A 72,089-nucleotide genomic window follows, 5' to 3' on the forward strand; every position below is an offset into this window, starting at 1 on the left:
AACAAAGGACAAAGAACCCCAGCTGCACAAGGCCACACTGGTTCAGCGCAGGTCTAACACTGTCAGTTTGACATTCAGCGCAGGTAGCCCCTTCGGGACCTGCGTTGAAATGCAGACTGCCTTCACAGTGTCTGCGCTGAAAGGGAAAACTCTCGTTTCCCTTGGTTTCTGGGTCACAAAATGCTCAAAAATCAACTGTTTCAGGCCAAATCAGAAACACAAGCAAGGTATAAACAGAGGGATACTTTGATAGGGTACTAAAGACTATCACAAGGATCATCAAATCATTTGTGGATCTAGTTTAGATCATAGACAAGTCCAACAACTGGATCAAAGCAGCAACTTTCTACTTTGCATCCGGGAAAGATGCAGTTCAAAGTTGCTGTCAAGTCTATGAAGTAAACAAATGACGGAAACACAAACGAAATGAATAAACAAGTTCTTCCCCAGCGGAGTCGCCAATTTGTTGTGGGGAAAAATGCCTATTTAGGACGATCCTATCCACCTAAGGTGTGACAGTGCCTTAGCAACAAACGAATACAGCTATTATGATTCCTTCCTTTATGAAATGTGAAAGAGGGGAGATTGGCAGACTTACCGTTGTCTTCCGGTTGTCCCTCGATCTAGATCCTCTTCCCCTTTGTGTGTCTACAGCTACTCGCCTCCTCGCTTGCTCAAGAGAACAACTACTTGAATCCCACGAGGTCACAAGAGAACAACTACCTGTGACAAGAGAACAGCTACTTGCGACAAGAGAAGAACACAATATAAAGGCAAATGTACATATTCATAAATGATTCAGGATTAGAAGTAAATCAAATACACTAATGCAATCATACAAAGTACACCAGCATATAGGAAAGAATCAAGATAGCTTTATTGAAAGTAACAGGGTTCAGGAAGAGATACAACCCATGGGGCTCCAATCCAGCATCTCCTTCCCAGCAGAATGGAATTCCCTCTTCAGCTCCCTTCAAAGCATAAACACCCAATGTATCCAGCCACAAACCAACAACAATTCTTTACATTCACAAAATTCCAGCCTCTAGATCTCATGGAGGAGAGATCTATATATAGTTATTTGGAGAGAGGATGAGTCAGCTTGAGATCTGACTAGTGTCCTCTCCCTCTATCAGTTCTTGAGTCCACTTGGAGGTTCTTGCTTCCACTTGGAGATTTGGAACCTCTTACTCATCACCAGTCGAATTCCCTGATACAAGTGTCATTTTGGAAGCTTCCTGGGCAGTGACACCTTGAGAAATGAGCCTGCCACTTGTCCAGTTACGCTCAGCGCAGGTAGCCTTTGTTGCAGTTGACATTCAACGCAGGTAGATAGTGGAGCAGTTGACATTCAGCGCAGATGCTCAGTGGAGCAGTTGACATGATCCAGAATTGGCTTGTTTTTGAGTGTTTTCGGGTGGAGAACTTCTGTGAATTGCTGTGGTTACTTGGCCTTGTTCCTCTAGGGGTAGGAACAACATGTTTAGGGACTTTGGATCCTTTGATTATCGACATTTCATGCTCAGTGATGCAAGGCACAAAAATTTCTATAACAATAACCTCTCATATTAACCACCCAAGGTAATCCACGTTAACGAAATGCTTGTTATTTGATTCAGGGAAAAGCTACATTTTGTTGGAATTTAGAAGCACCTCAAGCGGCTCAAAAATGCTTATAGTCTTACAGTACCGGCAAAACATCAATGAAATAGGAAAATTTCTCAGCCAATCCTAATACTGATCCTACACATTAAGAGATGTTGTTCAATCAAGGCATTTGCCATGTATTTCACTCACTTAATTTACCCTTTCCAGACCCTTCTAAAAGGCTGACTGGACTCCATATGGCTTTGTAATAATTTATGATATATTAAGTATGATGTGAACAATGCACAATTTTTTTTTCTTTAATATGCTATATTCGGGTGTACTCACTGGGCTTGTGCATTTCTGCACATTTTAGGGATGTTGAAAAGCAGGCATTGCATATAGTGAACACGCTCGTCAAACACCATCTATAGCTATTGAATCTGAAAGTTCACACATTCCTTCAGTCCAGGCATATAGAAGAACTATCAGAAACAGGACCCTGAAAACAGCGGGCAGACCATACCAACAATCAGATTCCATCAGTCACATAACAGTGGCCAGATTGCGGACTATCATGGGCAGTTTCTATTTATTTGCAGCCTGACCAATCCACCTAAATGCAGCGATCTGGAAAAGAGGAGTAATTCAATTCCCATTTTCTTTTTGTACAAAGTTAAAAAGGGGGAAATGGAGTATGATGTGAAAGGAGAAAGAATGTGGGCAGTTTGAATATAATTTTAGCCTTACCAACCCATGTAATTTCATGACCTGAAAGGAAGGGCTTTGAATGACCTCACCTCATACTTATGCTTAGGTGTCGAATTGTTAGTATGACCTCACCTCCTACCTATCCTTAGGTGTGGAATTGTTAGTATGTCAGTTTCTTACGCACCACACATGCAGAATTCAGAGTAGAATGACATATGTTGAAGAGAATTAGGGAGGAGCCTCAGCCCAATAAATAGATAGATCATGAGAACTTGCCCCTACTACGGACTGTGTTCTCCTTGGAAACCAGCAGATGTTCATGTGGGAGACGTGTTCACCATAGATCATCCAAAAGCATATTTCATTTCAAATACATGACAAAAATATGTTGTTCAATGTAAAGCAATTTATCTTCCTAGCAATGAAGCAAGTTTTGAACACATACATAACCAATAATCTCCCTAATCTATCAGAAATATTGTGTTCCTCATAATATCAACTCAGCTTTAGATTTTAAGAGGGAATGATGTGTATGCCCAACCAAGCTCACAGGATATTATCATGCATCAATATATCCACCATCCCAGCTTATTATAAAGCCTGAGTGTTCCATTTTGACACTGAAGTAAATGTTGATGCTCAAGTGTTACATTGCCTTTCCAGGACTTTTAATGCTACTACTGCAATCGACTTAACTATCTCCTATTATAGAACTTTTATAAAAAAGCAAACTTAGCCATCTGCATCAGCTCTAGCCTTTCATAATGCATTTCCACAAGATTATTCACTTTATGCATGTGCAGCCACACAATCGGATGCTGACAATTGATCATCAATAGTTTTCCCCCAGGAAAATGTCAAATATTAGATAGCTCCATTGCATCTTAGAAAGCATTCACAGAGCCTTCAACACTGCTCCTTGAGTCCCCAAAAGTCACACAGGATATCATTGCAGCTGCAATGACATCTTCTAACTTGTAAGAGAGTAATAGGCAGATCCAAACTTCTAGGTATGTCCAGAAAAATTCAGAGCAACTGAGTCAAACAGGGTATGATTTCCAACATAAATAAACAAAATCCCAGATACTGTTGAGACATAGATAGGAGCCTACTCAGCATTAGTATCCTGATCACTGTGCATCTGCACATTAATAATTGCATGGGCAACATATATGCCAGGCAAGCTACATAACCTGTCAAAACCCACAGAATGGTTTGAAGCGTCCTCATATGCGTATAATAATCTCTCTATGGATGATGTACACAGAAGATCTCCAAGTCACTTGAATGGCTTCATTAACCTAAGTTAGTAGTTAGCACCCCACTCAAAGCACTGAACCCCTAGATACACTTGGCATCATGTGAACTGGTACCTGCTATTTTATTAGACAGATCAGAGTTTACCCTCAGTAACTGTGACTGGAAGTTAACCATTTAGGGGGCTACATTGATTATATCCTGAGTTTATCCCTTGGGATTTGAATATGGGATTCAACAAAGAATATAACTTGTATTAAGCATTCAACCTTTGGGGATAAAGCTACGCATTCATGCCTCAGGACATGGCTTTCCAACTGCACCCTTTCGTAGAAGAGGGAACATATGCAATTGTGTATGTTTCATGGAGGCTATAAAAAAGGCTTGTATTAATCTAGTATTGCGGAGAGTTTGTATTAATCTAGACATCACTGAAGCTTTCCATGTTCTAAAGATGCAACAATATAGTTTCATGATCAACTGCCATAAAAACGCATCATTGAATCTTTCCAGTCAAGAAGAATGGCATGAAAGAAATATGTTGATGGTGCAAGTGAAACCATACAACCCAAAGTTCTAGTTTGACAAGTTAACAGAGAAAAAGCATTGGTTATCCTCCGAACCCCCATCAAAATGCAGAAGACGTCGTGTCAGAGCTCAATCTAGACAAACGTACGAAAAGAGGATCCATTTCAACAGGAATTTTTAGGATTTGTAAATAGAAATTGTTCATATTCATGAAACAATGCAGGCAAATGAACTAAAGAGTTTAACCCAAGCTTTAGAGGAAGTCTAATGATTTGTAAAGAGATTGTTCATATTCATAAAACACCGCAAACAAATGAGAGTTTAACTCCAGTTTTATCATTATGAGAAAACAGAAATGAATTCATGAAGATCAACTGATTGTTATTCCAACCCCATGAGAAGGCCATGAAAATAACACAAATCATGCACAGTGAACATATACTATAGTGGAAGTTGGATGTTTGATATAAAATAACAAATTCACACAACTGCAAGTATCAGTATAGGAGAAGCAGACCACCTGTCAATGGAAGCCTCTTGGGGCATAAATATTAAAACAGAAATATGTTCATGAGAAGTATCACATGAAGCCTTTGTGATACTGAAAAAATGTTGGTTAGGAGGCGGCAGCTCCATGTCCTGGGGATTTTGTGCTATGTTTTTAGTCCATTTGTGTGCCTCTTTCTATAATCCAATCCAGAGTATGGAATTAGGATTGTAATCTAATACCAGTCTCGATAGATTAAGATTGCTACGTGATACTTGAAAATTTTATCTGGCTTTGAAAACTGCTATTTTTCAATCAATAGCTTTGAAATTGTTATTTTTTTTCCAATCAAGGGCTTTCAAAATTAATCTCTCGTGGTGTGAACCATTGTTTTCTTTTGTTTTAGAATTTTGTTGACATTATCTTTTCTTGCCCAGGTATATCACACACTCCTCAACTACCTTGCAATCAAACACAATTACACTCCTCAACTACCTTGCAATCAAACACAATTACACTCCTCAACTACCTTGCAATCAAACACAATTGAGTTAGGGTAGAAACTTCCCCAAAATGTCACCGTGCAATGGGAAAAATGAAAATGAGGAAAAATCACTCAAAGAAAGGAACCTAACTGTCACTATGCCAAGGGAAAAATAAATAGAGAAAAATAGGTGTCAGTAAGGTTGACTATCACTATATCTGCACCATGTAGAGGGAAAAACAAGACAAACGAGGCCGAGAATGTTTCCTCCAGCAATAGGTAATATTATTAGTCTTTGTTTTGACGCTCGACTTCCCTAACGCTCACCCACCCATTCGTTTCGACTACAGTACCTTTGAGAATCGAGATAAGGCATAAAAACAATAAAAGGTACACTCGAGATAAGGCATAAAACCAAATGACAATAAAAGGTACGTCTACAACAATATCACCTGTAGTTTCGCAAGAGCTCTGGTCAAAGAATATCTTTTTGCCGGAGCTATGATCCAAGGTTATTTCTTTACCTATTCCTTGATTCTTATAATGTGAACTGGCATTGCTAAATTAAAAGAGATTTGTGGAAGAAATTACATTCTACACTCGCAGAATTACCCGACCCTTTTCTTCATATCAAGAATCCATTCAAATTCTAGTCGGCCGGCATAAAAGACATGTTCGTCTGAATATGAAATGCTATGAGGTGAAGAGGTTTGAAAACTTGCCTGGAGCGATCACCTCTGTCACGGCTAAACTTGCAGCTAAAAATAGGCTGATGAACTTTTCCTTGCGCTTGCAAAATCTGAGGACTGTCTTCAGGGCTTCAGGCTGTCCAACAAACTGCAAAACAAACCGTGGATCAGGTTCTGCTCTAACATCCAAATGCAACTCCCCTGCCTTAGATAGATAGATAGCTAAACTTCTTAACTTTTCCTTACATGGACAATCTGATAGGTTTACACTTTGAATGTACCGACAGTTTTTCGGAAAACAAAAGACAGGTTCGTCTGAATATGAAATGCTATGAGGTGAAGAGGTTTGAAAACTTGCCTGGAGCGATCACCTCTGTCACGGCTAAACTTGCAGCTAAAAATAGGCTGATGAACTTTTCCTTGCGCTTGCAAAATCTGAGGACTGTCTTCAGGGCGTCAGGCTGTCGAACAAACTGGAAAACAAACCGTGGATCAGGTTCTGCTCTAACATCCAAAGGAACCGCAGAACAGTTAATGCATAAGGTGGAAGATAACTGCAGGAAGTTAACACGACCCGCCATTCCCTCGCAGAACCACTCCCTCGCAGAACTGTCCCGCTCTATTCTGACGCTACCTGCACGAGACTGAAAAACTCCTGGTTATGCCATTCAGAATCCGATGCCACGTGTCAGTATGAGGAACAAAGGGGCCATTCAGAATCCGATGCCACGTGTCAATATGAGGAACAAAGGGACGACGAAAGTCCCTTTCAAAGGAAGGCCTATCGGCCTAACTATGTGTTTTCATGTCAATTTACTTGGAAAACATAGAATATATGAGTAAGTTGTTTCTAGAACCTTGGATTTATAGTGGAATGAATTACGAATATATGTAGATATAATTATAAATATAACTACTATTTCTATCAAAAAGTCACTGAATAAGCAGAAGTCCTTCCAACGATGTTACTATCTTCATGTGAGAAAATGAATAAACCCGTTTGACTAGAATTTAACATAGCATCAATAGTCTAGAATTTGAAAGACAATATACTCATGCAACTGAAAATATATGTTTTATTTTTATTATTGTATACCAAAACAATTCATATTACTGTATAACTTTTTTTAGAAGTTAAGAAATTATAACATGTCAAAACGGAGGGTTGTCATTGAAAACTGACTTCCTTGAAGAAGCCTCCTACGAAATTCCATAGAGTAAATGTAACTAGTTACCATATAGGTTCATATTGTCTATCATGCAATATTCATTTAAAAAAAAAAAGAAATGCATTGTGACAACAAAAGTTTTCCTTAATAAAAATGCGACCACATTGCTCAATGAAACCTAGGAGAAAACTAAGGAGCATTCAGCCAACTTGGAAGGAAAGGAATGACGTGATTAATTAATTTTTGAGCTAGCCACATGCATTGCTTGTGTTCAAGGTGAAAGAGGGAGTAGATACTTAAAACATTTCACAGAGTAGTTTAATGAATACCTTGGGATACAATTGCCGACAATGATACCAAAATCTATGAAAATTAAAATATTTGGTTAACATAGAAGTGGTGGCTTACCTTATATACATATGATAGCTCCAGGTCTTTCATTTGTCACAAACAAAGAATTGTATATAAGTAAAACTATGAGAATAATATTTGAGCGAACTAAAACTGGGTGAAAAGAAAACATCATAGGGGTTTTATCTACAAAATGACTCAATTCGATGAATACATGTAAGGATGAAATAATACCTCACAAGACCCAAATGAAATTCTACAGACCCAAGTGTATTGATGGAACGGTACTCTATAAACCAAAGTGTCAACAAAAGTAGCTTACTCTACCATCCATTTTGGTAAACTTGTAACACAAATCTTAGCCTGTGTGGGACTATGCAAAAGGAGAATGATTAACTAATCTTAACTGTCCCTCACAAAGAAGTAATGCATCCATAAACACACTATGGTATGATTAAAAACTTACAAGAGGAAAATATTTAATAAATTGGTGTATTATCTCTCAAGTTGAGTGTTGGCTTGTGGGGGCCTGATCCAGATTCAACGTTAGTTAGTCAAACAAATCCCTATACTACTGGCCCTTTCAGCATCAGCCCGCGGAGCGCGGACTGAAGTCTCACCTGAAGTAGTATGGGGGGATGCTGGAACCAAGTTTCTGCACCCTTGAGATGGTTTTGATGTCGGTTTATTCCAACTATACCTGCCTTCGTGCAGGTTGATTAACCCTCTGTTCCACCCTTCAATACCTTCACGAAAGGGTATAATCGGCCTCCTCGCAGCCCTAACCAGGGGCTGAAGTCCCTTCGTGCTGCTGACATGGCATAATCTAACATGGGGCTGAAGACATGGCATAACCTACCATGTCTTCATACGGTCCTTCTGCGTCATGATAGAGACATGGTGGGAATCCGCTTTGAATTCTACAAAGCTCTGCAGACTCGTGTATACTGTGGGTGACAACCATGGCTTGCGATTGATCCCCATCCAAATATTCATCTCCATCAAGATCCAAAAGATCTTGCTTTCTTTTATTCACTGCACATCCTTGGTCGTCCACAGTGAAGCGTACTTCGTTGCCTCTAGAAGGTCCAACACGACGGAAGGGAATTGGCTATCTTTGGGCAGCTCCCATGCCACTAGTACGATTGACAACAGGAGCCATGTGTAGTGAAACATTTTTCCCTGCTCTTGTGCCTCGTGACAGTTCGCAAGGAATTCGCTGCATAGATAGTTCACCCAGTTGAATTGGACTCCTTCCGCGCATTGGGCCGCTAGTGCAATCACAGGCGCAGGCACCTCATCTGCATGACACTTCCGCATCACTTTCCCTGCTAGTATTTGTGTCGCGACCTTGACTGCAGGGTTGTTAATGCTGGAGATGGCATATCCTCGCTTCTTCTTCTCCAACTTGAACTTCTTCTTCATCACTTCTGCAAGGGCCAACTCGCCACCTTTTCCCTCTGATATATTGGCTGGATCCTCCCCTGAGTAAGGCAGCCATGTGATTCAATGAATCAAGTGGTCTATGATGGGAATGGGCTCCTCCAGCCACAAACACCCATCATGCACCAAGCAGAGCAGCTGCCTGATGACGAAGACGGTCACTGGGGCACAGTGGTAATGCAACACCCAGAGCAGGTTTAGCAACCCGGCTTTCTCTACACCCTTGAGCCATGTGTGTGACTCCAATTCAATCGTTCTAGTTGTTGCGTCCATCCGTCGGCGCATTAGCTGTTGAGTCACTAAATGCGGGAATTTCTCATGATCTGCGAGGTTCAAATCTTCAAACTTCAGTATAGGAACTCACCCTAAGTGTGGACCCTCAAAAACAATATCATACGGGAGCAATGGAGTTTGGAGAGAGCTCTTGCTCTCATCTATGTCCTTCGGCACTTTGGCTTTGCCTTTGTGTGGAGGAACATATTCTAGCAACCTCGTAATAGGTTCTGCACCCTGGGTTTCAACTTCCATCTCTATGTCCTCCTCATCCACCAGGATTTCTTCATATTCTTCCTCTTTTGCCTCCAAATTAATGGCCTTCCCCTTTTCCTGCAAGGTGAGCTTGGTTTTCTATGGGTTTCTTGGTGAGATGCGCACCGGGATCATAATCTGCTTATCTTTCTTAAGTCTCGATGTTTTGGGGGATTTAGGGACTTCAACTATTGCTCTGGCGCTCTCTGGGGCTTATACTACCGCAATTTCCTATTCAACTTCCTCGAGTGTCGACATCATTGGAGTTAGGAGGTCTTGTGTCCCCTTCGACAATGTTTCAAACACCGAACTTGCTCTCAAAACCTCAAAATTTGAAAGGTCCATACACACTTGATAGCGCAACAACTGAATTTTCAAAACGCCAAGTGTTGTTCGCCGTACATCCACCTGTGCTTTATAGGCCTTTTTGAATTCAAATTCGATCGTTCCCCCCACATTCAGCCCATTAATGCTAGATTAGCGGAAGATTTTCAAGAATCTAAGCCATAAAGTTTGCCTTAAATGCCTGCCGCCCACTCCATTTGGCCTCAAACCGACCATCAAATCGTCAATAGTGACTTTAACGATCACTTGCCAGCAGACCTGCGCGCTAGCACAACTGTCTTCACGCTGTCACAAACCCTGTGACACTTTGCTGCTTCACGCAGTCCTGAAATCGCACAGCTCTCCAACCCCGACAGTGTAGTTTATAGTCCCGCGCCTCCTTTCAGCTGCCTGGAGCGCTAAGATTGTGCTTCTGTCGGCTAGTCAGATGGGCGGGCCACCAGTGTATGGCTTCAATCGACTACCATTCACCTTTCTTGAGAAGGGATCTCCATTTAACTTAACCAAATGGACCGCACCACCATCGGTAATCTCCTTAATAACATACGACCCCAACCAATGCATTCTGAGTTCCCTGGAAATTTATCAAACTTACTATCATACAACAAAACCAAGTCATTCACCTTAAAGGTGCGCAACTTAATATGTCGGTCATGCCACGCTTTTTCACGTTGTTCTTGGACCTGCTGGTGAAAACCAGCCAAAAATCTCTCTTCTTCAAGCTCATCCAACTGTGTGAGCCTTTCTTCCAGGGCTTCCGATCCATCATACTAGTGACCGCTGCTATGCGCAGACTAGGCACAATGTGTTCCATAGGCATCACAGCTTCAACCCCATAGACCAGCCTAAAGGGTGTTTGTCCCGTTAACTTCTTACATGTCGTCCGATAAGCCCACAATACTGCAGGTATGCATAGGTCCCAATCACTTCGTTGAGCATTGCATACCTTGGTCAGCGCAGTTTCAAGCACTTTGTTGAACGCCTCCACTGTCCCATTAGCCTGTGGGTGATAAAGTGTGCTCTTTTGGTGATACACCTAAAATTCCTCCGTTAGTGCGTTGATCATCTCATTCAAGAAGTGTGTACCATGATCACTTATCAAGATCTTTGGACATCTAAATTGCGTCAATACATGTTCAAATAGAAACTTTGCGGCAGTCGCGCCTATGCAATCCTTCACCGACTACGTTTTTTCCCAACGAGTCAAGTACTTTGTCACAGTGATAATGTACCTCGTGCCAGTCTTTCCTTGGGGCTGAATAGGTCCTACAAAATCTATTGCCCACTTTTCGAAAGGTTGCAACATCATTTGTGGATTCAAAGGAATTTCATCCCTCTGCGATGGCATGCCTGTCCGCTGACATACATCACACGCCTTGCAATATGCTTTTGAATCCTGATGAAGGGTTAGCCACCACCACCCTACGTGTAGAATCTTCTACGCGGTTGCTCTCCCTGCATAATATCCTACCATGACGCCCCCATGAGCGTCCGCGAGAATGCTGCTTTGTTCAAACTCAGGTACGTACCTTCACAGTATCTCATCAGTCCCCATCTTGTATAGATGCCCAGCAATGACAGAGAAATTTGTCGTGCGCACCACTAATTCCTTCTTTTGCTAGACAGAGTATCCTTCCGGCATAGTTCCTGTTGTTAGGAAGTGTATTATATCCTCAAAATGTCCACCCGCAATGCGCACAGCAAAGAGCTACGCATCAAGTGGTCAAGTCCTACGTTCAATCATCCAGGCTTCACAACAACTTCAAAATCATACTCTTGGAACAATAAGAGCCATATGCAAATTCGCCCCCCAACATAGACTTATTGACCAGGTACTTCAACACGGAGTACAGGTGCACCTGCTTAGGTTGGGGCGTTTCTTCATAAGCCTACGTCCATTTGGCCAATCATTTTGCCCAACGTACTTGTCTGTCAATCGCATCTTAGGTTTCCCAAATCGCGCTCTATTCTCCTACATTCGCGCCAATCATCAAAACTTCCCTTGTGCATAATCCACCATCTTGTGGGCGTAGTGCGCAGTGCCTAGTCCAAGGCCTGGAAGCGTTTCTTTTCAGGCACCTCCCTTTCAAATGCATCCAAAAAGGTATCTACCTCATTTAGACCATCATAAATAGGCATATTTCTTACCTCTAACGACACATAGCATAGTGACCGGGTCATCATGTTGCAATTCAACGTAGTTACTTCGTGTAACCGATTCTGCCAGCGTTCTATCTCTTCGTCAGAGTCCGAAGTGCAGGAACTCTCGCGCTCCCATGTAATCCGTCCATCCGCAGTGGGATTCACCCAGTCTTGGTCTCGCGCTATTATCTTATAGATGCAATCCAAATCATCATCACTCTCATAGTCACGGATTGGTTCCATGTAGCGTGATCCTTCAACAGGATCCAATGGTATTATTACGCGAAGTTCAAAGATCATCTTTCGCTTCTTCAGATTGATTACCTCGTTCATATCAGTAGCCCAGTCAATTCCCAAGAGCGCAGGGTAGGGATTGTTTTCATCAACAATCTCTATTACTTCAAAATCTGCCAGCGCGCTCGCTCCCTCAATATCCACGTCACTCCCTGCAGCTGCCCCATGGGTATGATTTTCTGTTGATTCGTCATCCTTAGCTGAATTGGAGACCATTGTAGCACAGGTCTTCCCATTCGCTCCCATGTCTGTTTCGGTAGAACATTCACATCTGATCCTAAATCTAGAATGACTTGATCCATTTTGTATTCTCCAATCTATGCGATGAGTCTCATTTCACGCCCCGTCCTTGTCTTATGCTTGCCAATCTTTTTGTACTACGCACGGTTCACTTGGCGCGGTCCCATTGCATCTATTGATGAGTTCTTGTAGCTCTTTCATAGCCTTACTGTCGTGCAGTAACTTCATACAGGTTTTGAGGAAAGTTGTAAACATAGAGGGGTCCATCTCTGGGTCTGGTTTATCCTTGCTTCCTGAGGTGGAGGCCTCAACGAAGCTTTTCTTAGCTTCCATGAATGCTTCACGAGTGCGCTCCAAATCGAACTCAGCCTCTTTTGTCGAGGCTTTGCGAACCCATGTACTATCTTTCGGCTATTTCCCCTTGTCATCTCCCGTCGCGATTCCACTTTGGAGCACTATATTTACATTCGAATCTTCCTCGCATGGCTCAGACCTCATCATCTGCAAGTTCTGAGTCGGGGGAGGCGGTAGCGCCCCTTTGTCATGTATCCTAGCTATTAGCGTAGGACAATTTTCTTTTCATGATCAAACAACGTGCAATACTTGCACGATAAGCGCGTTGGATTAGTGCAATCGTAGGGATAGTGTCCTGGCCCTCCGCAATTGTAGCATATCAATTGTCCTCGACCTATACCAGGTCCTCCTCTGCCTCGGCCTTGTCTGCGCCCCTGAAATCCTGTCCGCGCCATCCCTGCGTTATGGTCAAGGGGACGCGTTTCAGCATGAACCCTGTAGGTAGGAGTTCTATCCATCATCAATTCGTAGCTCCTGCAAGTGTGCTCATCATGTCCTACCGATCTGCAAAAGTTTCAGAACAATTGTTGTGGCGTTTGTACATACTTCTGAAGCAAGTGACAATTATCTGTGGCATGTTTTTCGGCTACTTGACAGATAGCGCACCATAAAGCAGGTGCCGCACTAGGTCCTACTTGAGCTTCCGGCCTTAAAGGCATCAGTCCTCCTCCTGCAAGGTAATTTGTAAAGACCGGGCAGTGGTCTTTGTCATGACCCTGACTTTTGCATTTCAAACACCAAATTTCTTCGTGTACCTCTAGCCGAACCATCCTATCCTGCTTCAAGCTTTGCATCTCAAGGCATAGATTCTTCAACTAAGCATGGATCTGTTGAACTCCTAGATTAGGATCTTGCATCGGAGTCTCATATAGTCTCATGGAAATCTCCAAGGCCTCTGCCTGAGTTGTTATCTTCTGCTGCGACAACGCACTCCTTAAGTGTGGTAGTAGCGAAGCCACAAACCACTCGCGATGCTGTCCATTTGTCAAATTCATGTTGGCTTCGCGGATTGTACATTTCAGCCTCTGATCTAGTTCCCAAGGCGTCTCGCTTGGTAGCATCGTGATCTCTTTGAATCCCACAATCGACTGTGCTTCAGATTTAGGCCTACTAAATTCCCTATTCAGTGCTGCTTGGATGTTCGCTACTCTAGCATTCGGGTTATCACTGGAGTACTTAATATACCAAGTTAGCATGCGATCTTGCAGAGCACTAACCAATGTTGCCTTCTTTATGTGATCATTTGTAACACCTTGAGCTTCCCATACAACCCTCACAACGAACCAGAATTGGTCTGGGTCCTCATTTCCCAAGCCTTTGAACAAAGGCAACTTCACTGTGTTTGCCATACTGAATTGCAGTGGAGGCGGAGGTGGTACGGGTGAAGTTGGAGGTGATGGTGGTGAAGACGGAGGTGGTGTGTGTTGGGTCCCTATAATACTAGTGATTACCCCATTACTATTGTAGTTGTATCCCTTATTAATATTGTTGTGCCCCTGTTGCCCCCATATTGTTATTATTGTGCTGCATAGAATCCCTCTATTGTTATTTTTGTGGTTTTATATTATTATTGTTAGGTCGGCTGGGTTATATTGTGACTCTTTAGACTCCTATATATAGAAAGGAGGTTTTGTCATTTGAATCATCCAAGAATTTTTCATTTATGTAATGTAAAGGAGGTTGCCCCCTCGAAGAGGTTGAATTCTAAGGTGTTGATCTATCTTTTCTATCTTTTTCTTGAGTTGGTTTCATAACACTGTGGGCGGAGGTGGTATTTGCGGAGAACCTTGTCTTATCAACTAAATAGCACTTCGCGGAGAGACCTTCGCTATCCCTTCTTCGTCCCTTCGCAGAGGTGAAATCAATGGGCTATACTCCAGACCCTTATTTCCTTTATTTATGTAACTTTATTCGCTTTGCGTAGTCCCAAACATTAAGGTTGTTGCATAACCCGTTTTTTCGCATAACAACATTTTAATCCAAGTATTCAGATATTTTACGTACTTACCTCACGGTCCTTTGAAGAATCGTCGCTCTGCCTCGCTATAGCTGACTGAGGTGCCGACCGCGAACTCAGTAACAAATCATCCTATGATGTGATCGAGCCAATGATCGATAGAGCGCGTGATCTTATCCTTTGATGCTTCCAACCTTCGCACTAGCTCTGGGGTCCACACAACGGGACCGTTAAGTTTCCACTTTCCTTGGTTATCTACTAGCTTCGCGATCCACTCGTATAGCTCAGTAGGAAAAGAGGTAAAAAATAATTCGTAGATCTCTGTATACAGGTATTGGTCCAACCACTGTTCTTTTGATAGTCGCGGGTTTTTGTTTTCTTGTTCTACAAACTCGTGGATCCTTCTGTCCAACTAGCCTTCGATTTCTTTCTTAGTTAGATTCTAGTGATACGGCATCACACATCTCTTATGTAGATTTCGGTCCCGGCAACGGAACCATTTGTTGGCTTGTGGGGGCTTGACCCAGGTTCAACGTTAGTTAGTCAAACAAATCCCTACACTACTGGCCCTTTCGGCATCAGCCCGCGGAGCACAGACTGAAGTCTCACCCGAAGCAGTATGGGGGGATGTTGGAACCAAGTTTCCGCACCCTTGAAATGGTTATGATGTCGGTTTATTCCAGCGATACATGCCTGCACACAGGTTGCTTAATCCTCTATTCCACCCTTCAGTACCTTCGTGAAAGGGTACAATCAGCCTCCGCGCAGCCCTAACCAGGGGTTGAAGTCCCTTCGCACTGCTAGGGCAGCAAATTGCGATATCTTCCTAACTAGGCTAAGTGTCTTTCTTATCTTATCAATAGATCTTAATTATCTTCGCGTAAACAGAGGTGCTTACTTGTGGTCACTTATCCAACACAATTATATATATTCGCGCATCATATAAGCATTATAAGTGAAATTCATACCCAATATAACAAGATGCATAAACAGGGAATAAAGACGCAGAAATTGTAAAATACTTCTCTTTATTGATAATTCCGAACAATTACAGACTCGACCTGCCCTGCGCACTCGGCTGTAAGGGTCCGCGCACTCAGCTACGGACTTTTAGGCCTCTGTGCACTCAGCTGCAGAGCCTCTACCTATGCTATGACCCAAGACTTAGACTTCTACTTTAGAGCTATCTCTCATACATCATATCTTGCTTGATTTATTTCTATTATTCCATTCCCTCCAACTACTCTAGAGCTTAGCTTTATTTATACAATACTATGGTCCGCGGACCATGGGTAGATCTTTTACAGCCGACATTACATTGTCAAAATAAAGGCAGACAACCCTATGACTCTTTAACACCTACGCGCTCCGCGACTACAAAATGCGGAGCCTTTACACTTGGATTACAAAATTGGACCAAAATATGGGCTTTAAGCCCCAAAACTGCCCTTGGGGATCCTGTGCCCAACATTGAGAGATAAAAACTTTCTTATATGTCTTTAAAAAAAAAGAAAAACCTAGGATTGCATGGAGGAAGAGAAAAACTCCTATAACCCTAAGGAATTTGTTACAAAGAAAGGTAGTAAGACCATTGAAAAATATGGTCACTGTATAGAAGACAAATTGTAAAGAATGTAAAGAAAAATTTCCACTCTTTAAAATTTGATAGTTACACAACAGTAAATACATAAATCGAAAATTGCAAATGAAAAAACCTGAGTAAAGAAATTTTAGTAAAAACCCATTTGGGTATGACTTACAAGAAGTCCTAAACTACAAAAGAATGAAAGTAGAAATAAGAAAAAATCAGGTAGGTTTTCGAATTCGTAGAAGGGAAGCGAATGCTTAACAAAATTTGTGAACTAACAAAACACTGAACCACAGTAAATCAAATTAAAAAAAAAAACACAAGTCATGATAAAGACACTTTACCTCTACTCTAAGTTCGGAGATGAGACTGACAAGTGGAAAATCCATGGTGACATTTTGAGATTCAATTGCCTCCATTTGACATTTGGAGGTAGGATGTTAAAAAAGATGAACAAAATACACCTGTCTGTAAAATATTTGGTGAAAAATGGCAATTACACTGTAGTTCCAAGCCAAACCCTTGTTGTGAGGGCCGACATGGTGAGTCTGTTAATGAAGAAATGAAAGCAAAAGACAAGTCAATAACAAATGATGGTGAATTAAACAAGGGAAGAAACCCTAAGCACTCTATTACCATTGATTTGAATCTAGTTAATACACATCGTAGATCAAGTTAAAGAGGTATAGGACGTATGGCTCATCGTAAGGGATTCCTGCCTATGTATGGAAGGAAACTGAACAATTCAAATATCCACATATATACCCTTATCATAATTTAATCGCACGTCAAATTACAATGTTGACAATACTTTATGTACATATGTAAGTGTAGTCAATCCGTGGCAAATTGAATGACAACGATTGTTGGTAAGGTATAATTAAACCACTAATACAAATGTTACAGTTATTTCGCGAGGAGGTACGAGAGATAGGTTACCGTAATCCCATCTGTATATGAAAAATACTGCACCATGTCCAAAGTATGAACAATATAAATATCCAAACATCAAGTTATATAGAGAGAGAGGGGTTTGATAAGTAGTTTTTAGATGCAATATCATACATATATAATCAAATGTTAGAAAAGAGGAATTTATTAGTTACTTCAAAGTGAATCCTATGGAACAAGAATGAATTAATGAACAAACGAACATAACTACTTTATATGTAAAGAAGTCTGTGGGAAATACTTCAATATTATTTTAATAGTTCGAGGAAATAATGATTAACATCACAAGGCATTTGAAAGATGCATGGGTATTTAAATGGTAAACAAATTTAAGATTTAGTTTTAAGTTCTAAAAAAAATAGTGTTATTATGAGGGTTATTACACAATTAAAAAGGCATATTTACTAGATGTAGGTCATAGCAATCTTCCACCTTAGTTGATTTGGAAACAAGTTTGGGCTTAGAACGTATGGCCCAAAGTTTCCCACTTTCTTTGGTTTTTAGTAGATAAAAGAGCCCTTCTATGGGACAAAATCATCCACATAGGATTCTAAGGCCCTTCCCTCCATTTTCTATGTAGATTAGATGTACATGACATGGAGCACTTGCTCAATACGTATGTTTTTTCTAAAACTCTATGGTCTCAACTCTTTAGCTTATTTAGACAACCAAACAAGAATATGAATAACATCATACAAACAATTGTTTATTGGATATCCTTTATGACAAAGAAGCTTATTATAAATTATGCTTGGACCTTCATTCTAGGGTTTTTGCTATGGAGCACACGGAAAAAGAGGAACAATCATATCTTTAATAACTAATCATCAGAAGGGTAGGTAATCTAGGTAAAAGTAATGCAGAGTGTTTGTGAAACAATACTACTCCAACCCTTGGTCATCATCAAAGTGGGAAGCTTAATGTTTGGATGCCACATTTTTGTGTAATCTCTAGTTGTTTCCATCTCCTTCTATCTATTCTTCATCTCCAAGAAGCCCATCTTCTAGTACTCTAGCCTCCTAGAGCCCTCCTCCCCCTAAATTCCTTAAACTTAATTTTGACGAGGCATCTAAAGGCAATCCAGGTTTTGCTGGTCTTGGAGGAATATTCTATGACAACTATGGGAAACCAATCTTTCTATTCACAAATAGTAAGGGACATTTAAGTAACAACGTAGCTAAACTTGTAGCTCGATAGATTGGGCTTCTTATCACATCATCACAAGGCTTCTTTAGGCTCATTGTGGAGGGTGATTTTTAGCTGGTCATTTCAAGAGTAAAGAAATTGAATAATGGAACTTCTCTAGAAAAAAGCTATCATAACTAGAGATTGGAAAAATGTATCATACATATTAACTATTTGATCCATATGATTCGAGTAATTATTTCGTCTCACGACCGGAGAATAGGAAATAAGTTAGTGGACCTTCTGGCCAAGTTGGGATGTAATGAAATTCACTGATCCATATTTATGTAGGAATGAAATGAAATACAGTTTCAATTAGAAACACAAAGTAACAACGAAAACTGAACTTCAATTCATTAATAACAAAATACTGAAACTATTTACATGCAGAATGGAAATAAATTAGCTAGGGCAATGGTAGCTTATCTCTGAGAAGATATGTGGTGGCTACATGCCTATGAATTGTGTTACAATGAGGTTTGAAGGCCTTTTTATTATTGAGAAACAAGGGAAAACCCTAAGCATCTAAAAACCTAACCCTATGAGATGCGCCAAAAGTTTGCGAGCCCCGTTGGGTTAGTTGGTACATCAACTTCCCGGGGTCGTAACTTTGGCATACGATCTCTATTTCATGTGTTTGATACCTCATTAAAAAGATCTATCTGAGGATTACAACTTTTGACTGCAAAACCCTATTGTAAGATACATGTTTGTCCATTTTTCAAATAAAAAAAGACATCATTTAGGGCCTCAAAATATCTCCAGAAGTTCAAGCCCTGAAAAACATACCAAAAGTAGTAAACTGTGCAACAATCCAAACCCTGCATCTCTAGTCAATCCAACCTTTCTAGGCACTATTGATATTCCCGCATCCTCTTTATGGTTTCAATTAACTTATGATTTTTCTACTTCATATGGAATTTACCAATAATGTGGAATAATGTCTTGGTTAGTAAACCTTTTTGTATGTACATGATTCGTATATGGACATTTAGAAAGAAAGCTAATAACTTTTGCTATTGATTTAGATTCCAATCTAGTAAACCACAACAAAAATATTTTGATATTAATAAAAAAATTATTAAAAAAAATTGCATAGTACATGTTAGGTAACTTGCTTAACCCAATAATAATAATAAATAGCCAAAAATAATTTAGAATTAAAATATTAATAATAAATAAATAAAAAACATTAAATGAGAAAATATATATATATATATATATATATATTTAAAACTAAAAATTAAATAATTAATAATAAATCAATTCTTATAATCCAAATCTTTAACCAAAAAATTTAATTTAAAACGCACCCGATTATATATATTTTCTTTAATATTAAATAAAAATTTCTAACACATTGAAACTTTGTATATTTCAATGATATTTATAACCAACATGAAATTCATTGTTGTTAGCCATAAAAACATACCAAATGGCTATTAAAGGACACACCCACCATTTGAAGCATTGCCTAAAATAGTCCAAAAGAGGGAGATGCAATTTATTTAGTAAAACGGCTCCCCTTATCGCGGGGCACCTTTCCTTTATTTCTCAATTTCCCCTTTTCAAGAAAGAATACAAAATGACATTCGAACCTGCAAAAAAAAAAATAACCAGTACTCATCGAATAATTTCCCCTCACCGGGTTTTCCTTCGCCTCTCTGCACCGCAAATTCACGCTCTGATACAGAGACGTCGATCCAATCCAATTCAGTATAAATCGACTTAAACTCCAACGCTGGTCAATCAGTTTCGGGTTTGATTCGCATGGGCCATTGTTAAACCCAACCCGCCAAATGCGTGACCGAGAAGAAGAAATGGCGGGGACAGACGAGGCTGCGTCGAATGCCCTGTGTGATCACATAAGAAAGCAGGGATTCGAAGGCCACCTGTTCTCAGACATAATAATTTCGTTTCTCTCCAAAGAATACCCGCTTCACAAGATCGTGCTCTCTCAGAGCTCCTATTTCTTATCATTGCTCTCCGGGCCTTGGAAAGAGAACGGGAAGCCTAAGGTCCAGCTCCAGATTGACGACCCCAACGCCACCATTCAAGGCCTCGAAATCGCCCTCGCGTACCTTTACGGCATGGCACCCCTTCTCACTGAGCAGAACGTCGTTTCCGTCCTGGCCTTGGGGTGCTTCCTGTGCCTCGACAACCTTTGCGAGCTGTGCGTGCAATTTATCGTCCAGGATTTGAGAGTGGAGACATTCGTCACTTACCAGCAATTGTCGGAGCGGCATTGCTACGGCAGACATGCAGATACCGTTCGAGATGCCTGCTGGTCTTTTCTCTGTACTCATGCCGCCAGAGAGCTTCTGCACCTCTTGCCCAAGTTATCTCTACAGGTGATTATTTTCAATTGAAATTTTAAATAATTGTATGCCCTATTTATTAGGTTTAGTTTGTATTAGTCTTATTATATTTTTTAAGGTAAATTTTTGGTACATTTGAAATAGGCAATTTTCATTTATTACTTTCTGAATGAATCTTCTCCCTGCGTTTAGTGCATCTCTGCAAATTAATTTTAGATAATTATGATTAATTTGTATTTCAAAAATCAAGAGTCTCTTAAAAGATCCATGCCTAAGTCACCTAGTTTGTGCTCAGTGCAACAAAATTCTGTAAAACAGTCGTCAGTGCAGAAAATGAAGATTGATGAAATTTGCCATTGATTCCTGTAAAACGACTCCTTTTCATTGCGGGGGATTACATTACGCCGGTGTAATCTGCGCCTTAGCATATAAGTTATAACAGATGGGGTCAAACCTGGTATTTAATGAGGTCCACATCAAATTCTTGAGTTCCAGTTCTGAAATGGCATGTCTTCTATTAAATTCTCTTAAGCTAGCTAATCTAATCATCAGTGCTGCAATTTTGACGAAATTAAAAAAAATCAAAATTGGCGAACCTAGTGACTATGGCAATAAGAAGAGAAGTTACTCTGCTATAAAGCACTGGGAACTTAGAACGTAAGTCATGTGGCCTGTATTCAAATTTGAGTTCAGCAACAATGTAGTTTGGAAAAAAATCACACCAATGCAAAAATAACACGGCTAGGATTTCCATTGAGTTTGACAAAGAGAATCAAGTGTGTCATTACATTTTAGATTCATGACAATTATATCATATAAATTCTGTTATTAAATAATATACACAAGAGAAACATGCCCTGAGGTTGGGGGCTGTACTGCATAACACGGACTTCCTTAGCTTTAGGTGCCATATCTGAGGGGTATATATTCCACCAAATTCACAGGGGCTTGAACCTGCTACATCTCTTCTTGACACGGCATTTGGGTGGGGTAAGTGAAAGCGAGAAAGGCATCCTGGCAGACAGCTTAATATTCTGTCAACATCACCATGAATCAAGTACATGTTGGCTAGAGGATTATATTTGAATATCAGATTGCCATTCTATTAAAGACTTTTAGATTTGTGGTTATTAAATTTGCCAAATGCTCTTAGATTTGGTGCTTTTGAAAGTTTATCAAAAAAATTAATTAATGCAGTCGCTAAGTTTAGAACAATGATTACTACTGGATACAGTGTGGAAGATGGGAAAAATAAGAATAAATATGCATGGTCTCAACAGTGAAACATGAAGATGGGCATTAATCAATGAACTGTGTACTCCTCAACTTTGTCGAATACCACGGAATCACTGAAAGATGAGAAGTCATTAAACTAGTCACGCCTGTGAGAGAAATGACGTGATGCACCAGAGTCAATGTACCAGGCAGAAGACTGGGCATGATTTGAGGACCTCTTAGCCATAAAGGTGTAAAAGGCAGATTCCTTCTGCTCGGAATGTTCTGCAACATTCGCTTTCTGATGAGACCCTCCCTGCTTCTTCTGTTCAAAAGCAATCCTCTGTCGGCAATCTTTCTTCATGTGGCCGAACTTGTGACAGTAATTACACTGCACATTTTTCTTCTTAGTAGGTTCAGAAGGCTGAGAAGAACCTTTCTGCTAAAAGGACTGATATTTGGCAGCAAAAACATTTTTTGAGGACGCTGATGAAGCACCACTACCAAACTGCTGTTTCCAACGATCCTGCTACAGGAGTTTGGTGCATAACTCCGGAAACTTCAGATCAACATTAGTGGAGGTAATGTTGAGTGTTTCTATGAAGTGCTCATAAGGTTTTGGTAGACTTTTCAGAGTGATGACTACCATATCTTCTTCCTCCATGGTCCTACCAATGGCTTCGAGCTGATCTCGAATGTCTTTAATCTTGTTAAGGTGTTCTTGTAAAGACATATGTTTGTCCATCATGATGGAGAACAACTGATTCTTTAGAAAGAAAGCTCTGCTCTTGTCGGATGTCTCGTGCAATTCCTTCAAATGTTGCCAGATTTCAGCAGCTATCTTGCCGGAAGGAATCTGCGGTAACTGATCATCAGTCATAGAGAGTTTGAGAAGCATAACAACCTCTCGATTTCGATCATCAAACTTATCTTGATCTGCACCAGGTGTACCAGGACTGATCTCTTTGCCCAAAATGAGCTGGTCAAGATGCCTATATTAAAAAATGGTCAACATTTTCTGTTTCCAGATGTTATAATTGGAGCCATTAAAGCACTCACTGCCTTCCAACATCAAGTTGGTTAGCGAGGCCATCTGCACGTTTCCCAAGACACAGAAAACAACAAAGGAGTTCGGCACGGATTTCAATGCAGATGCTAGCTGATCCAGACAAAATCTGACAAGTGCTAGTGCAATATGAAATAGAACCAGAAATCGTTCTGAGAAGCTTAGGCAGGGAGAAACTTGGAGGATAATTGCATGCCCAAAAACTAACGTGTATGCAAAAAAATCTATGTTTTCTGAAGAACCAAAAACATATACTGAGAGAGATTGATACGGGCAGGCGTGGGCAAAATTTTTGAAAGTCAGAGCTACCAGAATTGTCAGGGGCAAATTGGGAGCGATACCAGACGTAATTGAGAGCAGCGAGACCAATCCCTCGCAAAAACCCGACCAACGATCGAATTACGGCAATGGCAGACGTCCAATTATATTGACATTTCCGGCCGCTGCAAAAACAGGCACCGACTGCACGTGTAATCCGAGACTTATCCTCTCGGCATCGCGAGCCGCCTTGTCCAAGTGCAAGAGATACTGATTCCTCGGATGATAAATCGCCCGCAGGAGCCTCTTGACCCTCTCTCCGTCGCCGTCAGATCCCGATATCAGATACGCTAGTCTGGACGCAGCAGGTATCCCATCCACGCTGGATTCGAATTTGAATATGAGCTTGCGCGGCGGCACCTCCGGGCGGCGGGAGTACTACGTGGGTCACAAGGGCAACGCCGAAACTCCAAGCAGAATCCGACCTCGAAGCAACAGGCACCAACGACAGCTGTCTCACTAGCAGCAGCAGCAGATCGAGGTTTTCTGGGCCAACCAGATGCAGGAAATCGAGCACGCTGTCGATTTCAGAAATCACAGTCTCCTTCTCGCGAGAATCAAGACGATAATGAAGTCAGACGACGAGAATGTCAGGATGATATCTGCGGAGGCTCCTGTGGTGTTTGCCAAGGCCTGCGAGATGTTTATTAATGAGAAGAAAACAAGAGACGAACCTTGCAGAAGAATGATATTGTTGACGCACACATGAAGCTCGAAGCCCAACTTGCTTCGAATCCCAAATTGCAAACTAACTCGCACCTGTCGAACTCCAGCGGAAAACAAACGCGACGCCCAATTAAAACGCACACATGAAGCTTGAAGCCCAACCTGCTTCAAATCCCAAATCGCAAACTAACTCGCACCTGTCGAACTCCAGTGGAAAACAAACGCGACACCCAATTAAAAAAAAACTGCGGCTCAGAAATTGTGACGCCCAGTAAAAAAAAAATTCAAGACTCCTAGAGAGCAATTTCGAAATGAAGCACGAAATTTTTCAAACAATGAAAAATTATTTCGAAAAAATACCTGAGCTCTGATACCATAATCAATGAATGAATTGAATTGATTTACAATGAGCAATGAAGCTCAATAAATAATACAAATGTATTTACAGAAACAACAAGTTTCTACTAAGAAATAGAAACAACAAGTTTCTAATAAGAAATTGCTAATAAGATCACAGACGATCTTATCCGAATAAAATACATAAATGAGCATTAAACACTAAAATAGCATTATTCTAATAGGCATCACAAAAAATGCCATGGTAAGAGAAGATGCAGAACATGCATTCCTGTGGTTGTGCTCAGTTTACAGGAATATAATGATTGAAAGTGTTCTTTTTTAACTCAATCGATCAACTTTTCTCCGCACGTGCTTTGAAAATTCATAGCAGAAATCCTGAAGTGCACATCGAAGATATTGAAGGACCAATTTCCTTTTATAGCCCTATCATCATGGGCCTAAATGATGTTAAATGACACCAAAAAACAATTCGAAAGGACTTCCACAATAATTTAAGTGAGTTTCTATGCTAACATATTAATTTTAGATTCATCTATCATAAATCGTTGCTTGTATCTGAGGGTTTTGGACCTGAGTCTCCCTGCATGTTAGAATCAACGATAGACAACTGGATCATGACCCACTTTACTATTCTTGTCTATCACTATCAGTACTGGTTTTTATTTTCATTTTCTAAAAGGTTGCTAGAGCATCCTTTCATTGCAGGCTACGAACTCTTAAATCATCTGAATTGACAAGACAAAAACATTACCCATCACTGTTTCTCCTTAGATTAATTGATTATTGCTTGGATCTTGTGAGGAACTTGACATGGTTTGATTGGATGACTTTGGAGGCTTTCTTGGCAATTGAAATAGGTTTATAGGCATTGAGGATCTACATTCAAATGTTTAATCTACCCATGCAAATGTGTTTGAGTCCAAGAATTGCCCATAAATGAGTTCCATCATTCGTGGTCACGTTCCATGCATTTCAAGAAATTAAAAAGTCCCAAAACTTATAAAATTGGTTATAATCCTTTGATAAATGAGGGAGTCCCAAGATCATTTCCTTTGATCTAGTACTGAAGTGCTTCTGAGTTTATTCGTTCATAACTCTTGTGGGTCCAAATATTCCTCGTGTCTCGTTTATTTCAAAATTTCTATGTCAACTAATAAATTTATCTTCTGTTGAGTTTTGTTGATGGTCATTTAATAAATTAATACATTGACAACCATTTAAATTTCTAAGATTATTATTATTGAGTAAATTGACAACCATATAGACTTCTAAGATTGTGTCCTTGGCGCATAGCCTCTAACCAATCACATAAGTTGTGAACTATATGCAGTTCCTGCTTTAGTATCGATACATGCTTCTAAACCAGTGCTGCCACAGAGCAGAGCAAATCAGGGAGTGGTCCTTTTCCAAAAAATCTTGGAAGTGAAACATTCTCAAGAATATTCATATATGGTTCTATATAAAGGTACACAATGCCCCATTAGTTGTAGAAAATCTGAAAACATAGATTTGAGGAAAGAAGTTAGAAATATCATCCATAGTATATTAGAGCATCAAACATTTAATACAAATCTGAAGACTTTGTAACTGATAAGTACTAGTTTTAGAAGTGAGAAAAAACAATATCTGATATCGTGAAGTAAAGTTAAACCAGATAAAATCAACCATCTAGCAGTTACAAAGTTATAAACCAGATATTATGAAGTAGAATGTGAAATGATATTAGGAAGTAGAATATGAAATGAAATAGCCTAATAGGCCGTCATGACCAAGAGTTATAACATGCATAGAATAATTCTTACAGAACAGACCATGTGTGTAATTTACAAAATATATACTGGAAACTGAGGTTTGAAACAATAACCCAAGTTGAAGTCTATGAAAAGTGAAGAAATGAAAAAATATCAATTCTATTATCTACTGTTTTTTTCTTGCGAAAAACAATTTCTGTGCTAATTTTGTGGTGGTCAAGGAAGGGCACCACCACTGGCTGCATGACCCCCACGTGGTTGTGGAGGTAGTGAAGTTGATGCTGTTGCAGTGATGCATACAATGACAGTAGATGGGTTTGGCATCTGAATGCGATCATCATCCTCAACAATAAGAGTGTCCCCTGAATCCTCCAAAACTGGTGCTTCATCCTCCAAATTGGCTCCACTTGGAATAACAGGACAATAATCTTAAGTTGTAATGCACCTAAACCAATCTATTTGTCTGGTATACATAAACCTATTTATTTGTAGAAGCATTAACAACCCATGAATGCACATTCACTTGCAATATTTGAAGTAGTGGGCAACCACTGCCATACAAGTTCCACAAAGGGATAGAAGCCATCCTATGTCATCTTGAACTGATCATTTGAATCAACTACCACCTGTGCACTGATGTACATGCTCAATAATGCTTAGCCTCATCAGGGATCATTTTGTCTAATGAATCCATATATCACATTTGAACCTTTGTATCCATGTGTTGTTTTATCTTCATCTCCTCACTGTTGATCTTTCTATCCCCACTGTAGAATAAGATTTTGTTGAATGATGCAAGGACGCATCTCTAGGATCAATACTGTCTTAATATGTCCTGACACGGTATTCATTTGTTCATACATCTCCCTATTGATTAGCTAATCTGATTCTGCAAACCATATTATACTATAAATGGATTGGGTGAGTTGCAGAACATACTTAACCGGTGACCAAAAGTCATATCCTAGATAGTTTATTATACCTCACAAGTATCCTCTCTATTAGAAGCCGAGAATTCCAACCATTCCCATGAATCACTCACCACTGTATTAGCACATGCCTATTTTACCTTAAAAAGGAGCCTGAAGGTGAGGTAATAACTTACCAAATCTGGTATTTGCAAACTTAAGTAACTGCAACTTAGAGTGCATGTGAAAAATGTTTTGGACAGCACTATGATTGGTGATGAATTTAAGTATAGTCTTCCTTCTCTTCTGCGATCAATTAATCTGTTACATTTTTCATGCTTAACAATGTCCTGCATCAAAAGGTTTAATGTGTGCACTAAAGATCCACACCAAACAATGTGAGGATGTACCTGCTTTGTTGTCTTGTTTCCTTATAATTCTCCGCATTATCAGTTATCATTTGAATGCGCCAATATCTGCTATGGTTTATATATTAACAGCTCCCATCCACTGCAGAGTTGTCATGGGCTGCAAGGAAGATTGTATTAGTGCCTAACAGACCAAGAATATTGTTCAGTGACAAATTTTGAACATTTGCCTAGCCATCAAATATGATGGATATCCCATATTTGGCCTGAGATTTTGTAAACCATCTCAGAGCTCTTTGGATTCTGTTTTTTCCTTGTGTAACAACACGGTTCTAGCTTTCTCATGCCTATTAGCTTTTGGGGTTGCACCAAAAGTGTCTTCACCTTGATAGAAGAGCACTAGGTCTTCTAGCCTCTTGCAATGCTTCATGGACATATGGATGCCTTGGTTTGGGTGGTTGCTTGACCTTGATTAAAGGGCTAACATGGCACCTTTACTAGAAGGTTGTTGTTGTTGATTAACATGTTGATTGCACACGATGGCGGAGTTGAATCCTCGATCAAGGGAGGTACCTACCTAAGAGGAGGAACATTGGCATTTGGGGGAGGGTACTTAGGCCTTTGAGCTTGGGACCATGTGGCACACAATGGAGGTTGGACACTTGACTTGAGGATGCTTGGGTTGAGGAGCATACTTCATGGGTGTTGGCGATGGATGCTTGGGAGGAGCATTGGAGCTTTATGACGACATTGGCATACATGAAAGTGGTAGTGGGCACATGAGAGCGCATGTGGCACAATGTTAGAGGAGCTTATTGCATGAGGTCACTTGGATAGTGCACCACCTTGGATGAGGGGTGTTGAGCCCAAGATAGTGACTTTGGAGGGTGTTTCACTTTGGGTTGGATAAACCCTAGTTTGACACGTGCATCCTTATATTGTAGAGCATTGTATGTGGGGTTGTCTTGTTGGTTACTTGTATGGACACATGTCCTCATTTTATCTTAGCCTCCCTCACCTACTTGTATATATAGGGGAGTTGAGAGCTCTTGTATTGATTTGTTATTACTGTGCTCTTCTTTGTACTTGTTGTGGAGACAAGAGAGTTCATGAAGTTCTACGAGAAGATAAGGGGAAAGAGCGACATCTTGTATGTTCTTGAAGAGATTGCTCTTGTGTGATGCCAGGGTTTGCTCTTGTGATGTCTAGGTTTTGTGCTATACATGTAAATCATAGAGAAGAACACGATGTTGAAGATGATGATGGTTATTATGGCTCTTGTTGTAGCTCTACGCTTTCTAACATACTGGAAGACATGGAAGTCTTGAGTGGGAGATAAAATTCTACTTTCTCCATATGAAGTTAGATAAGGTTGGAACCACTCTCAAAACCAAACATACCTTAAACTATTTCATATTCCTGTATGAGGCATTGTTTCTCTTGGCCATGGCCATGTATCAGGATGGGAAGTGTGATCTGTTAAAGCTCGAAGGACTATCAGGTAGTCTTTGTCTTTGTAAAATAATAAGGTGTGCTTTCTCTGGTGTCTAAACAAATAATAATAATAAAAAGAAGAGTGATCCTGAACATTAGCAGTGAGAGAGCATAGTTGAAATGAACGTTAGTATTGTTATAAAGTTTAAACTTTAAACACCTAATAGTTTAGAGCCATTCTTGTACCTTTGAGATAATTTGATCCCATTCATCTTGCATTGTCCCTATGTAAGTTCTCAGATAATAGGCATACTCTTGTCTAAAAAAGGCTTTGAAATTGCTTTCCATTAGGCTTTTGGCACCCTAACACAGCTTCCTTGACATCAAATTAAGGGGTTTGAAAAATCGAATGGATAAAGAGAAAAAACAGTTGGTAGATGTCACCACTTGGTTGCAGATCTTATTAGATGAAGCTATAGGAAGATTTGAAGATTGAGAAAAATTACAAGCGGCAAGCCTTTTGTTGTCTATGGCAGGTCATCAAGCTCATTGCAGAAACAAGGGATATATCATGTGGAATAGGGCATTGGTTTTAAATTTTTAATCACTGCATAACATCGTTTCCAGCAGTGGGACATCCACGTTAACAGGCAATGTCAAGAAAATAATCACAATTGGCACTAACAAATATCTCTCGTTGTCCACTATTGAAAAGGGGTTGTGGGGCCTACTGCCAGATATGGACATATGATTTCAAGGCATAGTCGCTACATAGGTTGTGACAAATGTCAAGAAGAGCTGCATAGATAACAATGATAGATAAAATTGCATCTTATGTGCTAGGAAAATTCAATGTTGGTTGTGTGCAAATGGGAGTTGAACAACCATATTGAATAAAAATAACAGACAAGGTTTAAACTTAAGAGCACATGTTTTCTTCATTTCTATTAATATAAAATTTGCTTTGGCTAAAAATTGAAAAGGATTTTTCTCCCAGGGAAGAAAAAATATTTTTGTGGGACCTTCACACTAAGTTCATCCACTCAATCTCATGACCTTTCAAACGGAAATCTTCAGCTCATATTTCAGCATGGGGACCATTGATTTGGAATCTATGCTTATAGGCCTGAATTTTGATACAGGGCAGATGTGTGCGGAATGAGCTTTTTCTTCACCACATATGGTGGATTACTAATGGGGATAAACAGGAAGCCATAGATAATAAGAAAAAGGAAAAAATGCTTAAAAGATCTGTTAAAGCTCGAAGACTTACGCCACCCTATGTCAAATGAATTATGTGTTCTTATTCAGAAACAAATCTCCTAATACTAATGGAAACTCTTGAAAAGATATTTTCCAAACTTCATGAAGATGATCAGGGTATTCAACTCAAGAACCAACCTTTTTTGCTATGGGGAACTATTGGCCAATTGAAAATTGTTTAACACAGCTTAAGGAGTACTATTCCTTACTGCAATAATCTAATACTGAAGTCTTTGGCAAGTATCAAAACATGAAGAATGCTCACGATCTCTTGCTTAAAAAATTAGTCATCAAGGACAATACTATTCAAAACTTGTGTGACCTTAATCAAAATTTTATACGAAAATTAAGTGAAATCATAAATACTAAAGGGAGAAGGAAGTAGTACCTAATACTCTGCAAAACAATACTAAATCCTCTTCCGATTCTTTCATGAGTTGAATTCTCTTGGTTTTGAGAAGCCCATTAAAGGTAATTGGTTTTAAGTTACTTCATCAAATGGGCGTTACAGGGTGTGGACTTGGTAATCAGATATGAAATTTTTGCTTTCAACCAACTCCTTCACATGATCTGCAATAATTGGACCTGCTGGAAGGCTGAAAACATAAACCTTGCTGTCCAGATTTGAAAATTCTTCAATTTTTTCTTCACTATGATCAGGTCAGAGGCTTGAAAGCTCTTGTATAAGGATGGAAACCTTAAACTTGGTAAAGTATTTTCCTCATCAAAATCAAAATCAAAATCAGAAGAGGCATCAAAACATACATTAGCATTTTCAGGACTTGTTTCAATTCCTTTTTCAGCAGGACGATCGTAACTCTCTTGTTCTTCTTGGTTGTTTTCCTTATAGTGCAATATTGCTAAAGCAGTGTGGAAATCCCGCTCCACATAAATGATAGGTGAAGACGGATCCCTCTTCATGTGTTCTTCAAGGGCAATCCTTTCAATGAGTCTCATGGTATCATATAATTCCTTTATTTGCTGGACAATAGAGCTCCATTTTTCGCAATCGTTTTGGGCCTGATGCTTAAAGAAGGCCTTCAAGAATCCTGGAAAAGAGGCAATCCCTCCACTGCTCAACCCCTTAAATGAGCTCCTTGCCTCATCTTGGAGGCTAAACACAAAATTCTTCATCATATCACCACTTCTGATTTCTTATCATCCTGGAGGCTAAACACAAAATTCTTCATCATATCACCACTTCTGATTTCTTATGAGGTGGATACCAAAATTTGAAAAATCCGAAGGGGCAAAAAGACTTGGCAGTCCATGAGACATCTTTCATTTTTCCTTTGAATTTTCAGTGTAAGTGTTGAAAACAAATGTAGATCATACCTTATATTATGGTGGAGTCGCCAAGATGGCCCTGCTTCTCAAGCCTTAACAATTGTTGGATGTGCTCACCTATACGCCCAATAGAGTCTTCAAAAACTGTAAGGAACACGGGCTTTGTTCCTCCGTGGAGTCGCCATGCAAGTGTGTCAAGAAACACTCGCAAATGTCGTTGAATACTAGGCTGATTGAGCTTTATCCCTGACAATTGTGCCAAAAATGTTACCCCTCAGATTGTACGTTGGAGATGGTAAAAGCTCTAACCCACATTGTACAATCCAAGTGGAACCTTAGTACATCACCGACTGTCACTTCAGCAAACTTACGTAGCCTCTTTCGGCCTGTTCGCCTCCAGCTTCGTGGGGGGTTCTCCTATTCTAAGTCACCAGGCTCGAGTTCGAGTTTGAGTTCGAGGACCATGAAATTCGAATAAAGTTCGCAACTCAAATTTTGTCGATAAAATTCGACATATAGAAATTCGAAAAAAAAATGTATATTAAAGATAGATATATCATATGCATATGAGAAATGGTATGGAGTGAGTTTTATCATGATTATCCTTATAATCAGACTATTAAATGCTTAATATCAAATTTTATATCAGAATAGATCAATTTTTCAATAGCTGCACTCACCAATTGTTAGCTCAAAACCAAATATCAGACCTTTATGACTGCTGCAACCACAGTTTGTTAGCCCACATACACATGCCAATAACAGATCAGCCTTATAGAGAAATAACTAGCAGAGCTAGGGAATGAAAATTTGGAGATTTGACCACAAAAAAGTGATGTTTAATGCTTGATACTTGGTGACCAACCCTTGCAAGGTCTGCAAAACAAATTGTCAGCTTGAAACACAATGTAAATTACTTCATCATTCATGTATACAGAACTTGACATATAAAACATAAAAGATTTAAAACAGATCATTGATGTCCCTATAGATAGTATGTACCTATCATTACATGGAAACACTAAATAACTTGAAAAGAATTGTACAAAATTCAGAACAGACCAGTGCAGCAAGTCCTGTAGGCTGTGAGCAACCATTCATAACTGTTTTTTAAAGATAGATTGGCTGCTTGGCATAAAAAAAATATACAAAAACAGTTTCCCAGTAGGGGACCCCTTGTATGCTAAGATATTTAATTAATGAACAGCAAATATATATTCTTTTGGCAGTTCAATGAAAAACCTTGCATCATAATTTATAAGATAAAAAGACAGTTTAAACTTTAAACTTTAAAGTAGCAGCCAGCTTGACAGTTTTAGGCTTTAGCAAATTGTTCATGCAAAAACTAAACTAGAAATCTAAAACAGGAACACAAGTTTTATTCTTGACGTTCCTGTTGCCCACTTGTTATATCAAAAAGTTCTATGTCATCAAGAGCAGTATGAGATGTGAATCCGCTAGATGCTTCAGCACCAGATTCATCAGTGAATTCCCTGTCAGTGTTTATGTCACTCTCAATGTACAAATCAACATCATCCATTGTTGCATTTGGAACAGGATCGATCCACGGAGTAGAAGAATTGGATGACTCTTTAGCCACATTCTTCAATGCCAACTGCAAATTACTACGAACATAAACAAGATCTTCTAATTTTTGAGATGACAGTCTATTTCTTTTTTTGGAATGAATGTGGTCAAAGGAACTCCAATTCCTTTCACATGCTGATGCACTTGTTCCTTGGCTTAAGATACGAATTGCAAAAGTTTGCAATTCTGGTGCCCCTGAACCATAAAATTCCCACCATAGTGCTGGATCACTTCTGCTCCTATCATACTTTGTTGATATTGTTCCAAATAATCCTTCTTCTAACCTGTATGCTATCAACTGACTTCTGATCAAACCTGCAATCTCTGGATCTGGATTTAGCTTCTCAATAGATTGGATAAGTCCATTCATGATTTCTTCGTCCCTATGTCTTGGTAACCCAAACAATCTAGGGTCCAAATAGCATGCTGCTGCGTGTAATGGACTATGCATCATCTTCCATCTATGATCAATTAAATCCCATATCTCCTTGTAATCAACTTCCACATTATCAAAAGCAGTTGCAATGGCCTCTTTGCAACGTTCAAGGCTTTCATAAACAAAACCCATACAAGGTTTGTCACCATCAACCATGCGGAGCACATTAACAATTGGGCCACAAATTTTTAAAACCTTGTTTGCATTTTCCCAAAAGCCATTATTGAGCACTATTTGTTCAACATTTTTCCCCTTAGTTTCTTTTGAGAGAGTAGATCTCTCCCACTCAGTGCTGCAAAAAACAGCTCTTAGTCTCGCTTTTTCCTCAACAACTCTTTTCAGAGTAATATAAAAAGTGGCAAACCTTGTATCACAAGGCCTCAACAACTCTTTTGATGCATTCTTCCTTTATATGCTCAAAGTGAGACGATGGTTGATGATGAAGTTTGAAATTGATTTGGCTCTTCGGATTGTTTCATTGAACCAAGGAAATTTGGCTAAGTCATGCAACATTAAATCCAAGCAATGAGCTGCACAAGGGGTCCAATAAATCTGCCCATATTTTTCCATAATCAGCTTCCCTGCACCAACACAATTTGATGCATTATCTGTAACAACATGGACAACATTTTCCACCCCAACTTCTTGAATTGCTTCATCCAAAATTCCAAAAATGAATTCTGATGTCTTCACTCGATCCATTGCATTCACTGCCTTCAAGAAAACTACCCCTTGAGGACAATAAACAAGCACATTGATCAATGGGCGATGACACAAATCTGACCAACCATCACTCAAAATTGTGCATCCTGTAAGCTTCCAGGACTCTTTAATATCAGCCAACTTTCCTGTCACTCTGTCTTTCGCTCTCTGTAGCAAAGTTGTCCTTAAAGCTTCAGATCCAGGAGGAACATAGCCCTTCCCAAAATCAATGGCCTTTTTAATTACATTTTTAAAATATGGACTCCTCGCCACATTAAAGGGAATTGCACATGCATAAAAATACTCAGCAACAGCGTCATCAACTTCCTGTTTCTCAACAGGTTTCCAGAATTGATTTAATGTTTTCGGCCCACCTGTTTTTGCTTGAGGAGCTGTAGAACTTGATCCATGAATGTCTGAAACTGAATTAATGGTGTTGGAGGAAGACATGGCAATCTCCCTCTCAATTCGCTGCCTCTTATTCACCCTTTTCTGCCTTTGCATCTGTGAACTGGAATGGTCTTTCTCCACTTTGGCTTTTTGTTCATCAGTGATCTTGCGGCAGGCTTCAACACCACCTCCACTTCCATTGCTAATACCGAGAAGGTGATCCACTGCTCTAGTCAAAGTGCCAGTGAAATTATGTCCACACAGCTGACATGAAAGATTAAAACCATCTTTTTGGATAAAATTCCAAGCTACAGCAGTTGATTTTGGGGGTGCCATTGGAATCTAGAAGTCTGAAATGTCTGACACTGCAATGTCTGAAATGCCTGCAATTTTTTTTGAAATTACATTTTCGTTAGTCATGTAAACTTGTAAAGCAAATGTTCATGATCAAACTGTGACAGCCTACAGCCTACACTGTACAGGCTGACAGCAAACATATTGCAAGATTAACAAGTCACTTCTACACAGAAATATAAACCGAACCTAACCACCTCAGATAAGGAAATGGCAGCCTATATTTTTGTTTTAAATCGAACGCTGTCTTTGTGATACAAACAGGTCCTGAATTTGAATAAGATGGCAGAAGTCAGGATTCTGCACTCAAGCTTCCTGTGAATTTATTATGAATAAGCTTCCTGATTTGGGCACATGTTTGTTTGGGAAACTGGACTATAGTCTATGGTTAGACTTAGAACTTAAAGCCTACAATACATCTCTGTAGAAGTGTTCACAGCCTATGAAAGAACTCATCTCACCAAACGCTGTGACTGTTAGGTAGAAGTTAGAACATCAATGAATAGTCAATACCTTTAGGCTTTAACTTAGAGTGATGGTCCTCTCATTTATTATTTTTCTGGAACAACAATTCTGAAAGCTCTTCTCCAATCCTAGCAGAAACCATTCCCTAGGGCCTTCAACACCATTTAAGTTAAAACAGCTCCAAATAAGGCTACATATCCCCAGAAGTAAGGTGCTAATCGGACAGATCTTGTATAAATAATAAGCCTATAAGGAAGAACGAAGTAATTGAAGGATGGTGTGAAGACTGGTTAAGGCCCAAGGGTTGATCTGGTGTCCTAAAATACAGAACAAATGTGCACAATTTCTGAACTGTCTTATGAGAAGAATACCTTGATCTGAAACTCCAAACTTTTGATCTTCAAATTGAATTAAAGACCATCAGTGGAGGACAATCAATTGAAGAACTTTTGGGTTTGCATTCTGGGTATAGAAGTAGAGACATCTCGGCATACACATTTAAGACTGACCTTTGTCTGCAATATCTTTGCCTCAGTGAACTTGAAGACTCCAATACATGTGCCAGTGAGACCAGTCAAGCCAACTTGTAGCAACCTGTGTGATTCTGAAAGAGTTCAGGGTATATTAATATAGTCACAGATGGCTCACAGTTGTAATTTGACAAATACACAGGGCTGTGACCTGAAGTTGTGTGAAGCCTATGGTGAGTCTTTAGGAACGGTATAGGCTGAATGCTTCCTTATAAGTTTATAACACATCAATCTAAGCTTTCAATGCTTCCTGTCCAGTAGATTTATACCATGGCTCAATGAATGATAGGTGAATGTTATGCTGGGAATGCTGGGATAGATAAACCGTAAACGATTATAAATTTATATGTAACGAATCCATATGTTACTAACGATTAACAACATCTCTGGCTTCGAATAAATTTACCATAAAAAATAAAACAATCGCAGGTAAATACTCACGCGGCAGTGGGCACGCGGCACGCCTGCAGTTTTCTCGGCCTGGTAAACAATGAACAGAAGCCCTTACAAAGTTACAAGTTACGATCTGACTGGAGACTGGAGTATGGCGTCTGCTGAGTGACAAGTCTGGACCGCCGGCGCCAATGAAACAATGAAACAATGAAACCCAGGCCGTCCCAAACAGGAACAATAAAACCCGCGGGCGCGCGAAAAAAAAACGAATTTAAACGATTTTAAACGAATTTAATTCGATTTTATTCGACAGAAAATCAAATTCGGTTTGAAATTCGAGTTCGCCGAATTTAATGGCGAACTCAAACAAATATGTTCGTTTTCCCTTGAAAATCGCCGAATTTCGAATTTAATGCTTCAAATACGGCGAATCTGGTGACTTAGCTCCTATTAGGATCACTAGGGCTTAACTAGAAGAGTGCAAGGTGATGTCAAAAATAGCCTTAGTGAAATAGTGTTTTGGTTTTTTTATATAAATGAAGAAAAAGGTGATGGAAGGATTTGAAGACTAGTGCTTGTATCCTTCAAGGATGATGGAGTCAAGCCTCTTAGGTCGATATTGTTGTTTAAATTCAAGGTGTGCAGTAGCACTAGAACACATTCCTTGCTAAGAGGGAGTGTTAGTTTTTGTATCATCGAATGTGTTCTAGCCACAAAATTTGGTGGAGAGACTAGAATACATGATATCTCCAAAACCCAAAAATCATTTTTGGAAATTCCGCCTAGAAGTGTCTCAATTAGATTATTAACCGATTTTTAAATATTTCCTAAGTCTAAACTTAGGGAATATGGTTAATTAATCAATATTAATTGAGATAAGGTGAGAATCATCTAGAAACTCACACGGATCGATCCAAAGATGATTCTAGCCATTGATTAAGTTTTAATCTTGGCCGTTGGTGCTCCAACAATGGATTATAAGAAGAGATTGATGTGGTGATGGAGAATACACCAGTGCAGGTACTCAGTTGCCCAGGCAGTGTGATTTTCTTAGTAGCAACAACTCAACAGAGAAGATAGAGCCAAAGGGTGAGTAGCAGGTGGAAGAGGAGGGCAGCAACATTCCATGAGGAAGACTTCCAGTCCCCAGAAGAGGCAAAGGAAGGAAGGCTAAAATTCTTTGAGGGCCAGCGTAAGCTCTGCGTAGATGGTAACATAGGGAGCTTAGTGCAGAGGCTAGGGAGACAGTTTCGGAGGTAGATTGCCAATTGGGCATCTAAATTTTTGTACTTAGAATTGTTGCTGAAGTATAATAATAAAATCCTCAACTGCTGCACCGATTTTCCCACATTGGGTTTTTCTGGGGACAATTGTCCAAAATAACTGTGCCAAAATTCTTGTGTGCTAGAATTTCTTGGTTTTTTGTATTTTGTTTTCTGCAGTGTTTTTTATGGTGAAAATTGCAGTTGTGATTTTATTCTTTGTTTGTCGTAGCAAATAAACTTCATAATTAAGATTTCAGTTAGAAGAATAATTTCTAGTTGTTGCAATAGATAAAAATTTCACATCTTTTGACACTTTGACTCTATGACAAACCCTAGAAGCACACAATGGGTGCTTGACATCAAGTACAAAAATCAAGAGTACATAAGACATTATGAAGACCAATCCTAGTTACATATTTCATTAGTCTCTGCCCTGGAATGCTCAAGCCTGTTCTTCTTCATACTATACAAATTCCCATATGTGCTCCAATTCCTCTTGCAACAAGAGGATGAAGTACCCTGAGAGAGGAGCCTCATGGCTAACTGCGGTAGAGGAGGGCTTGTTTCTCGATGAGTTGCCCACCAAGAATAGGGCACATATCAAGAAATAAAGGTGATCGTGCAACATTAAAGGATATGAAGTTCAGATAGAAAAAGAGGGCAATGGTGATATCAAGCTCTTCCCGTCTCTCTTTTTGAAAAATCTTGTCCATTGGACCAAGTGCCACTGCCTTTCTTTTTGCTGCTTGACCTACACCCCCACCAAAACTCTCAAATGGAAATTTGCTGCTACTTTTCCTCAAAAATGGAAGGCAATCCTCATTCTTGTTTTTTAGATGATGCAGCCACCCTTGCCTCACCAGCATTGGCCTCTTTTCCCATTTCTTTCCTCTTAGCTACAAACACATTTGCACATGCTCCAATCCCACAACTTGGTAAGCCCAACAAATGAGCTTTCACAAAGAAATAAGTGCTCTTGAAATGATTGTTGCAATAATTGCATGTCCAAGAAACATTACCTCCTCCCTTCAACTCACTGCCTGACCCTATCTTTTCATTTCCCAAGAAACATTGCCGCCTCCCTCCAAGAAACATGTCCCTATCTTTGCATTTCCTGTATAGAATTGTTCTATCTCTATTGCATCCCATGGATTCTTTTTCATCAGTTCATCCATTTCCTGATGGACCTTTTCTGTCCCTGTTCCTTTCCCTGCCCGTTGAGTTTACACTCCTCTAAAACAGGTAAGATGCTGCCAAGTTTGGGTTTTTGCATACCTCTCTGTGCTTATTGCTGTTTGCAACCTCTATGCTTATTCTATTGATACTGTATTGGATTCATCTAATTAGGGTTCCTGATTTGGTATGCTAGAACATAGCTTTTGAAATGTTTGCATTCATTGCTTGTTGATCTATTTGTTGTTAAAAATGTTCTTCTGGGTGGACATTGACATGGTAATCTTGTTTTCTTGGCAGCATCCCTTTTCAACTTGTAATTTGCTGCATGTGAGCTTTTACAGTTTTGGTTGCAACTTGCTTCATATTCTAAAGGATCCCACATAAAATGCTGATGATGATGTATTCTGGTTATCAGTATCACTCTTTGTGCATTTCCTAAAAATTCTCAATATCGATTCTGATTATCTAAGTTAATTTTTGTACTCTCATTCAGCATACGACTATGTGAGGGAGAAAGGCACATCAGATGAAGTAGATATAAAGTAGTGTAGGTTATGTATATTTTTATGTGCATTTGACCATTTTCTATAGTTTAAATGTATATTTTGCGTTGAACTATTGGCACAATCTTTTCTTTGTATTTATATTTAACTAAATCTTATAAGATAATGTAGATTTTCAATTGCAAATGATTATTATTGAAGTTTTCTGGATGTAAACTGTGTTTATGTCTACATTTTAAACACAAATTATAAGTCTTACATGTACTTTATCTTGATGCAGGTTCTGTGTCGGCTTCTGAGGTCGGATGAGATCTGGGTTCCAAATGAATCAGAAAGGCATAAGCTTGCAAAACAAGCTTTGATAGATTGGAAACTTGATCGTTTGAAGGTTATTAATACTCCTGATTCTGTAACCTCTAAGAAGCACAAATCAAAATCCGCATCAGCCCACAAATCGGTGAGGAATAAGAGTTTGAGATGTAACAGGTTTAGTTCGAAGATTAGAAGCAGCAAGAGAAAAGGTTCTCCTGTTTTTGCAAATGAGATTTCATCGCCTCCCCAGAAGGAAGTTGACTCAGAAACTGACCTCCAAAAGCTGAGACGACTGTGGGAAGATACTTCTGCTGAATCTTCATATGGATCCCCGGAAGATTTGGACATGTGTATTGATTTGTTTACTGGGGGTGGCATCATATATGCCCACATGGAAGTAGATGAGTTGTTTCTAGTGAAAAAGGAGCTTGAAGATGCGAACCTGCCCTCTGATGCAATAAATGACAGTATATGGCAAAATGCATTGTTAAATACAAATGTAGTCAGACTAGGTGATAATCATTCCCGTGCAGCTTCATCTGATGATGATGACCTGGAAATGGATGATGATGAAGATGATGATGATGATGATGAAGATGATGATGACGAGGATGAGGATGAAGATGAGGTGGATTATGATGAAGAAGAAGAGTCAAGTGATAGAGAATCTGATGATTCAAGTTCAAGAAATGCTGTGAATACTGAGTCACCCAAGAGATCAAGGGTTGAAAGTCGTTCGTTGGTTTGCTTCTCATGCATGGAATTAAATAGTCCAGATACAATGGATTCAAAGAGACGGAAAACAACAAGTGGATTATCATGGGCAGCTAAGCCGGATACAGGAATGAGATTGAAAGATTTTCCACCTTTCAGATTTGGAGTGGAATTTTTCTGGAAGGACAAAAAATGGAATTTAGATCCCAAGTTCAAGAGTCTTTTCTACGGGGGTTCTTTGTGGTCCATTTCTGTTACTACAGACTGTGAAAGTGGTTGGCATTTTGGTGTGAACTGCTATAGCAGGAAAAATGCCTTTGACTCTCACCCTTATTCTGATACTCGAAAGAAGGTGCGGTTTATGGCAAGGCTATACATTAAAACTTCTTCAGGCTTGTGGCGTGTTATGGGTACAGGCTTACGAAATGACACAAGGCATCCAGTTGGAATGCAATTGACACCAAAAGATATTGTCCAGGATAAGCCTTTGAGAATTTCAGCTGCAGTTCAGCTAATTGATGATTGATTTATTGTTACATTCTTACATGGTCCTTTATTTTCAAGTAATGTAACTGTGACATTTTACTGTTCCTGTGTTGATGTCAGTAATCTCTGCAATGACTAGTATTTCATTATCACTCGATGCCCCAGCAATGTTTCTTCACTAGAATGGGTTTTCTTATTTAAGGATTTCAGGATCATCAAGGGGAGGGTTTGACTGTTATGGTATGGGTGCAGCCTTTGGATTGTAAGTTGTGAAGGGTAGTGATACATAAACAATTGATAAATTTCCACCAAGACATGGAAATTGATTAGCAGTGCCTGCTTCAAAGAGAAAACATCTATTTTTTAGATTCTTATTGTATATACGTGAAAAAAGATGACGAGTAACAGTTTTTGTCTGAAACATCTCAACGAAGGGTTTTAATGGAAATTTTTCACTTCATTTTTTTCTGAAAAATTGTCATTCAAGTCCTCGTTCTCTTCTGTTCATATTTTTTGCGTTCTGTTTTGAAAGTTCATGACTGCCTTTTTGAGTATACTGGAGATTTGAAAGCGTATGTTGCAATGGAGTTGTGTCCCTTGCAGTTCCCTGTCCCTAGGGAATGAGGTAGTCCTTTTCTCCTCAAGGACAGAACCAATAAAGCTTTCGCATCCTTGGGACATTTCGAGATACCTGGGAGCCCTCTCCTCAAACTGACCCCTGCCTAAAGGAACATATTATAAAGGGAAGGGATAATACTAACTCGCTAGCCCGCAACTAATCCATTAATTTAATCAATGGCTGCCCCAATAACATTTTAGGGTTCCTACCCCTCCATTTATTGTTACGAACACATTCAGAACAAGAAGCTTGCGGGCAGCCTCAACATATTTTTTAATGTGTTGATGCATGGAAGATGAATATCGTTTTGTTTGGTCAGCATTTCAGCATTTCAAGTGGGCAACAATGAATTTTTAAGAAACTATTAAGCTTGAACGTGACAAGAATTTAATGCTCGAGCCTAGTACTTCTGATCCAAAGAAAGGCTTGATTTGTGTGTCAGTAAATGAAATTAGATTGGAGGGCAGTGACTGTAGATGCAGTGGAACTAAACGAGGTTCAAGTATTTTGGGCTGGCCTTGGAGCAAAAGATCATAATTTATAAGCCTTCAATTTCTCTACATATTTTCTGTATTGCGGCATTTTGGGCTTTCTCTACTCATATGCAGTATCAATTATAAAAATATTTTTACTATCAATTATAAAAATATCAATATTAAACTTTTATGGAATCATGAACGGCAATAAGCATATATGTTAAATTACGAATTATTGAATATGATCATGTCGATTATTGTGTATGATGTTTTTATAGTTTTAGGGTTTTACATGTATAATTCATCTTTCTACTTAAATATGATGATGGTGATTAATGTGTTTTTATTATTTTTATAATTTTAAAGTTTTACATGTATAATTCATCTTTTTAGAAGCATCCCTTTTCTAGCCCATGAGATTATGGCTATGTACCCTCTTTTTATTAAAAATTCATTCCCTCGACCCCATTACCATAAAATTGAGAGCAACATAGACGTAAATCTTGTATACTCCAATCAAACAGCAAGGTATTAAGAGCAATGGAACAGTATCGACACAATTTATGTTAAACCTTATTATTATATCCTATTTGAACTTTCTCATGTTAAACCTTGTTATTATATCCTACTTGAAATTTCTTATACGAATTGAGGAACTTGAGATATTAAAAGTAATGGAACAGCCTCAACACAATTTATGTTAAACCTCATTACTATATCCAAGTTGAACCTGGAAGCTCTAATATCAGAAATTAGAGCCTCATAGATTCTGATAAAAAGAAAGATAGTACGACACATGGAGATGAAATGGCCTCTTTTCAAATGTGTGATAATTTGAATGGGAATATATGTCCAACTGATTAGCATTAAAATCAAAGTTTATTATTCCATGTAACCACATTGTTATTTTATTTGTTATATTGTTCATATCAGCTATGATTAAAGCAATCGAGTACTAATTGATATCCGTGCCAAAACCTTGAGGTTTGGTATTAAAATTTTACATCATTGGGCACATAAATCAATTAGATAAAATAAAAGCTTTGAATGGTAAATTAAAAATGAGAGTTCTAAATCAATTAGATAAAATAAAAGCTTTGAATGGTAGATTAAAAATGAGAGTTCTATATATTTTTTTAATTTTTTAATTTTGATGTTGATTAGGGTCATTTGCTTGGGATTGGTTTGAAAAATAAAAAAATGGAGTTGAAAATTAGGCATTTGCAAAACAAAAAAATAATTAAATTATAAAATTAAATATTTCAATTTTCTAAAAAAAAACTTTTATCTCATTAAATTTTAATCATTTAAACATCAAATTAAGTAAGAACAAAGATTTTTTGAAATTAAACTTATATTTTTTCCTTTATTTTGAATAAACACTCTATCCTTGTCATCAATGCTCAAAATAAAGATAAACACTATAAGAAGATAAACACTCCATCCTTGTCATCAATGTTTAAAATAAATATAAACACTATACTTCTTATATAGTTTGCTTATATTCTAAGATAAAAAAGTAATAGATGAGGTTAGAAATCATAGCATGAAAATGATAATAAATATATATTTGAAAAAAAAAAACTAATAGCAATCATTGAACTTACGACCAAGATGCATTTGGCCTTGATGGTGTCAATGATTTTGCATCTATCTTTGCTAGTGCATCCTCACTTAAGTCTATCTCTAAATGATAACTAAGTTTTTTCAACAATCTAATATGACATTGCATTTATTTAATTTCAGCACTTCTTAGTTTCTTTTGGTTGTTTTTAACATAGTGGAAGTTTTTTTATTTAGTGTGTACTTGAACAAACCTTGATTATTTATTTTTAGAAGCTATTACATAAATTTGAAATAAATAAAAATAAAAGAGAAGGACAACAACAACAACAACAAGAAGTTATAGGCTAATGAAATGACATGACTCTTAATGAAAAGCTACGACTCTTAATAAAAAGACACTTGTTTAAGAATATTTATGAGGGTCCTCTAATGTAAAAACATCATCTATTTATTCAATCACATTTTTATCAATCAATTTTTTATGTCTTATTTTAGAATATCAAAATGTGACCATTTTTTTGCTTCATTGGTATAAGAGCGAAGTGGGTAATCACATTGTACAACAACAATCATTGTACAAGCTTGCATATTTGTACCAGTGTGTCATATCCACTAAAATATGTAGCGATGGTCAGTGTTCATAATATTCATTTGTATTGCATCGAGAGACACTCGCCAACCCAGTAAGGTTATGTTATGTAAACATTTTGACTTAGTCGAATTACATAACAATAAAATGAAATTAAAATACAACTAAAAAATAAATAAAATATAAAACATAACATAAAATAAAATAAAATGAATAATTATAATTATTAATTAAAGCATTTTCGTTGGGTCAAATTACATAAAAATAAAACTAAAAATAAAAATAATCTAAAATTAATAATTATAATTATCAATTATTAATAATTAAACTAGCCTAGATCCATCTTAACATTGGTTCTATCAAGCACTGAGAGGGATCAAATGCCTTCAGGTGCACACCTCTTTTAGAGTGAAAAGAGATTTGATCCCTCTCAGTGTTTGGTAGATCCAGAGTTAACATGGATCTAGGTTGGTTTGTACTTGTAATGATGAAATATGGACTAGTTTGTAAAAGAAAAATTATATGAAGCACATGCTTCATGCTTGCAAGAAAAGGAAAATATTTATTTGATTTTATATTCAAAATGAAATTTTTGAATTTATGATTTTCCTCCACAAGAAGACCAAATTGGCCCTCCTCTTGCAGAAGTCGGTTCAACTCCTTGTGGCACCCATTCGACCCTCAAGGAAGACTATAAATATGAGTGACTCATCCTCCCTCAAGGCACTTCACGCATCTCATCTCTCAAGAAAGACATCTCTGTAATAAAAGGTGAAAAGGAGGTTGAATACAGTAGGAGTAGAAAGTGATTGGTTTGTCCTCATCCAAGCAAGGAAATAAGACTGAGTTCAGTGCGAGTCCTTGTGGTACCTACCCGAGATTAAGTCTGAAATATTCTATGATTTATTTTTGTACCAGAAGGACCAAATTTCTATGTGGGAGGGTCGAGGTGTTCTGTGTTTTGTTTTTGTGTCAGAAAGCAGAATCTACATGGAACAAGGAAGCCAAATCCCTGTACAAGAAGACCGAACCCCTGTGGAAGAGGGTCCAAATTTGTTGCTTGTATCTCTGTGATTTCAATCAGATTGAGGAGGGCTGACTTGGTTTCTTGGTGAGAGGTTGAGCTAGACTTCTATGCTGGTCAATCATCTTGATTTTGATGTCTCTCTCGTTGAATTCATTCTATAAGAAAAGGATTTTTGGGTTTTTCCCCCATGTGGGTTTTCCCAGGGTAAACTCTTGTGTTACTGTGTGGTCGTCTCTTTATGATCCTCATGGTATTTTGTATTTACTGTTGAGCTCCTTTGTGTAATTACTTTGTGATGGAAAAATATTAACTTAACTAAAGAAGTAATTATCAATATGAAGGATACCCTAGTTTTTCAACAATATGATCATTGTTGTACATCAATGTGCAGTGGTTGCCATATATAGTATTTTTGATCAATTGTCGCCATTTCGTCTTCCACCAGTTGCTACCGTATAATATTTTTTCACTAGGTGTCACCTTAACACCTTCCATCAACCTGTATACCATCTTCAGTCGCCATTGATACTATTCGCTCTCTGTAACAGTCCAAAGTAAATATAAAGTTAATTTCCTAATTAAAATCATAATCAAACAAATAAGCACATACCTATATTACCTGTGATCGAAGTCCGCTAGATGAAAACAAGGTTTGGGGACGACTCTCCACCCAACCGTAGGCTCAATTGTGCAAGGATTTGCTACAACTGGCCACCTCCGAGCCCTCAATCAACGTACTACTGCCAGTGACTCCTAGGTCTTAGAACACCATTCTCCCAAGAGAATGAAAGATAGAAACTCGGAAAGATGGAATGCCTCCCATCCTCCTCACCCTCTAATAAATAGAGCAAACATTGGATGGGGAACCACATGCACACACTCCATGTGTCTACATGCGACTTTGATTTTTAGCTTTCTTTACTTTTCTTTTGATTTTTTTAGTTTTCTTGTTTTATTTCTTTTCTTTTCTTTAGCTTTCTTGTTTTATTTTCTTCTTTTTCCTGTTTTTCTTGTTTTATTTTATTTATTCTTATTTAGAGAATAACCATATATATATATATATATATATATATATATATATATATATATATATATATATATATATATCTATATATATATATATATATTTAATATCATTTATGATTTATTATTTATTATTTTATTATTTTTATTATTTATTATTAAGGGGAGGGATATTAAACTCTCTGCACTACCATATGAGTTGTATGCTTTCACTGCCACATCAATATTGTAGCTATATGATTAAATTTAAGTTGTACTATTAATTTGTTGTATCATACAATTAAAATTGAACTTTTTATAGTTAATTAAGTCTGCATGAACACCCATTAATGTGTTGTATAAGGAATCAAGGCAATGCTACATAATTTCGTACGATTGAAATCTATCAATGAATAATTTAGAAACTCAGAAAATTTTAAGTGGGATGACAATAAATTGTCTTAGTCAAAATTGAGCCAAAAAACACTCTTGTGACCAAAAAAATGGTTGAAGTTAACTTAAGGATTGATAAACTAAAAAGTGAATCCAAATGTAGTTACAAAAAACTTGACGAAAAAATGGATAAAAATCTAGGAGAATGAAGGGAATATATTATAAAAGAAATGAAAATTTTAAATAGGATTTAACACAATCTCCAACCCGAGATCACTACAATCATAAAAAAAAGAGAAGATAGCATGGATAAGATAAGAATAAATACAAAAGAGGAATCCAACACAAATACAAGACAAAATAGGTTCTTAAATAGATAAATTAGAGAAATATCTCAAAGATGAGGAACCCTTGGCCCACAAAAACCATCCAAATGCAACTCATTAACAACCAAGCTCTTTAAGCACCACTACCTCCACTCCACAACCTAGCCCCATAAGTGCAACTAATATGCAACCAAGCATTTTTCCCAATGGCTTACCAATTGTTAAATTCAACTAACCACCACCCTTTATAACTCAACCAATGTTTGAGTGCTTAATGTGATTAAAAGTAGATGTACCCAAATTGGATAGGGATGAAAAGCAAAGTGTGTCTTGGATCAACAAGACAAACGAGTAATTTGAAAGAAATAACATTCACTTCAATGAGGAAAAAGTAGTGTATGCTTTTATGTAGCTTGAAAACCATGCATGTAATTGGTAGATGTGGTGGATGTCTTCGACCAAGATGAGCTACTATGGTTTGGCTAAGTTCAAAGATAATTGCTTTAAGAAGTTTTTGTTGAGAAATTAAGGGAAGCTAGATTAACGTGATTGCTCTTACTTTGATAACTGCTTGTGATGTTCTTTCACTTAACTTGATGTACTTGTAGTTAGCTTCTTCTTTACTTGATTATTATTGTGTTCTTATCATCAAAAACTACCAAACTATGAAGTTCAATAACACAAGTGGACATAGGATATACGCTGCTAGCTAGGGCCAAAACCTCTCCTATAGAGGAAAACCCACAAGTAATTCTTCTCTTCTTATAGAATCTTCAAATGATGAATTCTAAGACCTAAGACCCAAGACAAAGACCCATCCAAGACCAATTCAACCTTCCTTCTTGACGATCTTTCCTCACATAACTTCCAACAACAAAATTCGACCTTCCAACAACTTCTTTAGCAAATTTGACCTAGTAGCTTCACAACTTCGACCTTGATGCAACTTCACAACTTTGACCTTGATGCAACTTCACAACTTCGACTTTGATGCAGCTTCACAACTTTGACCTTGATGCAGTTTCACAGCGTCAATCTAGATACAACTTCAAAACTTCGACATTGATGCAACTTCACTTCAATCTAGCGCCTTCACTTCGTCCTTTCAACTTATTTGCATGTAGGAGAGAGAGAGAGACCCAAAAAATTTAATTCCAATTTATTTCTTGAACTTCACTTGCTTAGATTCTTCTCCTTATAATCAAACTTCTTCTCCTACTTCAACGAAAGTCTTGGATGTGTGCTTCAAATGAGGTCAAATGCCTCTTATATATAGGCCTCCCAGGGGTACGAATTGCCTTCATGAGGCTGACTTGATCTCTTGTAGGTTGACTTGATCTTGGAGGGTATTTTGACACAATTTTGACTCAAATAAATTATTTTGACTTGTTACGAGGTGCCCAATGGGGTCTTTTATAGATGAAAATGAGGGGTAAGAATTGCCTTCATGAGGCCGACTTGATCTCTTGTAGGCTAACTTGATCTTGAAGCGTCTTTTGACACAATTTTGACTCAAATAAATTTTTTTGACTTGTTACAAGATGACCAATTGTTATATATATATATGTCAATGACTCTATTGACTTCTTGACTCTATGACAAACCCTAGAAGCACACAATGGGTGCTTGACCTATAAATAATTTGACCTTGAGCACGAAACCCATGCTACAAAATAACAATAATAAATATTCTTTTTCTCTTTACATAAAATACATAAAATCAAGAGTACATATGACATTATGAAGACTGAACCTAGTTACATATTTCAATCATTTCAAGGATGACATAAAAGGGCTTCTTTTAAAAATTACTAGAATACAACAAAAATGTGATGTAGATGAGTAGGAATCACAAATGGAAAGCATTGGAAATGCAAGTATCTAAATCATCATATGATTGACTACTTCAGACTTATGTATACAAATTAAAACCTTACATAGGGGGGAATCAACAAATGCATAATATCACGACCATGGATAAGGCTAGACACAAAGAAAATGTCACCACAAATAAGTTAAAAAAGTTATCTCAAAAACACCTTCACTAGGTTTATTCAAGATGAAGACTACCCCGAAGCACATATTTTAGAGATTGAAAGCATCATTCATCACATCTAAGATAAGAGAATAATTTCATTTTTGAAGCCTAATGACAAAGGGAAAATTCAAATATTGCGGAGACAAGTGGTCTCCAGGGTGTTGAGAATGCAACAAGATGATGGAGCTTAGTAGAAAGAAGTCGCCTTCACTAAGTGGGTCCGCAGGCTATTTTTGGCGCAAAGTCTATTTTTAGACCTATGGATCATGGTCTATGAGTTGCAGGATGCTATTTGTGGATGATTGGTCATGTTGGTAAAAATAGATGGACTTCTATTTTTAGACATATGGGTGGATTCTATTTTTAGACTGCCAGGCTAAAAATAGAACAGTCGAATATTATTAGCTCATAATAATATTTGGACTATAAACATTATCTTATCCTCTTGGAGCACTTCAATTTGAGCTACAGATGTGGCACATGCATCTGTCATAAGGAAATATGCTTTTCTTGTGGGTCAGTTGAGCTATTGCATGCAGGACTTCAGTTAGAACTCATGTGGTTGAGTTTGGTGGAGTTGATTGTGGAGTTGATGGAGTTGTGTTCAGTTTGACTTGGTTAAACTAGTTGTATTTTAGTCTAACTAAAGAATACACTAGTGATGAGTTGTGTGAATTAATTATTAATTAATTCACTAATTATTAACTCATAAAGCAACTGAAGAATACATCAGTTAACTCAGTGCATGTACAGTTCAGTGGAGACAGGTGTTAGAGGTTGAGATTGCTATCAGTTGTGACTATAGTTGTGCATGAGATTTGCACATGCATGGATGGAGATTTCCCATGAGGCTTGCGTAGTATAACCAAGGGAATTCGAATTCACAGAGTGATTGATTCTCTTGCAGGATTGCACAGTGGAGGCAGGCAAACAGTGGAGGAGATTTGAGGCATCAGATCTGAGCTAGTTTGTGTGTAACAGGTGGAGATAATACTGAGTACTTGTGAGGAGTATTGTACTATGTATTGTTACATGTTCTCTATCATTATAATATACAGATAGTGTGGGGTTTTCAGCTGTATTCTTTCCCCGGGTCACATACTGTGTTAATGTGCGCATGCGATTGATGTTTCATTGTTTTTAATGCTGCTAAATTGATGATCAATGTAGAAGAGGTTATGTATTGTGCATGTATTCCGCAATAGTGTATAATTGTGATAATCTCTATGAATAAGTGTTTAATTATTCAAAATTTCTACATGGTATCGGAGTTGTTGATCATCAGATCTATTATTCAGAAAGTGTTTACATTTTATTTCTTCAGACAGAGTCTGTAATCGCGCCAGGTAGCCTCTGGATTCATCCTTCCTTTGGAAGGTGAGATATCCGGTAAAAGCCCATACAGTAAATCTTTGTACGAGAAATACTTTGTTCTCACGAATTTTAGATCAGAAGCGGTTGAGTTTTGGAGCTGGTGGAATTCGAATTTGCAGCAGTGTTTTCTTGGTGTCAACATTGCAATGTGTTTCAACGGATTGCGATTGGAGTATGCTCTTGAGGGCAGCTCGAACTATATTGCATGGAAGGACAGGATGGAGGTGGTGTTAGATGATAATGGGCTGAAGGAGTTCATAAAGGCTGAGGTCCCAAAGCCTACTGATGCTGCCAAAGCTGAGGTTTGGCAAAAGAAGACAACAAAGTGTCGAAGGATTCTGTTGGAGGGCATGAAGGATCACATTGTGTCTAGCCTGCATGGAAAGGCTTCTCCATACTTGATGTGGAAAGCGTTAACAGATCTATTCCAAAGCAAGAGCGATCAGAGGAAGCTGGCACTCAAAGATAAACTCAGAAACATTAAGTGCGAGAAGGGAGATAGTATGCCCAAGTATCTCACGAAGTTCACTCAGTGCAGGGATGAGCTGGGAAGTGTGGGGGTGACTGTCGATGATGAGGACTTGGTGAGCTTGGCTCTCCTTGGTCTTCCGAAGAGTTGGCATTCCTATCAGGACTTTGTCAATGGTCAGGAGAAATTGCTAGGATGGGAGAGACTTTGGTCAAATCTTGTGCAGGAGGAGATCAGGCGGAATACCAGGGACAGATCTTCAGCAAAGGGAACTGATGAAGAAAATTTCACTTTGGCTGCCAAAGCAAAGAAGGGGAAGAGCAAGAAAGCTTCTCATTCTGGTGCGAAAGGCAAGAAGCAGGACATGTCCAAGGTGAAGTGCTTTCACTGTCACCAGCACGGACACTATGCCACAAATTGTCCGCAGAAGAAGAAGAACAAGCAAGTTGCTAGATCTGCAACGGGAGAGGCCTTAGCCTTGCAGTTTGAGCTTGATTTTTCATTGATCGCATGCTTGGTATCAAGTGTGATGGGATCAGTATGGTTCTTGGACAGTGGTGCGTCTTTTCACATCACAGGACATCGAGATTTGTTTTCTGATCTGGAGGAGAAAAATCTTGGAGTGCACATCGAGATGGGCGATGATGGTAGATACAGTGCGACTGGTATCGGTACGATTTCCTTTGAGAGGGAGTCTGGTAAACCCTTCGTATTGAAGGAAGTGATGCATGTTCCAGGATTGAAGAAGAATCTTATCTCTGTGGCTATGTTAGAAGACAAGGGATATGATGTTGTTTTCAGCGAGGGAAAGGCTTTCTTGCGCAGTAAGACAACTGGAGAAACTCGGAAGATAGGGGTTCGAGTTAGGAAACTTTATCAGTTGCATGTAGATGGCTGCACAGCAGTGGCATGCAATGCAGAAGGATTGGTGAGCCGGGATGATGGCGAGCTGTGGCACAGGAGATTGGGTCGCCTTCACCATGGAGCCTTGAAGATACTGCAACAAATCACTACTGGGCTTCCTAAAGGCACTCTTGCGCAGTCAGATCAGTGCAAGGGGTGTACTTTGGGAAAGTTTGTGAAAGCCACCTTTCACGAGAAGGATAGTCGCGCCACGACGATCCTTGAGAGAATTCACACAAACGTGTGTGGACCTTTCTCAGTAGCTTCGACAGCAAAACACAGGTATTATGTGATCTTTGTTGATGATTTCTCTCGAAAGTGCTGGATCTTCTTCATGCAGAAGAAGAGCAAGACATACTCAAAGTTCTGTGAGTTCAAAGCACTGGTCGAGAAGGAGTCGGGGAAGAAGGTGAAGGCTCTTAGGAGTGACAATGGTGGTGAATACATCTCTGGTGAGTTCAAGGACTTTTGCAGTGCAGAAGGGATTCGAAGAGAGCTCATAGCTCCCCATAACCCACAGCAGAACAGGGTTGCTGAGCGGAAGAACAGAACGATCGTGGGTGCTGCACGAGCGATGTTGCATGATCAGGGCCTACCCCTTCACTTGTGGGCGGAAGCATGCAATATTGCAGTATATGTGCAGAACCGTTGTCCTCACAGGATACTTGGCATGAGTACACCCGAGGAGGCTTATTCTGGTAAGAGGCCTGATATTTCTCATTTGAGGATTTTTGGTTCTAACGTTTACATGCATGTGATGAAGGATGCCAGGAAGAAGCTAGAGCCGACTGCAGAGGTTGGGATATTTGTGGGGTACACTGATACGCCCCACAACTATCGTGTGTATTTGCCAGACAGTGGCAAGACTGTTGTGCGACGGGATATAAAATTTCAGGAGGAGAAAGCCATGAAGTGTTCGCTTGAGAGGGAGCCACACTTGCATGCAGATGAGGAGCTATTAGTTCCTAAAGATGAGCTTCAGGATGTGGATCAGCCACAGGACGAAGTTCATGGAGTGGAAGAGACCACTCATGCAACGCCAACCATCAGAGGGCGAAAGCGCTTGACAGAAGCTGAGCGACTGGCTCAAGATGTAGAGAAGGTTGTAGGACCACCTACAGCTCAACGCAAGCATAGACAGTCACCTGATCGGTACACTGGATACATGGCTCTTGTGAGCAAATGTGTTGTGACTGAGCCATCCTCTTTCGAGGAAGCTATGGAGGATCCCGCATGGGTATATGCCATGGTGGAAGAGTACAATTCGATTGTCAGAAACAGTGCATGGGAGATTGTCCCAATACTGGAAGGGAAATCAGTGGTGGGTTCGAGATGGATCTACAAAGTTAAGGAGGCAGCTGACGGGAGTGTGGAGAAGTACAAGACAAGATTTGTTGCCCGAGGCTTTTCATAGATAGAGGGGATCGATTATGAGGAGACCTTTGCACCTGGCGCAAGGTACTCTTCCATACGGACGATTCTTGCTCTCTCAGCGCAGATGGGGTGGCACATTCATCAGATGGATGTGAAGACTGCGTTCCTCAACGAAGTCATTAAGGAGGAGGTGTACATAGAGCAGCCCAAAGGTTTCGAGATCTTCAATAGCGAGTCACATGTGTGCAGGCTCAAGAGAGCGCTGTATGGGTTGAAACAAGCACCACGTGCTTGGTACACACGCATAGACAACTATTTCACTGGACTTGGATTCTCCAAGAGTGAGGCGGATCCTAACCTATACCAGATTGTGGTGGAGAGTAAGTTGCTTATCATTGTACTTTATGTAGATGATTTGATTCTAACGAGTGATGAGCTGTTGATACTTTCATGCAAGGATGATCTTGCTAAGGAGTTTGAGATGAAGGACTTGGGCCTCCTTCATTATTTCCTAGGATTGGAAATTTGGCAGCACAGTGATGGACTATTTGTTTCTCAGGGTGAGTATGCTCGGGAGATACTGGAGAAGTTCAACATGCATGGCTGCAAGCCTGTTGATACTCCTCTTCCTGGAGGTTGGAGGAAGGAGGATGCTACTTCAGCGAAAGTAGTGGATGCCACTGTTTATCGACAGTTGGTGGGGTCGCTTATGTATCTGGTCAATACATGACCCGATATATGCTATGCTGTTAACCAACTTTCACAAGCTATGGTTAAGCCAACCAAGCTCTTCTGGAAGGCAGGAAAGCATGTATTGCGTTATCTCAGAGGCACATCGGGATATGGATTGTGGTACAGACAGGAGGATGAGGTGAAGCTATGTGGCTTCACGGATGCAGATTGGGCAGGGAGCCCAACGGACAGAAAGAGCACATCAGGAGGGATCTTCAGTATCGGGTTGACAACAGTTTCTTGGTACAGCAGGAAGTAGAGATCCGTGGCACTCAGTTCAGCAAAGGCCGAGTATATGGCAGCAAGTTTGGCTGCATGCGAGGCTATATGGATGAGGAAGATCCTGGTCGGGTTGTTTGGTTCTTACTTGGAGCCTACTGTGATTTACTGTGATAATCAGAGTTGCATTAAACTCTCGGCTAATCCAGTATTTCATGATAGATCTAAGCACATTGACATCAGGTACCATCATATCAGAGATTGTGTGCAGCGGAGAATCATGTTACTTTTATACATTCCAACGGAGCATCAGGATGCTGATATCTTGACGAAGGCGCTCACCAGGAGAAAATTCGAATACCACCGAGGCAGGATAGGGCTTGCTGATAATCCATATCTTGTTGAGAGGGAGTGTTAAGAATGCAACAAGATGATGGAGCTTAGTGGAAAGAAGTCGCCTTCACTAAGTGGGCCCGCAGGCTATTTTTGGCACAAAGTCTATTTTTAGACATATGGATCATGGTCTATGAGTTGCAGGATGCTATTTGTGGATGATTGGTCATGTTGGTAAAAATAGATGGACTTCTATTTTTAGACATATGGGCGGATTCTATTTTTAGACTGCCAGGCTAAAAATAGAACAATCGAATATTATTAGCTCATAATAATATTTGGACTATAAAATTATCTTATCCTCTTGGAGCACTTTAGTTTGAGCTACAGATGTGGCACATGCAGCTATCAGAAGGAAATACACTTTTCTTGTGGTTCAGTTGAGCTATTGCATGCAGGACTTCAGTTAGAACTCATGTGGTTGAGTTTGGTGGAGTTGATTATGGAGTTGATGGAGTTGTGTTCAGCTTGACTTGGTTAAACTAGTTGTATTTTAGTCTAACTAAATAATACACTAGTGATGAGTTGTGTGAATTAATTATTAATTAATTCACTAATTATTAACTCATAAAGGTACTGAAGAATACATCAGTTAACTCAGTGCATGTACAGTTCAATGGAGACAGGTGTTGGAGGTTGAGATTGCTATCAGTTGTGACTATAGTTGTGCATGAGATTTGCACATGCATGGATTGAGATTGCCTATGAGGCTTGCGTAGTATAATCAAGGGAATTCGAATTCACAGAGTGATTGATTCTCTTGCAGGATTGCACAGTGGAGGCAGGCAAACAGTGGAGGAGATTTGAGGCATCAGATCTGAGCTAGTTTGTGTGTAACAGGTGGAGATAGTACTGAGTACTTGTGAGGGGTATTGTACTATGTATTGTTACATGTTCTCTATCATTATAATATACAGATAGTGTGGGGTTTTCAGCTGTATGCTTTCCCTGGGTTACATACTGTGTTAATGTGCACATGCGATTGATGTTTCATTGTTTTTAATGTTGCTAAATTGATGATCAACGTAGAGGAGGCTATGTATTGTGCATGTATTCCGCAATAGTGTATAATCGGGATAATCTCTGTGAATAAGTGTTTAATTATTCGAAATTTCTACACAGGGCACAAATGCAAAAATTGGAAGTCATATACATATGAAGATAAAAGAGTATGAAACACTTCCATCAATGACTGATGATGATGAAAGAAGGAAGAAAAATACTTGTAGTAGATGTGGTAATAATTCAGGGTTACAGGTATTAAAATCACTTATATCATTGCAAAATTATAGTTTTGAAGCAAGTAGAGGTTCCCATCGAAGTCTTTAACAAGGTTATAATCTAAGATGAAGTAAACCCACCTATAATATGATATACTTCACCTCATTTTAGAAACAATAGTACTATCTATCATAATTGTGATGGAAATCGTGATATAACTTGCTGTAATTACAAAAAAAAGTGGAACAAAGGACCTAAAATTCAAGGGAAGCACAAAGGGTAAAAATATCCCAATCTTAGTACATTATGGAAGTACATACAATTTCACGGATACAATATTTCAAGAAAATTAGATCTTTTTGCATACACTGTGAAGGATCTCATCGTTATAATTGTTGATGGTCAACAAAGTGAAGGGATTAGGATGGTGCCATAAGGTTTATGTACATATACAAAACTTGGAATTAGAAATTGGATACTATGCTTTACCACTTAGTAGAATGGACATGATATTAGGAGAAGTTTCGTTGATAAAACTGCAAACCTATGCCACAAACCTCCAAGAAAAATTTATTGAGTTCAAATGGTGAGGAAAGAACTACATGCTATATGGTTTGAGAAACCCAAATATTTCAATGGAAAAACTTACAAATCTGACACTTCCACTATGAACAAGTCTCCCAAATATTAAAAAACAAATCAAGAATCAAGATAAATCTTCACAAGGGATGACAAATTCATCTTGAATTTCTTTGAGGATAAAACATTCTTCAAAGGAAAATGCAATGTTATTTAACGTGAGCATATCTACTTGAGAAGCATCATAAAGTTTAAATTGCTAAATAGATTTAGAAATATTGTTTAGAGGTTAGATCCATAGACCCCACAGACCTCCCACCTTACAAAATATATCATGTGGCAATTGAAAAATATTAATAACTAAATTAAGGATAATAAATCAAATTTACATGAAGCTCTATGAAATTATAAATCATACTATAATAAAAAGAAAATCATTAACCATTAACCATAATATTGCCTTTACTTGAAAAACAAAATCATATATTCAAATAAGGTTATGATAATGATTATAAACTTGAGTTATTTAATTATCGAAATTTCTCTTAATGCATTAGAACTTAGTACCCATCACTTTCGAATTATTGTTTCATGGTCCAATTATAAAACAAAGGTTGAGGTAAAATAGTACATGGTACTTTAACATATAATGGAATATGTTTTGAATAACATGGATTGTTTAGTCAATATCAACATTATGCTTAGGTTGGTATTATGTTGTAAATTACCTCTAAATGCCTTAATCTTTGAGATAGTTATACTTTAATTTATAACTTGTATTCACCTTTATTGTTGAATCTCAAGATTTTGTTCAACTTGTCACTCTACTTATGAGTTTCAACTTCATAATCTTGAAAGTACCTCAACATTTTAGTTTCTTTCATAAAAATTACATTTATAGCTTTCATTGAAAACATGGAGATGTGATATTCATTGATTGTATAGCAAAAAATAATCTAAGTACCAGGATGCTCATAGCTAGGAGCTTGCAAACCTTGGCCAAAAGGATAGAGATCATACAATAAGAAAGACATCATACATACATAATAACAATAATGGGAAAGCAAATAACATTTATTCATCCAAAAGCAATAAAAGTAAAACATAAAGTTAAGAAAACAAAAATCAATAGAGGGAATGAGATATGAACATAAAAATGCTTCAATTAGAAGCTTAAAGAGTCCACTTACATCACTTTATGAAAAATATCTATTATAGCATAACACAATAGGTAATGACTTAAGAAAACAAAAATAAGTGTAATGTGTAAAATTTTGATGTGGCATTCAATACCAACAATTGTAGCCTAGGTATAAAAGGAGTTTCTTGTGAACCTAACCACAATTTTTATTAGGCGTATGTACAGGAGTTATTTTGTACATATGCTCACAATTTTGTCATTTTGTTTTACTCCTAGGCCTTTATAGTATCACAATTTATGTAAAAAGGGCCTTGCTAGTACATAGAATGAATTTCTTCCAAATTCATTCAAGAGTTCCAACATTAACAATGTTTGAGTATATTACAAGTGGATTAGTAAAAAATCCTACCATACAACATTGATAATGTGTGAGCATACTATGGGGTGATCTCAAAACTAAAATGTTCACCAATTGACATCAACAATTTCTAGAGTGCTATTATACTTTGTACATTATTCAAAATATTTGTTAATTGGTGGAGGATAAGACAAAAACTTATTGTGGGGTGTTGCAAAACATAAATTCAAAGCATGGGATTACACACTTTAGGGTATGGCTACATGGTTGGATAGATTTATAGGTGGGCACATTTTTTGAGTCCCATAGGTTCCCTGTGCTTGCATGGGACATGCAATAATTAATGCATGCATGGGAGGACGAGAGCCCAAAAAGGGTACTAGTTTTTTGAGACTTGCCTTTTGGGTAATTTTCTATTTTAAAAAATTAAAATTTTGGAACACTAGTCACATTTTTGAATACCTTCTATTGGGAAGGGCATGAATGCCAATTTTGGAAATGATAGAAGAAAACATTATATATATATATATATATATATATATATATATTCTTGATTACTCGTACATGATTTGGACTATTGTAATGGAAAATGGCATGGATGCCAATTTGTTAGTTTCTCTTAGGGCTATATTGTTCTCTACTTAGATAATTGCATTCAAAACATTTTCTTTGCATTCATCCCATAACATCATATCATCAATCATAAAATCATCAATAGAAACTATGTAGAGGGAAAAATAACATCAACAATGCAGCGGAACAACAAGGAACAATAAAAGAAAAGCATGCACAATAGAGACACCAAGAATTGGTTGGAGACCAGGGAAAAACCCCACAAGGGGGAAAAATCAGAATGCAATTCTTCTTCTTCTATTATATATCCATCAATTGTTCAATTGATACAAACAACAAATATCATAATCCAACACATAAGGCTACCTAGGGCCTATACATGTCATTGAAGATTTGTAGTATATCAATATCGAAACATCATATTGTTGTTAAAAAACATCTTATCTCTGTATGATCCATACCTATCAGACCATGTGAGCCATGCCATATGGGCCATGCGGGCCATGCCATTCGTGGCATTCAAGCCATGGCAATCAGGACATGTGAGCCATGCCATACATGCCATGCGAATCATGCCATACGGGCCATATCGATTGGGCCATGGGAGCCATGCCATAGAGGCCATGTGGGCCATGCGAGCCATGCCAGACATGTTATGCAGGCCATGCGAGCCATGCCATATGTGCTGTGCGGGCCATGCCAATTAGGCCATGCGAATGATACCATACGGGTCATGCGAGCCATGCCATACGGGCCATGTAGGTCATGTCAATCAGGCGATGCGAGTCATGACATATGGACCATGCAGGCCATATCAATTAGGCTATGTGAGCCATGCCATATAGAGAGAATGTCATACATGATGTGACATTGAGGATACCATATATGAGATGCAAAGGAACCTTGATTATAACCTAGAGGAACCATGAATTGATGCCATATGTAACATTTTGTATCGATACCAACAAGATCATACATAACGTTGTGATGCAAATCATATCCATTACAAATATGAAAGACCATTACTCTTTACACAGATGTGGGATTATCATACCACTGCAAGGTCATAGAACAGAGATGCAAAACCAGATCCATGTGAGACTGTAGGCTTGTTGCAGAGCATAGTAAAGTCCTGTAGTGTATGCAAGATAGTAAAGTCCTGTAGCATATGTGATATATTCATGAGCGAGAGATTAATTTTGTCACTGTAACAAGAGAAGTCCTGAAACATAAGTGTATAGACTGTAGCGATGATAGAATAGTCTGAGAGCAATGATGAGCCTCATCATTGGGTAATATTATGGGCCTTAATTCACCTCCTAGCTTAGTCAAATCAAATCTTCTCACAACTTATTACATGATTTGATTATATTTTGTTTAATGGGATGAGTTTAAGTGAGATATTATGCCTAGTGGACTAATATGCATTGAATGCATGTTTGGAAGAGAAAATCAAGGAATTTTGGCAAGACTAAGGTTTGAAACTCGAATGGGACAAGGGAGAGAGATTGTAGGAAAAAATCTTGCTCATTTACTCCTCCCCCATTCAAATATTCCTCCATTAATCAAACCAGCTCGAAGTGCAAGCAGCCAAGTCATGGAGATCAAAAGGCGACCGAGTAAGTGATATACAAAGAGTTAGTTCGTATTAAGTTTGGGAGCCGAGACTCCCTAGATTTAAGGAAGTCATTGGAGACTTCAGTGGTATAAGTAGAGAGGCCTAGAGCCTCACTAGGATTCAAATTTTTGTCGCAAAAACACTAGTTATTTTCGAGCTCCAGACTTGTGGAAGACATTTAATGAAAATGAGATTTTTCTTGATCCATCACTGAGTTGACTCAGAGGGTTGAAGATCTTGCGTTAGGGCCCAACTCAAGCAGCAAAGGCTCCTCTTCTTGTATCTGTATTCTTAGCTTAGTTTCATAGATTCATGGTTACATTGTCTCTAGAAGTATTTCATTACAAGTATTGTGGATTTGATTAGTTGCTTATTAGTTTGCTTCCATTTCTGCTTTACTTCAGTAGAAGTGTAGAAGAGATAAAAGAAGCACCACAAAGCTGGCAGTGGGTGTCTTGGCCTCACCTCTTCCCTCAGGGATCATGATTTGAGGAAAAGACCCTTAAGCAACCCCAAAAAGACATATTTCCATTAATTCATAAGATTTAGAGTTTACTGTACTTAAACTAACATTTGATCATTTTTAAAAGTGTAGGATTTAGTTTCCATCTCTTCCATCTTTATTCTTTCAGTATATCTCATCCATGATTCCATTTTGTTCAACTATTTTCTTGATGCATGAAGTAGACAACTAGTTCATTAAATTCTGTTTTTCTAGCTTGTTAGAATTCTTCTTGTTTACATGACTTTGTGGCAATTATAAATGTTTGATGCAAAACATGTGATTTAGAAATCTAAAGGGATCTCATATCAGGCAACCACCTCCCAACTTCATCCATTCATAATCATCCCTTGCTTTCACCAAGATCTTCACCAATCTCATCATTTTACATAGAAATTCCTCCAAGCATGTTGAGTGAATCCAACCATCTCCTAACCTTGGTATTGAGTTCTGAGTGATCCTGGGAATTTTATCACTCCATTCCACCCATCCACCACCTTCCCTAAGCCTTCCATCACCTCCAAAAACCATCATTTTGCTCTCGGCTGTATCCTGTAGAAATACATGGAATCCTGTAGGTTTCTAGTACATCCTGTAGGTTTTCTTGAAGTGGCTTGTTTTGAGGCTGAATTGAGGGAAAACCTCTAGGAAGCCACACTAGATCACCCAAGGGTCTCCCAAACCTTCCAATCATCTCCTAAACCTCCCAACCATCCACCATCATCGCTAAACCACCTGCCACATCACCAAAAGAGATTAGGGTTTACACTTGACTTTCTAGAAAAAGAATAAAAAGAACAAAACAGATTTATTTCAGTCCTTTACATGCATAGTAGTGATGTTTGATGTCTTGAACTTCCATGCTTTAGATAGTAGCATTTCATACATGTTGGTTTGGAATTTTTGTAAAGCATAGTTTCTCAGCAGTTAGTTAGAGAAGGGTGTGTTTTTAGCACAAGATTTTGGTCATTTTCCTTATTTGCAGTAGATAAGATTTCTCCTAGAGTAGATCTCTCTTTCTTTCATCAACAATCAAGCTTCTTCTGAATCCATAGAAGTCTGGCTTGAAAACCCTAGTGGTCTCTCGCCAGCTGAATAGTGACAAAAGGTAGAACCATCACTTGTACTTGTGTATACAACACTGTCACCTCCAAGTTTGTACAAACCCCAGGTTGATAAAGTAAAGCTAGTAGCTCCAGGAGTTGCAGAATTATTGCTACAATACTGGTGCTCATCAAGCAATATTCCTATGAGAACAATATAGTTATGAGTGAGAGAATATACTTGTGAGAGTATAGTCCTGTATGTAGAAATTTCTGGTAGATTCACAAGCTCATGCAACGTACTAAAGCACAGGACAAGAATCTACTTCTACTTTCAACCAACAGAAGCCAATAAATCGATTAAAACAATATGAACAAGAAGAAGATAAATCAATGGCACGTAACACAAGATGTATCTAGGGAAATCTACTGCTCAAAACCCCACTATCTGTATTGCATATATAATAAATATGAGTGAAGATACAAAGCTTGTTCTCACTAGAAAAATTCCACACAAGTATGTTCAATGCTCTCAACTCACAAGCTAGCTCAAGCTAAATCCTTAGCCTATTCAGCAGCTCTCCAAGCCTCTAATCTCTTGCATAATTCCTAGGATGAATAACTCGTATTTAAATGGAATTCATGCTTCCAAAACTGCACAATCCAAACATAGGTCCTTCTCTAATTGCATGCATGATATTTACAACTCAATAAATCACACAACTGATAGTACACTATCCCTGCACTTTAGTCTCAGCTGGGTCTTTCTCAGAATCGACATGCATGAGTTTCTAATGAGGGAATCATTAGTTAACTGGAGTAACACTAGTGGATGCATTAGTGCACCAAACGACTGCTAGTCCTCTATTAGTTCCTCAAATAGTTTGGAACTAATTTAACTAAACTTAACTCAGTAACCCGAATGATCTAATTTCCAACTCAATTTAAACTCATATTGGACCCCTAAAACTAAGGGAGAACATATACATGACTACAGAAAGACGTCCAAATCAAAATTCCTAATCTAATTAAGTCAATTAAATTTAATTAACTATTTACAAGTTGTTATGAGAATATAATTGAATTTTAATTCTCAGTTTAATTTAAGGACAAATTAAACTAGAATTTCTTGTTGCCATTTTTCAACACTCCCTCTCAACAAGAAAGGGATTATCAATTACCCCGATCCTGTCTCTGTGAAACTCAAATTTACGTCTTGACAATTCCTTTGTCAAAATGTCAGCATCTTGCTCCTCCGTGGGAATGTACTCTAACAACATAATCCACCTCAATACACAATCTCTGAGATGATGATATCATTTATCAATATGCTTGGACCAATCATGAAAAAATAAATTTTCAGAGAGTTTGATACAACTCTGATTATCGCAGTAAATCACAGTTGGATCCATCTGTTGATCTGTCCTTGAAAGTTAGTTTTGTTGTGCTAATTTCCACTTCAGATTTATAAACAAATACTTGTACATTGCTTCATGTGCATATGTTTTCTTAGGTGTTTGTGAATCAAAACAGGTAAATTTATGTCAAGTTTTATGTTAGAATCATGAGAAGAATAGCATAAACACAAGTCCTGAATGAAAAACAATCAAGAAGAACACTTAACAAAGTGTTTTGATAAATGGGTTCACCCCTCCTGGGCTACATCTCCTTGGTTCGACTTCCATGGCTTAGACCTCTGTATTTTCTTAGAATGGAAAAAGTACAATTTTGTTGACAGTGTTGGACCCGCCAACATGTCAAGGTGATCTCCCTGATAAGAAGCCCCAATTAGACCTCAGACTGTTTAGTGTAGGATTCCTAGTAGTGGGTTGTAAGGTAATGCCTTGAACGCGATGTCGCACAGAGGCAAGTAGAATAACTCTGTTAGCAACAAGGGTGTGACTGATGCAATGAGTCAAGGAAGGTGTATGAGAGATTCAAAAACTTTGAAAGGGGAAGGAGGTGAAGGTGAGTTCCAGGTTGAAAGGGATTAGTCCCAACTCGGCTAGGAACACACAACACAAAGGACATGCACAACTTCCGGCGGAGCAGTCCACTTGGATGAAGCAGTCACATCATACAAGTTAAGATAACACGTACAACACTCATGGATTAGTCCGAGATGAGTGCGACGGTTGTTATGGCAAAGTTCAAGTGAAAGGCCTGTCTGATGTCCAACAGAGAAGTCGACACGGATGGTGACAACATTCACAATAAATGAAACACATTAACAACAAGATTCATATAATTGCATGTGAATTTGTTCATACACAAGTATGTAAGTTAAACAACATATATCATTAAAGCAACCAGAGCAATCCAACTACAATAACAACATATGCATGAAAATGTGATGGCTCTTATTATATAAAGAAGTGTAAGTCACAATCATACAATACATCCATGTAAACCTGCTAGCCCCAATAGTGGAACGTTACAACCACATCTTCCTGCTCCTCCAAAGAGATGTACTAGCTCCTTGCTGTGGAGAACCCAAGGCGCGTTACAATATTGTCCATGCCTTCTTCAAGATAGTCTTAGTAGAAGCTTGGTTGACCAAAATCCTATACAATGAGTTATGAGGGACTATTTATAGCAAAGGGTGGGGTGACCCTTGACATTCCCCTTTGTGACCATTCAACTACCTTCGTGACCCTTCACCTACTCTATGACTGTTACATCCACTATTGAGACTCGAATTACACTTGACATGACTCAACATTACAATGCACATGTACCCATGTGAACAATGGCTTGGACAAGCCAAACTAGACATCATTCGGACTAAGACAACCATAGAAGTACAATTGATCGACATCCTCATGCTGATCAACAATGACATATTGATGCCAAGATTGGTAGTCCTTGAGAGTGTCTGTGTGTTTTGTTGTTACATCCGTCTGAAACTTGAACCTTGCCTCCATAACATTTTGGTACACTACTCGAGCTCCTCTGTCCAACTCGTCTGTGAGCATGCACATCATTGTCTTCAGTGTGGTTAGACTAGCAACGTACTTGCGCATGATGTTTTCACTGATAGGTAAGTCTAGGTTGGTGGTGGTGCACATCAACTCATCGAAGTACGAGTCAAGCACCTGTCGGACCTGCTTCTTGGTCTTCGCCTGGGTGAGAGTCCAAAGTGATGGGATCGCATGAGTGTGCACTACAACCTCCATGCTTTTGAATAATCATGCATGGGAAGCCTGTATGCTAGTGATGAGTTGCAGTAGGTCTTCGTAGTTCCAGATTTGACTCTGGATACGTGCTTGCAGCTCGACCGCATTAGCCTTCATCATTTTTGGCAAGTGAAGCGGGGCTCCCTTGTACTTCATCATCCATGCTTGCATGTTATCAACAACAGTATGTATGTTATTCAAGATGTGTTCTCTTCTCGCACATTGCTGTTGCCATCCGTGGAGATGAATGACTACTTGATGCATGGTACCAAACTTGGAGTACAATGCTCGCATGACCGTGCCCAAGGACAATACTTCATCTAGTATTGCCTTCTTCAGTTCAGCTCGGGCAGACATTGTCACCAAGTCTCCTCCCTACTTGGCCACATGTAGTTCCTTCGCCATTCGCTCATTCTCATATATGACAGAACAAACACTTGAGCTAGTGGCTTTGGCATACACTAGTTGCATCGGCCAACGCAGCTGGATACTTGTGCACATTAGTCACGATCACTTTATCTTCAAATTTCGCAGGGGATGTTTGGTCCTTCGGAGTCGGTACTCTCTGAGACTCCACAACTCTGTGATGAGATTCGTCAAAGGATATGTTGTGCATCTCTGCTTCCAGTTGACCACGAAGGATCTCAGTGCCTCCTTGGTCATTCGAGACTTTCTCATCATCGGGATGAAATGAAGTGGGTGAGTTGACCTCTTTGTGGTGAGGCATGAGGTCGATATCCTGTTCCAACTCCTGCTGCTCCATGTCTACATCCAACTGTTCAAGCACCTGTTCTATCTCATGAGAAAAGTATTGCCCCTATGATGGTTCACCCTGTTCGCCTGATGCCAGCTGTTCAGATGAATCAACTACTTGTACGAGCACTGCTTCGTCTGTCTGCATGTGATGCGCCCCCTGCTGAATCTGCTACTGCTGTGCTTCCTGCTCTTGTTGGCATAACTATTGTTATTTCCGAAGTTTCTCCCTCAGCTCATGCAACTCCTTCTTTGCTTCTTCCATTCTCTTCTTATCCCTCTTCCTTCACATGATTCGCTTGTCACGCTGCTGCCTCTTTTCCTGAATAGCCATAGCTTCTTGTTCTACAAGTGGATCTGCTCGAAACTTGCAGCTTTTCTCTTCCTCCATGCGGTTGACAATCTTCCTCTTCCCTTTGTCGCGCATAGGTATGCTTGGCTCTACTGCTGCTGCTACTATTGCCACTGTTGGTGCTCTCCGTGATGTTGCTTCATACTACTTTGTTAACCACTCTACGAAGAAGCTGACCTATTCATTGGGTCTGGATCCTTGGCCAAATGACATGCCCCATGGATCCAGTTGAACTGAACTCTCGCGCAGTGATCCTTCACAATGCAATGTGGGTCATACGGGTTGAAGCTTCGAAGGTTGAAAGAATACTTTCTCATCTGGTCTGCTTCGACATCTGCTTGCTTGATACTCTGGATCTCATATAACCCAATCCGCAATGAAATAGCAGGCCAAGGTTGCTTCTTCTTCCGTTGTAGTCTAGCTGTCAATCCTGCTGAGATGTGGTACGCTACTTCCTGCATGAGAAGCACGTCCAAGGCAAAATTTGGAAGAACATGTAGAGACTTCTCCGCACTGAACACTCGAATGAACGTGCTAGACAGTGAGGCATACCAATCTGCAATGCCTAGCAATGCCTTCATCACTTCCTCTGACATGCAGGGTGGATCCTGTTCGAATATCAACCTGTACACTGGGGTGACAAAATGGTCGAACAACCATATGATCACTCCTTTGAGACTGCGTTCGGACAACAACTTGAAATACGTGTTTACAACAGTCTTCGTCGGTGACCATGCCTGCTCCAAGCTCGGGAACTCATGTCGGGCACAGACTGCATCTAGAATGTAAGCGGACATATAAATCTTTGCATGCATACCATCGGGTGATTGTCAAGCCATCATGACTTGTTCCTTCAGCTGGTGAGCTAGTATGCCAGACCAGTTACATGGTCTTCTTTCTATAGCCAGCTGGTCCAACACGATCACCCAACTCTGAGGGAAGGTCTCGGTGCTTGCTTGGTCACTCAGTCGACATGCAAATATGACCAAGTATTGGTACAACTTCCTCAATATATTTGTCTTGTATATCTGGTTGGGTGTAATCCTGAAGCGAGTTGGCTCCTTTACCCAATCCTTCATAATGTCTCTGGAGTGGGCTCTGCTGTCGGGCAAGCTGAATGGAGGAGTCATGATAGTCATGGGCTCGGTCATATTATACATCTCATTGTAATCTCGTACCCAGAAGGTTGCAAGCTTCGTCCCATTGACACTTCTCAAGGTCATCGTCTCAGGGTCAGTGTGAGAAACGATCTAGTGAATCATGCCCGCGCATGTGAACACAGGGTATCTGCATGCAATCCAATACAAGCCAGACTTATGAATGTTCACGTACACCTGATGATCTTCAAGGTCTTCCCCAAAAGTACCTGCGAATTTTTCATTCACCTCTTGCCACTTCAGTTTGATGTCCTTGTCTAGATACAACTTCGTATCTTCGTAGATCGACATATTAGAGGACACCTGCTCAACTGCTGCTCTAGTTGCAATACCATCAGTGTCCTGAGATCCCGTTCTCTTTGAAGCCATTGATATAGACGAACACCTGAAAGATCTGGAAATAAGCAACATGCATGGCAAGAAATATGAAATTGAAAACACAACAAATCCGGGGAAGGACACAACACATACCTGGGGAACTGATGAGCAAGATTGCATAAATTTCACTGGGAGGTTGGCTGACTAGCTGCTAGAACTGCGCAAAAGGCAGTCTGGCTTGTCTGAGAGATTGGACTGGCTGCTAGATCTGTGAAATGCACAATCCAGTCAGGCAGCTCGTTGCCGGGATTGCGCAATGCTCAATTCCAGCTAGGAAGGACTGCTGGCCCAGGGATAGTTTGTGCAAATTTTTGGGCCAAGTAGCCACTGTCCTCTAGAAATGTGAAAAATAGTCCTGGAAGCTAGTGCTAGTCAAGAATGCACAAATCTAGAGAGGGAGGTGAGCCTTCCTTCCCTAGATTCCATAATGCAGCCTTGGTGAAGGCAGATCCCGGGCCAAGGTTGGCCCGATTCGTCGACGAGAAACTGAAAGCAAGTAAGACAATGAATTGCATGGTGACACTAAGTGATAGCAGAAGTGATTAACAGTGTATGCAAAACATGAATGAAATAATCAACAGACAGATCAACATGCATGTGGGTGAGGTAGTTCACCAGTTGGGCGAACGTCCGTGAAAAATAGTTTCATGCATGCGACAACAGTGAGATAGCAACAAAAACTGAAACAAAGCTAGGAAAAACTAGAATATATGTAAACTACAGTAGGCGTTCAAATAAATCAATAAAAAATCACTCACACAAGCGAATACACAAAAAGCGTCATAAATGCTGAAAAAGACAAGTTGAGGCCACTTACCGGTGAATCGCTGAGCCAAATGTGTCGAAGGATCCTCGATGTGTTGTGGGATGTCATATCTCTAAGATCAATGTGAATGAATGAGATATGATGTGTCTAATAAATAAGTTTGGTCTCATGAAGCGTGCCACAAATCTAGGAAAAAACAACACTTGGAGGGAAACTTCTAAAACAACTTTGCATGTAACCCCTGACTGCTAAAAATAGCTCCCTGACTCATGGGATTCATTTTCCATGTTGTCTCTTTCTATTCCAGGAAGATCAATTCATGCATGCATAAAAGTCAAATTTCCCCGGTCCCGGGTGGAATTGGTCAACCAGACTGTCCATGCATGTAAGTGCTCAACTGCTTGGGAAAAATGCGCATTCTTGGCTGGGAGCTCGGTTGACTGCCTGGGAGGTTTGTGCAATTTCTGGGTAGAGCAACTGACTGCTGCCCAAATTTGCGCAAATCCTGGGCTGAACAACCCGCTGCTGGAAAGATTTGCGCAAATCCTTCTGGGAGGGTTGGCTGGCTGGATTGGGCAATCCTGGAGCCCAGTAGGCTGTCAGAGAGGATTACGCAATTCCTAGAGGGAAGGTTGGTTGCCTTCCAGAAATGCACAATTTTCAAGGGGAAGATGCTCAGCTTGCAGCTGGACCAAGTTCGGGTAAGCAGCCTGAGGGGAATGGATCAACTATGATTGATACGCTTCCTTCGTGTGAGGAAAACACTAAAGCTTGAGTACTTGACAAGCAAGATAAAGTGCTGTGTAAGGTTGGTAGGGAGGCTCCAAAATAGGGTAAGGAAAAATTTTGGAGGGTGTTTCTAGCCACTACAACAAGTTTACAATGCTCTATTGCTCCTGAAACCTACTTCAATGGACTTAGAGCATCCAAAAACCCGAAATATGACTCTCCAAGCTCCTCAATTGGACTTTGGCTGATCTAGACTTGACCTCTTTTCCTGGTGGCCCTAAGCTTCCTTAAACTTCAATGTGGAAAAATCACGTACATAAGTGCCTCTCTACCTCTGCAACCTATTCCATTGTGTTCAAAATGTCGAAATTAGCTAGGAAATTTTTTTTTTTCTGATCCTCATTTGGTCGAATTTTGCCCAAGATATGGTCAAAACTATTTCCCTAGTAATCCTCCACTAAAACTGGAGGAACTCCAGTTAACTCCACTATTTTTGGAGTTAGGGCCAAAATTATTGGACCTCCAAAAATTCTTCCAAACTAATCTGGAGTTTAATTAATTTTTAAACTGGTCTAATTAAACATTAATCCGAGATTAGCGTTAATCCATAGTTTTACTAACCGTTACCCCCGACGGTCTAAGTGGAAGAGGTCACATGGTGGCAAATTAAATGTTAATGATCATGGTTTATGTTGGCGCGTTTTTTGTTAACTGTAACCATAACTACAACCGATCGTCGGATGGTGTGTTCACATGGGACAATAAACTCGCGTTTTCGTTTGTGTAGCCGCACGGTTGTGTTAACCTGGACCGCTCGAGTGTTCACATGGGGAGGGCTGGTCCTCATAACCCGCAAACACTATCCCATTGAAACTTAAATATATGCGGTAGACTGTAAGGTTAAGAAACAAAGCGTAGCAGATATCATTATGTGCTTGGTCTTGTCAAGAGGAGGTCGTAGGGTTGAACCTCGACGCCTCCATGAAAATTTTACTGCACGCCAATATGCCACCGGTTCTTTGGGGAGGGACATGTGGTGGCCTCTAGGCTTGCCACTTGTCCCCTCCTCATTGGACCACCTTCAACCAATCAAATCTTTCCAACGCACCACACTTGAAAACCAATAATAACTTGACGCTTTTCATAACCTACTTGAGCATTGACCGACGTTGACCCTGCCCAGTCACATGCCACGTCTGAAGTACAAACTATTGACTGTGCAGTGACTAGGAATTTTTTTTGCAAAATTTCTTATGTTTGGCAAAGTAGTCCGCTGGCTCTATCTTTGTCATAAGAACTCTATTATTAATGAAGTGAGTTGCATTGGGATTGTTTTGACGAGAAAGATGCGATCATTCAGGTTTCGAATGATTCCGAGCACTTTGGTTTTTGAGCTAAATTTTGCCCCTAATCCAAATTCTGATCACTCCTTCCCACTGATAGGATTTTGGACCCACAAAAGCTGGTTATCTGATGAGAGATAAATACTCATCTCCTTCCCAAGTTCTATCAACTGATTATACTTGAAAAGTCTCAATCAAAACCTCTTGGGTTCACTGACATGCCTTGCCTTGTAAATGGCTTGGCACTTCAACCATTGTTCTCCTTTTGTTGATGACCCAATCCAACACTTGTTGGACACTTTTTTGTTGAAAAATACCTTTGTTGTACCACATCGATCCATCAATGATTGGAAAACTGATACAATTTTATAGCCTTCCCACTGAGAATCTTGGCGTCAACACATACAACAACCTTCAATGGCTGCAAATTTTTGGCATCTCATCCAATTTCACTTCTTACCGCTATAATCCTCCAGTTCAACATGCTACTCATGTCATGATTTGAGAATGAAGGCTAAGCATGAGCATCTTTCTCAAGAATGTACCTTCCAAAATCTCGCGACATCTTGTCAGAAATATAACCATTAAATGAAAAAAACACATTATGCAAGAAATGCAAATCGACAACCTCTTCTTTTGCTCCTTCAAAGAAACAATTGTCACATCATGTAACATCACCATGTACTCTTGCATCTTGGTGTACAAACCATCGAATAACACAAGTTGACAAAACATCATCGACTAAACATAAGTTGACAAAACATCATCGACTAAACATAAATCGACAAAACATACTTCTTCAAACAACTGACTTGACTTGAGAGCCAAACATAAGCATGTACAACAACTTGACGATTCTTTGCATAAACAAAAAGAATTTCACATCTCATGAAATAATACATCAACATCTCCCTTTCATGTTTGGAGATAAAATCAACTCTTCCAAGTCGATATGACATACATGTGAGAACAATTGACACAAATCAACACTCATGCATGTATCCAAACATAATGAAACTAGCAACAATTCCACTGTTCACACACACACAAACTCTCATGTATGTGTAAAATTCTTCAACTCTCCCTCTAGTATAATCACAAGTACAAGAAGCCCAAAAGCATGTATGGGTACATAAGAGCTGAATTGAAAAATTTGTTGTAAGTAGAGTGAGTAACATACCCCACTTTCACACATCTTCCTGGCGAAAATATGCAACATTAAGAATGCATTCACATAAAAATTTGTAACCAAAAATTTCCCTCTTTGTTGCATTTAAGTGAGTCAAACAAAACTCCACTCTCAACATCTTGCATCATACAAGTTGCAACATACTTTCAACAAAGTAGTAATGCATTCAAATAACAAGAAATGCATCATCAAGGCAAGATTTGCATCAATTATCAAAAGAAATGCAAGGCTTTAATTGGTTAAGAAATCTAGCCATCTCTTTCCAAACCATTTCAGTGGTGCTTCTTTCAGCTGCACCTCATCATGTGTATCATCCTGACCCACATCAATTATGGAATCCTCTTTTCCATTCTTGCCAAAATCTCTCTCCACCTTCTTCAAATGTCGTGGATGACTTGTTGGATGCAAAGTCCAACAATTATCTACAAGATGACCCTGCTTATGGCAATAAGTGAAAAATAACTGCATCTTCTTTGCAACATGGTTTCCATTATCCAATGGACCTCTGGTTTTTTGTCTCTTTTGTTTTGAAAGTTTCCTATGTATGGCTATCCTCTTCCAACACCTCAAAATAGTATGTTTATTCAAACCACAAACAGAACATGTAAATTCTCTCCAATTCTTATATGAAGATTTACCATGTTTATCATAATCAAAAGAAACTTGATTAAAGGTAGATTTATACCTTGCACATTCACCTTTGTCGCCTTCTTGAGGAGGTGAATTTGATGAGGTAGTGGCTCTCTTCGGGATACCAACAATGGTTTCAATGACCTTAAATATTTCATTATCCTCTTGTTTTCCCTTTCCACTAGTTGCATGTTGATGAGAATCTTCTTGCAAATTGGGTATAAAACTTTTGCATTCCTCATGAACACAAACTTCAAAAGCTTGAGGGTATGAACATGTAATAAAATTCCCTCTTGGAACAACTTAATGTGCCTCCTTTGCTTTGGAGAATTCTCCATCATGTTTTCCATAACCAAGACCCAAATACCTAGGCCTTTCCTCAACAACAATTGGCTCAACTATGCCTTGTGCATGTGTGCCTAACCCTTTACCTTCATAGCCCATCTTCATCAATAATTTGTACCCTATTCCTTTAGTGTGTATTTCTGTTGTAGCGGCTACAACCACCCTCCAAAATTTTTCCT

At 39.0% G+C, this 72,089-nt stretch overlaps 1 protein-coding gene across 1 annotated transcript; it reads left to right on the forward strand.

Moving 5' to 3' along the window:
• The first annotated feature begins 19,985 nt into the window (after positions 1–19,985).
• On the forward strand, positions 19,986–41,032 carry LOC149258157 (uncharacterized). Its single transcript, XM_089414858.1, has 2 exons — positions 19,986–20,641; positions 39,326–41,032. The coding sequence occupies exons 1-2, from the start codon at positions 20,090–20,092 to the stop codon at positions 40,595–40,597; spliced, it is 1,824 nt and encodes a 607-aa protein (XP_089270984.1). The 5' UTR covers positions 19,986–20,089; the 3' UTR covers positions 40,598–41,032.
• The last annotated feature ends 31,057 nt before the right edge of the window (positions 41,033–72,089 follow it).

The sequence above is a fragment of the Pinus tabuliformis genome, chromosome 6, assembly GCF_031772625.1.
Source record: "Pinus tabuliformis cultivar Carrire ecotype Pingquan chromosome 6, CPIR1, whole genome shotgun sequence".
NCBI lineage: Eukaryota > Viridiplantae > Streptophyta > Pinopsida > Pinales > Pinaceae > Pinus > Pinus tabuliformis.

Excerpts from the sequence above, each read along its gene's own strand:
- LOC149258157 (XM_089414858.1), top strand. The coding sequence starts at position 20,090 with ATGCGTGACCGAGAAGAAGAAATGGCGGGGACAGACGAGGCTGCGTCG. Across the intron at positions 20,642-39,325 it reads TGCCCAAGTTATCTCTACAG|GTTCTGTGTCGGCTTCTGAG; the intron begins GTGATTATTTTC and ends ATCTTGATGCAG.